The 72,089-nt window shown below is 36.7% G+C and overlaps 2 protein-coding genes across 2 annotated transcripts; both read right to left on the bottom strand.

The window, feature by feature from the left end:
* Positions 1 to 44,500: 44,500 nt before the first annotated feature.
* On the bottom strand, positions 44,501 to 48,005 carry LOC113782355. Its single transcript, XM_027328247.1, has 4 exons — positions 47,891 to 48,005; positions 46,429 to 47,744; positions 46,253 to 46,348; positions 44,501 to 44,560 (listed from the first exon to the last, which is right to left on the bottom strand). The coding sequence occupies exons 1-4, from the start codon at positions 48,003 to 48,005 to the stop codon at positions 44,501 to 44,503; spliced, it is 1,587 nt and encodes a 528-aa protein (XP_027184048.1).
* Positions 48,006 to 48,350: 345 nt separating this feature from the next.
* On the bottom strand, positions 48,351 to 49,625 carry LOC113782354 (dentin matrix acidic phosphoprotein 1-like). Its single transcript, XM_027328246.1, has 2 exons — positions 49,293 to 49,625; positions 48,351 to 49,208 (listed from the first exon to the last, which is right to left on the bottom strand). The coding sequence occupies exons 1-2, from the start codon at positions 49,623 to 49,625 to the stop codon at positions 48,351 to 48,353; spliced, it is 1,191 nt and encodes a 396-aa protein (XP_027184047.1).
* Positions 49,626 to 72,089: the final 22,464 nt, after the last annotated feature.

Below are 72,089 nucleotides of genomic sequence, written 5' to 3'. Positions count from 1 at the left end.
TTGGTCTTAAAAGTACTCTGTTCATGGTATAGCAAGCTGTGTTTATAGTTTCAACCCAAAAATACTTGGGTAAATTACATTCACTAAGCATGGTTCTAGCAGCCTTTTGAAGAGTTCTATTTTTTCTTTCAACAACCTCATTTTGTTGGAGGACTCTTGCAATAGAAAATTCATCTGTAATACCATTGTTATCACAAAATTCTGGAAAATCATAGAAACGAAATTTTAAGCCATTGTCACTTCTTATTTTGATGATTTTCAAACCAATCAGATTCTGAACTTTTGCAAATAGTGAAACAAAGTTTTTGAAAGCATCATCTTTGTGTGCAAGAAACATCATCCAAGTGTATCTAGAATAATTATCAACAACAACAAAATAAAATCTTTTACCACCTAGGCTTGTGGTTTGAGTAGGACCAAATAGATCAAGATGTAAAAGTTCTAGAGGTTTTGAAGTAGAAACATATTTCTTGGGTTTAAAAGATACTCTGACTTGTTTTTCAAATTGGCAAGCATCACAGATTCGGTTTTTTTCAAATTTGATTTTTGGAAACCCTCTAACAAGTTCCTTTTTGAAAATTTCTGTTAACAAATTCATATTGAAATGACAGAACCTTCTATGCCACAGCTAGTGGTCCTCATTTGCTGCTTTGAGACAACTAAGGCTAGAGGAATCAACTTTTTCAAGGATAACTACATAAATGTCATTTACTCTTTTTCCTTTGAAAACAGTGTTGAACTTTGAGTCAAGACATTCATGCTTTTTAAATAACATAAACAGATTTCTACCACACAATTGACTAACACTTAGCAAGTTGTAGCTCAAATTATCAACTAAAAGAACATTGTGAGTAAAGGTTTGATCATTCTTACCAACATCACCAATTCCAACAGTTTTGGCTTTGTTGTCATCTCCAAAAGTTACCTTTCCGTTTGCTTTTGGCTTGAGTTTGATGAACTGTGATGTATCACCAGTCATATGTCTTGAACATCCACTATCTATGAACCACTTTGATTCCGTAACACTGTTCAGCAGGTTCACCTACACAGAGATCCACAAGATAATATTTGGTACCCTTTATTTTTTGGGTCCTTGAGAGTTAGCATTATGTCTAACCATCCACATGCATCTCATGCCATTTCTCATATTTTTCTTAACATAACAATTGCTTTTTATGTGGCCAAATTGACAACAGAAGCTACATTCAGTTAAAGAATTATTCAAATGAACAGGTTTAATAAATCTGACTTGCCTTTTCCTATGGATAGCAAATTCATTTGTATTTTGATTCAGCCTTATCTGATGAGTACCAAAATGAGGTTTTGCGTCATTTCTTTGAAAACAGTTTTGTTTCTTATGTTGAAGCATCTGACTAAGATCGTCCATTTTTCTTTTCAAGTTACTTTGTTCATTTTTGAGCATATTACAGAAGTTTATTTTTCTATCAAGTTCAACATGCAAATCATTTTCAATCCTTTTCAGGTTCTCATTTTCATTTCTCAGACATTTGTTTTGTTGAAAAAGGCTTGCATTGTCTTGTATCAGAAAGTTAATTTTCTATTTTAGTTCCTTGTTTCTAGCATAGGATTCTTTCAAACTGTTGTGCATTTTTTCCAAAAATGAATTAACATCTTCATCAGATCCACTATCATTGTCAGTTTGAGAGTTACACATGGTTACCTCTTCATCACCAATAACTATGAAAGCCACTTGGGTAGATTCCACTTCTTCTTCAACTTCACCTTCTGAATTGCAGTCATTCCAAGTGATCTGAAAATTGTTGAACTTTGGTTTTCGTTCAACTTTGCTCTCCTTCTTTTTCTTCATTGGACACTCATTTGCATAGTATCCAGGTTGGCCGCATTCAAAGCACTTATCAATTTGCTTTTTGTTGAACTCTAGTTTCCCTTTGTTTCTTAAGTTGTTGAACTAATTTGGGAAGGAATTGCTAGGTCCACCTTTTCTGAATCTTCTCTTATTGAGTATTCTTTTGAAGCCTCGTGTGATGAGTGCAATATCACTATCATCACCTTCCATATCATCTCCATCCAGGGAGGTTGTATCATCTTCATCTTGTGAAGCCTTCAAAGTAATATTCTTTCTCACCCTTGTGTCTTCTTCTTCCTGCACCTCGGATTTGAGTTTTAACTCATAAGAAATCAATGAATTAATAAGAAATTTAATAGGTAAGGTATTTAGTTCTTTGGCTTCCTCAATGGCAGTCACTTTATTCTCCCAATCCTTCGATAAGGCATTCAGAATTTTTTTATTTTTCTCACCTAGAGAGTAATCCTTCTCAAGCACTTCTAAATCCTTAATAAGATCATTGAATCTACAGTACATCTTGTCAATATTTTCATGAGGTTCCATCTTAAAATATTCATATTTAGTGACCAGAATGGATTTCTTCTGTTATCTCACATTCTCACTTCCTTCATGAATTTCTCTAAGTTTATCCCAAATCTCTTTTGCAGATTTACAGCTCTTGACTCTAATAGACTCATTTGAATCTAAAGCACTGTATAGTACATTCATCGCCTTGGCATTTAGAGTGAGATGAGTTCTATCTTCAGCAGTCAGCTCACTTCTTGTTTTTGATCTCGGCCTATTAGTATCTTCATCAATAATAGAGGTATCATATGGACCTTCGTTGACAATAAATCACAGCTCAATATCAATAGATTGTAAGAAAATAATCATCCTCTCCTTCTAACTCACATAATTTGATCCATTGAACATTGGAGGTCTAGTGACTGATTGTCCCTCAAAGAGCATGGCATTGTTGGTTGTCATTTTTACTTCAAAACCAATTGAGCTTAATCTCTAGGAGACCAAATTCTGATACCAATTGTAAGGATCGAAGATAACCTAAGAGAGGGGTGAATTAGGTGGTTTAAAAATTAGCCAAGATGTGAGTCACTTTTTCTAGAACTTGCCCTCTTGTTTTAAAGGACCACACAATGGAGCAATTGATGAATAAGCACAAGTACTTGGGAGTAGAAGAGATAGACAATTTATATTGCAAAACAGTAAGTAAAAAAGATAGAATAGCAAACCAAGTTTCAAACTCCACTTGAGTTTGAATATCACTTTGTATAGCAAGCTTCTTCAAGTTGATCAACTTACAACCAGTCTCTTGTGTACAAAGAAAGGATCACTTCCTTCTTGCTCCAAGCTTCACTTGATCAAGCAAGGAAGTTTTACAATCTCTCGGATAACCCTCACAAAACTACACTATTGAAGAAGTTAAAACACACTTGAAAAGCTTATCGAAAATTACACAACTAAAAATACAAATCTTCTTTTGGAGTATTCTCACAGTTGAATCACTCAAGATCTGATGTAGTCTCAATGTGCAAAAGTGCTTCTGAAGTGGTTGACTTTTTCCTATTTATAAGAGAGCAAAAAGTATTCCTGTTAATGGATAGAAGACAGTTGAAGAGTCAACTAGCTGTTGGTGGTGTCGGACGTCCGATAGACTGGTTTTTCGCGTCCGATCGCAGGCAGTGAGTTCAAGAAATTTTCTTGAAATGTTTAGGACATCCGGTGCTTCAATGCTTTGCGTCCGAAGTGTCGTACCGTTTGTCGGACGTCCGGTACTTAGGTGTTGTTCGTTCGAACGAAGTCAGTGAGTTTAGAAAATCTTGACTTATTATCTTCGAACGTCCGAGAGTGAGTTCCTTATGCGTCCAAAGTTACTCGAAGGTTGTCGGACGGCCGATGCAGACTTTTTGTTTGTCCGACACATGCTTCAACATATGTTAGTCTGTTTTGCTCCAAATCTGAAAACATCTATTTAGGGAATATTAGTAACATTCATTTGTTTTGTAATCATCAAAAGATACGGACTGGGATGAACAATGTATGTGAGATAAAAACGTAACTAAAAAATGTGTAAAAGAAATATTATGAAAAACAAAAATTTTCTTCCAAAAAATTGCAATCCAAACAGGACCTTAAAATATTAGTTTGTGATTTCCTTGTCACATTATGGTTTTCTTGAAGACTCTGGTTTTTATTTCTTTTAGGATATATAGTATAATGACACTTCAACTTTTAACAATAAAAGAGTAAATCAATTAAGTCCCATAGAAACTAATGTCTTTATTATTTTTGTCATTAGCAATAAATGAATTTAGTATGCAAAGACATGTCACTAAATTAACTCCAAAGGAGAAAAAAAAAACAACTATAACTACTTTCAAACAAGAAAAGCGAGCTTTGAGTGACCATTTGCTCATTGAATTACAGCTATAAATCATGCAGTTGTACAAGAATTGTCACCAGCAAATCGATATGCTTATCTTCAATGACCTTTATTAGTCAACTATGGGACTAGTTGGAAGAGTAGCCGAAGTTCCGGATAGTAAAGTATTTTACTGATTCTTATGGCTAGGGGGACAGAATAAACAATCCTAAAGATCTCAAGTTAATTGCTCCTAGTGATTTGATGCTTAGTGATTATTAGTATATGGCGTTGATTCACATGGACAGTTGACAGGCGATCATGACTCATGACTATATCCAAATTCTGCCGTTAATGGATGGGTTATGGACTTTGGAAACTTGAAATTGAGATAAATAAACTCCAAATTCCGTGTCATCCGAATCTAGTTTCTGACTTTTTTGGATTTGGCATGGGAGTAATCATATATATCGAGTTGGCTTGCGGTTCTTTTTTCGGCTGCTGCACGCGAATCATCAAGTTGACTAATGTTAATGCATCTCTATTAACAATGTCAATGGTCAATGGACTCGGCACTTGCAAAACAAAAGTTTAAAAGGAGGGTTGCCGATAAAAGTTGGCTCAACTATAGTAAGAATAAATAATTTTCTTACAAAAGATAGTGTACTCAAATCTGTTGTTAATATAAGAATTATGTTAATGAACATTTGTAAGAATTCTTATAGGCTGAATATGAGACCCCGGTCAGTTCTTAAGTTTGATATGAGGTGATATTCATTATTTGTGCAGTAAAATTTGGGGTTTTAGGGTTAATTAGAAAACCCTGAGTTGGGGTTAGGATTGAAACCCTAGTTTTTGTATTAATCATAAGTTCGAGTGGTGGTTAAAGTTAGTTATGCTAGTGTGTATGTTTTCGTGCGGGTAAGTATAGGATTTGATCCATTTTATATTGATTAAGTAAGTTCAAAAGGTAGACAACCTCAGACTAGTAAACCCTCTAGTGTTCCAATAGATTAGAAAGCTTAAGTTGGGTTCCAATAGATTAGCAAGTTGGGTTAAAACCCTAATTTTGCTAATGTTATAAAGGTTGTTGTTTAATTGATTTTATTATGGATAAAGTATGATTAAGTATAGGTGGTTAAGATAGGAGTGTGATTGGTGAAGTGATTAAGTGTGATCAAGTGTTTTAGACTAGATTAAGTTATCATTTATGGAGTAAATTGAAAGATTTTCAATGTTTGAGGGCAAAGGAGTAAGAAAGAGAAAGTAAAGGTTGTAAGGGCTAGGAGGCAATAACCAAGCTTTTATTTGATTGGTGGAAGTGATAAATATCTTCCATAAGCTTTGACTATATTATACCATAGGATTTGTAAGATAATCATAAGGCAAAAAACAAAACAAAGCCAAAGAGAAAGAAAGAGAGAAAGAGCCGAGAGGGAGAGAAGCTAAGGGAGAGAAAAACGTTTGTTTCTTGCATCTTGTTTTCCATTAATCTTGAGTTTGGACCTTGGAGGAACAACTTGGAGCTTGGATTTTGGAAGCTCAACCTAAAAAACTTGCAACTTGAAGGTAAGTTATCTCTTTTGAAAGTTAAATTTTGGGGCTTTAATCTTGAAGCTATGGAAGTGATGCTTTTGTTGTGATTATGCATTTTTATGGGTTGTATGATGATTATGGAGTAGTTTTATGGTTTATTTTGATTGTTATATTGCTGATTTTGGTAAAGGCTAGGAGGAAAAGGTAGGGTTTCTTGATTCATGATTCATAGAGTTGGCTTGGTTGGATTTTGGCCTGTTAATGGCATCTTTGATGTCTTGATTTCATTTGTATGGTTGGTAAGTAGCAAATTCCAGATTGGTCATGAAACCCTAAGTCAAAGGAAAGTTAGTTTGGTTGGGTTAAGGCTTAAGTGATTAGAGTTTAATTGATTAGGTGGAGAAACCAGTAAAGTTAGTAGGATTAGCACCTAGATTATGGTTAGTATTGGGTAAGTCTTGGGATGATATTGGGAAAGGAATTTCGGTTTTCTTGTAGGGAAAATAGGAGGTGGTTTATGTGTGTTTATTTGGTATGAGTTTGGCTAGGAAGTTTGTACGAGAACCATAGAAACGGACCATGCGTTTGTGACGTTCGAAACCGGCAAACCTGGAAACAGGGCAGTCCACAAATCCGAACTTGGATTCTATTTTTCTTTATGCTGCGTGCTGATTCAGAAGTTTCTCAAAACATGAAAGTTGTAGATTCTTAAGTCCTTAAGGCGCCTGCAAAATTTCAGGTCAAACGGATTAGTGTACCCCGAGTTATAGCCAAAACACTCACTCCTGTTTTGAACACTGGATTGTGTTACGTTTTTGAATTTTGCTTCTGACCATGCTTTGTCCATCTTGATAACGTGCGAACTGGGTGTTGATCCCTTCATAAGAAATGTAGATCTTGGTCTTAGATTTGAAACGGTATAAAGTGCATCCAAATCTGAGTTCCGTAGCTTCAGTTATGACCAAAACAAGATCGGTTGTCAGAACTGCCTTCGGATTTGGACAGTTCTGACAGGAACTTTGAACCTCTTTTTCCCTATGCTCCATTCTGATTCAACTTTTGGTCAAAACACAAAAGTTATAGCCTTATAAATAAGATTTCTAACGCCTCTGGAATTTCTTGATTCCAATTTCTTAGTCATGAGTTATGGTCTTTCAAACAGGGCCTGTTTGGTAACCCGAAATGAAATGACTGGAACTGTTTTACACATTTTTGTCCTAGTTCCATTGAGATCTGGCTTGAGGTGCCTTTATGAAAGTTGTAGCCCTTATTCTTAGCTTTGCAACGGTACCTCATGCACTTCGATCCAATAACCATAGCCTGAAATTTGATCAAAACAGTTCTAGGTGCCAAATCTGCCGTTTCCGTTGCCGGCCATTTACGTTTTCGTTTGCCGTTTCCGCACTTGCATGTGCCAATTTTGCCGTTTTGTTTGTTTTAGGCATGTTAGTAGCCGTTTGTGATATAATGTGATGCAATCATCTATTTCAGACGGTGGTGAGCTAGGCGGAGCCGGTGGGGCCTACTACTAGCTATCTTTCGCGACGCAATTTTCGTACTTTTGCTATCTTGGTTCTTTGAGTAAGTATTCGGGCCGTTTTGTATATATGACTTGCTTATGTGTCTAAGGTGAATGAAAGGGTACCTAGGCGAGGGTGTACTTCATCGCACTCGACCTAAACCCTAATTTACATGCATATTTATACATGACATGTTTAAATGAATTATTTTGGGTTTGAACCCCTTGACCTTGTAGCTCGGGGTGACGTTTGTGAGTTGAGGTCGATCTTCCGACCTAGATGGATTATTCGAGCCAGCCGGGGCTTGGTCGAAGCCAGTCCAACCTAGTCTGAGGTCACCAAGTTTGTAGGGTCAAGTTGTGAACCATGTTTGTAGGTTCAAGTTGTGAACCAAGTTTGTGAACCGAGCTTGCGAAGCAAGTTAAATTTTGTTTCGTTCGCTCGAGCAAGTTTGTGAGGTGACTGGCCAGTGAGGGTGATAAGGTGTTAGGTGGGAGTACAAGTGGAGTTCTACGGACCTTATTTGTGGTTGACGGAGTGTCGGCAGGAGGTCACGCATGGCAAACGACTTGGCTTTGGAGCCAACCTGTATCCTTCATTTGTATTGTTACTTTTGCACTTGACTTGACATTTTGTGAAATAGTTGTTTATCTAAATGTGCAATTTACAGTTTTACCCCTGTTTACTTACTAAGCACATAGCTTATCCCGTTTCCTTTGTTTTCCTTAGCAGGGGACGACACGGGGAACTCCTTGGCACATTCACTAGTATAGTTAGGTTTGCTTGTAATAGTTGGACAATTAAGATGGTTGTTTTTGTTTTGGTGGTTTGTATAAGGACCCTCCTTAGGGTCTACTTTCTGCTGGTTGTTATCATAATGTAATATAGTGGTTTGACTAGCTGCTTTTGGGGATGTAAATAGAACTTTTTTGGAGTTGGCTATATTGTGAATAGTACGCTTTTGGTTTATCTAGTTTTTTATTGTTTTGAAATTTCGAGTCCTGGCGCGAGTTAGGCAGGCGTCCCGCCGATACCCTAGGGTTCGCCCTTGGGAGAAGCGGGGGGCGTCACACTGAACCCAAACCCCCCTCCCCCTCCCCCAAACTAAACACTGAGCCTGAATTTACCCCAACAAATTTTTTCTTTTAGTAGGAACTTTGCCCCTCGTGATGATATATTCGAACAAAACTAACCCTGCTATATTAACTTTTATGTTTTTTTATTTTGCTAATCCTTTTCGTTTTTCCCTTTTCTTTTTCCTTTGATTTTTTTTTTTACTTCTATCCATTCATTTTCTTCTTTTTATGCCCTTCTATTGTGTCAGTGCTAATTCTTTCCCTGCATTGCTATATTACTTACACTTAATCTTTTAATTTTCTTTAACCTTTTTTTGTAATTTGCTTATTTTTTAAATTCACTCTTAATAATCTTCCATAAACTCTATACTACTAGAATATTTATATATCTTACTAATAAATTTTTTTAATTTAAAAATTCAACGATTTAAGTACATATAAACTAATTAAAAGTTATACTACTATTCACATTAACAGTAACATGTTAGAGACCGCCTAAGAAAGAAAGGTTAATTTGTTAATTTGTTATTTATTACTACTGATAATTCATTAATTAATCATTCTATTTTATCGACTTACCATCAATCTATTATGCTGAGTTAAACAAAATTGAAAATATTATTGCTGTTGGATTAATGGAACAACAAAATGGCGGGCTATTTCTGGACCAAGTTTATTTTTCTGTACATGTTAATATTGTAATTGCAACAAATTAATAACTATTCTTTTTTTTCTTTTTTGCAAATCAATTAGTATTCTTAGTTCTAGTAGTCAAGGGGCCGGCAAACTATACCCTTACTTCTCTGAGACTGAAACTGGATTATGCAGCATTTATCCGCCATCTATAATACCTTTATCAAGTGTTTGGGAGAACTTAGAATATGGCTACCGGAAGTTTCAATATTCATAAAGAGGGTGTATGTTTTGAGTAATTCAAAATAGGAGAATTGAGTATTATTCGCATGGGTTTGAAAAATATGGTTCGACTAATGAGCACTCCTTAGTAAGGATAAAGTTATCATAATTAATAAATTTTAGCATTTAAAAGGTGATGTCTTTAGTTTTGGAAAACTTCTGGTAAGGAAAGAATTTTGCAAATGACAAAAAAAAACCATTTCAAATAAACCAACAAAGGTGGGGTGAAAGTTTAGTTGTTTGTGCTTCAACTACATCTCTTCTTTTTTTTTTTCCCCTTTTTTGTTTAGTTGTCATTTAAATTTTTTTTTTGCAACACAAGTTTATAACTTATAATACATTTTTGTAAAACTAAGAATAAAAGTGTGGCCAACTTGTGCTATTGTTTTTCCTTTTTCCTTTTTTTTTTGTCTAAAAGATGCATAATACAGTCGAAGTTTCAAAAGTAACTTATTAATTTTATACTTTTAATGGCCAATTTGGTTCCTAAACATTTTTTCTTATGCCCCATTTAGACACTAATTTTTATTTTTGACCAATTTTTGATACTTGAACTTATTTTGCAGTTTCAAATAAGGACTTCTATGGTGGCACAATTACCTAAAATCGATCTGACTCCTAATTAACTAACTAAACAGGGGTATTATGGGAACGTTACTCACGAGACTGTAATAAAACAAGTGAATCCTGTAATAAACCACCATATAAAGCTTTCAAGTCGTGTAAAAATCACTAGATAAAATTTTTTTGAAGTTTAATCTTGAAGTTTTTTTACACAATTTACTTAATTTATTATGACCCCCTAAGTGACATTCTCAAAATATGTTGTTCAATTGGTCAATTAAGAGCCGGATCAGTTTTAGGTGGCGGTGAAATTATGGAAGTTCTTAATTGGAACCGTAAAATAAATTCATGCAACAAATTGGCTAAGAATTAATAAAAGTTAGTGACTAAATTGGCATTAGCCAAAAGTTTTGGGGCTTTTCTAACAGCAAAGAGATAGTAAGTTCTAAACGTTTAAATCAAACCAAAACAAGACCATTATGGCTTAGAGAGAGAGAGAGAGAGAGAGAGAGAGAGATCATGAACTTAGAACTTTTTATCCCCATAAATGACAAATTGAAATGAAAAATACCATTTATTTTGAAAGAAAACATAGAATAATAAATTTATAAGACTTGTAAAAAAAGAAAATACAGAAAAATGATAAATTCAAAACCATCTACAAAAGAAGCATATCGTATATGATATTCTAATTCTCTTAATTAAAAAAATTGTATATGCTTGATTTACTAGGTTTTCTTTTTCTTTTATTTGATAAATGAATTTAACACACTTATTGTGACTTTTTACAACACTAGTCAAAACTAAATTAACGATTTTAATGTGAAAACATGTAAAAAATTAAAATGAGTTGAACTTCTAATACAAGAACAATTTCAACTAAAATGATAATTTCTTTCTTAGATTTTGCATTTGTTTTGTCTTTAATATATTTTCTCAAAGTATTGAAAAATTTTCATAGTTCTCAATTTGAGTTTTATGCATCTTGATGGCTCCATTTGTGGGTTTTCGTTAAAAGCATCACTTTTGATGCTACGATGAATTCATTATTTCAGCTGCAAAAACATTAGTGTTAGTAGAAGATTTGTGACATTTATATCTAGGAAAAAGGTTATGTATATAATTTAGCATTTGAATCCCTTAAAAATAGCTTTCCAAATTATGAAATAATTAATCCATTAATTAAGTAGGTTGTTTCTTATTTATATTAATGAATGTCCAATAAGCACCTGATATAAAACCCCTTAAATATATAACAATAAAGTCAAATGACCAAAAGACACAGTGCCCTGTCATTTGCAAATTGGGCCCTGGTGGTGGCAAGAAGTGGAACCCGTTGGTGGTGACTAATCTAAAACACTGCTAGTTTAAACCTTGCTTAAAATAAACCTTGCTTAAAAAAAAAAAAAAAAAAAAAAATAAACCTTGCTTAAAGGCACCAAAATGCAATTGTGGTTACCACAGGACCAGACCAATCTTAAGTGCAACGTGAGGGGATTGTGCATTACTTAAACCAATGTTTTTTAAACCCGGACTAGGAAATGAACAAGAAGATCTTTCGATTAGCGGTTCGACTTGTTCGACTGGATCAACCCCAATTTAAATGTTTAATCATTTTATTTTTTCTAACATTAAATAATGTGAATAGAGATAAAATATTTATTCTAATAAATAAAAAGTTAATAATTTTGGTTGAATCGTTCGACATTTACCAAGCCAATCGATTTTTGACTGGTTCAATTAAACTTTTGGGTCAATTATTAAATTGGACCAAAAATATGTTTGATTTGCAACTCGATCGGTTGAACCAACTGGTTCAATCCAATTTTCAAAACACTAGTTTAAACGAATTTATTTCATTTATATTGTTTATAATATATAAAAAATGTCAATTACTAATTTTAAAATAGTAAATTATCTTTATCATATTCTTATGTACATTTTAGTAAGAAACCTTTTTTTAAATTTTTGTAATATAAGAAAAAATTTGGTTGAATAGAAACAAATAGTGCCTTTAATATAAACTAGGGCAAATTATCTATTTGGCCCTTGAACTTTTAATGTAGGTAAAATTTAGCCCTCTAACTATTAATAGTCAATTTTTAACCCTCCAACTTGTAAAATAGGGAGCTCGTGGCCCTTTGTCTAGTTTATCCGATTTTGCAATAAAAAATACCAATCACGTGAATGGCATTATGCTTTGTAGAAGGACCTTTTTGTCCGTACAAACAAAAAGACAGCAAAAAACAAGATATACATCATCTTCCCTTTGTAGTGGCGTTGACTAGGTGGTGATGATTGGTCGGTTTGTTGCCGGAATCAGAGTTGGGTATGCTATGATGATAGCCCTTTTATATTCTGCCGAGATATCTCCAAGATCAATTCGGGGATTAATCACTTCTTTTACGGAATTGTTCATCAACTTTGGCGTTTTGTTGGAATACGTGTCCAACTATTCTTTTGCCAAGCTTGCCGCCAACTTGGGTAGAGATTCATGATTAGAGTTGGAGCAATTCCATCAGTAATGTTGTTCGTGGGGGATTGGGCATGCCGGAATCGCCATGTTGGCTGGTAATGCAAGGCAGAGTAGGAGACATTGGAAGAATTTTGGAGAAAACCTCAGAATCTTTACAAGAAGCCTAAGAGAGATTAGTGGACAATAAGGAGGCTGCTGGCATCCCCAAGGACAATGACGATGACGTGATAGAGGTTCCTAAAAGCAGAACTGATAGTAGAGGTGCATGGAAGAAAATGTTCATCCATCCCACACAGGCGATTCTGCACATTACGATTGCAGGCATCGATTTATGCTTCTTCCAGCAAGCTAGCGGCATTGACTCGGTGGTGATGTACAACCCCCTCTACAATTTGTGTGTTGAAAGTTAGGGATTTCGTTTTGATTGGGAAGATGATGTATACCTTGCTTTTTGCTGTTTTCTTGTTTGTGTATGGACAAAAAGATTCTTCTGCAAAGTGTAGTGCCATTCACATGATTGGTCTTTCTAGTTGTAAAATTAGATAAACCGGTTAAAAGGGCCACAAGTTCCCTAGTTTATAAGTTGAAGGGCTAAAAGTTGACTCTTAATAGTTGGAGGGTTAAGTTTTACATATATTAAAAGTTCAAGGGCCAAATAGATAATTTGTCCTATAAAATATGAAATTTTTAAAAAAGCAAACCTCGTATACAGGAAGGGATGCTAATATTTTATTTTGTTAAAAATGTGAAAGAAGACGGCCAAGAAGAGAATCAACACTAATGTTAAAAAAACTCTAGATCACTCTAATGAAAATGAAAATCACTCACAAAGTGACAGAGACCAAGAAATTGATGACGATCAGTTTAGCCAAGTTATTTCAAAGAAAGCCAGAAAAAGAAAGTGGTACCCAAAAAATTGCAAAAAAAATGCAAATGCACCAAGATTTCAAGTTAAAAACTCAAACACCTTTACGGTATCACAAATGTGGAGCATTTTGAGATCATTTAAAAGTTTGTAAAATTTTTATTTAGTCAAAATTAAGAGGTATACTGTCTTTATCATGTACTTATTGATAATTTTTAATAAACAGGTCGGGGTCTACGCCTATCCCTCTATCATTTTTTAGTGGTTTTTATTTAAAATAAAAAGAAGAAAGATATAAACCTAACATCCACTATAGGTGGAAAAAATTGTTTGCAAAAAGATAAAGAAAAAAAGAAGTACAACTCCCTTATATTTGAGAAACGAATATGTAGAAAACTAATGCCATCTAGCTGTACAATTGAAAGGAGTTTAGAAGGTAACTATAATGGAGAATCAAAATAATGAAAGCTAGAGAGTTGGAGCAACGCTAAACAATCTGCAGCCACATTTGCTTCTTGGAAGAGATGTGAACCCTGTTAAACTAATTATGTGCATGTGAGTATACTGTGTAGTGGAAATCTAAAAAGACTCATCTTTGATCATTGTGTCAAACACAAGTTGATTCCTTTTTGTCTCTTTGACTCTTTGTCTATTCTAAAAAAACAAAATACGTAGAAGAAGAAGTTAGAATAAGGAGCTTTTAATCTATGCCTAACCAGAGAGTATAGTCACTACAAGAACATTCCCCTATTGTGGCACACTTGTTAGGGCACTATTCAGTAAATGCCTCAAATAAACACTTATTAAGGCATTAGGTAGTTTGTGCCATATCAGCACTTTAATTAAATAAATAAAAAGACAATGTATTAGGGATAAACCTTATAAGGAAAGCTGAAGAAACAAGAATATAAAGAAAATATTTGTAAAGGCATTTTAGAGATGTGCCTCAACAACTATTAGAAGGAAAAACAATTTTTTGTGAAAAAAAGGAAAAATGCCTAAAATTGGCGCCTAAAAGAAGCGGCAAATAAAAAGGTCCCAAATCCCAAATTTTGCAAGATACTTTCATCTTTCATTTACCCTTCTCTCTTACTCACACTCTCTCACAGTCCTCTATGTGACGTCCCCACTTCTCCCAAGGGCGAATCCAAGGTTATCCGCGGGACGCCTGTCCAACTCTCGCCAGGACTCGGTACAATTTCCCTTCAAACTTAAGAATAACCGATCGATACTAAAAGTCGAAGGTATAAAGGAAAGTCAATTCCTTAATAATCGTTCAAGTCTTACATCATAAGTTACCAAAATATCTTACATTACTAAAATATACAGCTTCCAAAAGTTGTCTAAACGAATACATTCAAAATTCTAATCAAAAGGGGCCATCAAATCGACCTCTCCGCAATTCCTTCCATTTCAGCTCCTGTTAAAGATAACAAATCTAACGGGATGAGAGAATGCTCGTGAGGCCAAGAAAACATGCAACACGCGTAGTCCAAATAACAATAGCACTTACGCAAGAATGACAACTATAATATTCAGGTGATTCACAATTTATACTAAGATACCCTTGAGTACGATACAGGAGCTCTTATGAGCTAATTTCTATTTGTTTTGTCAAAGTTCAATCCAATACTTTCTTGTGATGACATTCCATCACTCGATTAGTTAATCAAGTCCGTAGAATTTCACTTTTTCAAGTATGGTTCTGAGTCGACATGATAGGTACCTCCCACCCGAATCGGTGTGGTACATGCTATCGCTCAGGGAATCGATTACACGTTTATGGTTCTGAGTCGACATGAGAGGTAGCTCTCACCCGAATCGGTGTGGTACATGCTATCGCTCAGTGGTCGATGAGACATCGCTCCAATCGACTTATACTTTATTTATAGTTTTGAGTTGACATGAGAGGTACCTCCTGTGAGAACCCCAAAAATATATATAAGCCTATGCATATTTCATTTGCATTCTTAATGCTTAAATAAATTTTAGCATTAAATCTAATTGTTTTTAAATAAGTGTGTAGAAATAAATTTTATGTGCATTATAGATTTTTAATAAACTTTATTATTATTTGATCTTAAATAAGTGTGCAAAAATAATTTATTATAGATTACAAATAATTCAATTGTGCAAAACATTAGATTACTTGAATTTTTGCCAAGCTAAATTAATAATTCTCGACGTTGAGTGTGCCATTGTTTTTATTTAATTCCTTGAGTTCAATAAGTTAATTTTAAGTATTAATAACGATAGGTGTTAAGGCGAAATTAGAATCAAGGCGAGTCGTTTTAAGTCAAAACTTTTTATAATTACCCTTAGGACGTTGAATCTCGATAATTTAATTTTTGCGAGATTAGTATACTAGTAGGCATTCGAATTACATTCGGGATAAATTTTGGATTTAGTTTAGGATTGAGGGCTTAAGTGGAAATTCGGATGAAATGTGAAAGGACCAAAATAACCCTTCTCCAATTCAAAATTCACCATGTAACCAAGAAATGATTCTTGAACAAATGTAATTCCAAACACTTCTCAATTTCTGCCGACTCAACCCCACTCTCAACATCTCAATATATACATTCCACTAACCACACCCTCCACGTTATCATTTGCAATCTACCACCACACTACAACATCACATTTCCATTTCCCTCCTGCCGTGAGCTGCGGGCGGAGTGTCCAAGAGAAAAGAGCCCAGCTCTCAACCTTTCTTTCCTTCCATCCGTGAGCTAGAAAAAAAAAAAATGGAACCTGCTGCTCTATACCCAATCCAACCGTGAGGTAGTGAAGAGGGCTGTGAGCTAAACATCCTCCATTTCAGTCGCAAGCTTGGACAAGAGAAAGGAGGAGTGGACGGACTGAAATTCTGGTCTGACCAAGAAGGAAGAGTTTTGCAGCCGCTAGTCGTGTGTTTTAGACTTCAAGCTAAGGTAATTTCTGAACTTAGATGAGATGTATATGGGATGATGAAGCTGTCTATAAGCATGCATGTGGACTGGTGAGGTTAGATGAAGAATTGTGACTTAAGAAATCTGGTTTGGAATGAATCGAAGCTGCTGAATGTGTGAGCTGGATTTTTGTAACTGTAATTAGCTAATCTGTGATAATCTGAGCTTAGAGATGTGTTTAACTAACTGAAAACAAGAAGTTTAAACCATGCATGAAGTTAATTAGCCGTATTATGCTAGAAGGGAAAAATAATACACGACTCTGCTTCATGCAAGCTCATCCGAGAGCAGTGAACAAAAATTCTGGTTTTGTGGTTGAATGTTGTTGATGACCGAACCTAATTTGAACTAGGACTGATAATTAATACATTGATTAGTCATGCATGTTGGTTTTGAGTACCTAATACAAGGTTTTAGCTGAAGAAAATCCAGATTTGCGTCTAACTTAGCTACTGGAAATTTTCTGGAATAGCCGAGAGACTTCATGTTTGTTTGCATTTGTAATTGCTGTCAAATGGAAAATTTTGTTATGAATTGCATATAGATTGTTAGCTTTAAGTATTAAGTGAAGCTTAATGGAAGAAAATCTGAGGAAAAGTTGAATTGTGGATTGAAACCGAGGGAAATTTTCTGCTGCAAAATATTTCAGCTTGGTCGAGAGAAGGAAGTGAGCATTTAATTAGTTTTGTTTTCGAATTTCAATTCAGATTTTCGTATTGGATGTTTAAGATTTGCTTGAGGCTTGCTAATCACCTTTTGCATGTTGAGCTGAGGTAAGAATTGAAGAAAACTAGGAACAAAAGCTATATAAATAAACTATCAATTGCTGGAAAATTTTATCTTAGCTGATGACAGATTTATGGGGACTTTTTGGTGGAATAATTTATTGGAATTAAGCGTTATTTGCTTTGGTATATGCTGGTATGAATGTCATACTTAAATGTATGATGGTTTGAATAAGAGTCTTATGGTTTTAAAAGAGAAAAAGGAGTTTTTCACAAGTGAAAAATGAGTTTCCAGATTTTCGTATTTCTCTGACCAGTCTCAGTAAAATGCTTATATCTTGGTGTAGGAAAATCCGATTGAGGTGCCGTCAGTGGCATTTGAAACTAGAGTCATGGGCCTTTGTTTTGTAGAAATTTCATATTTTTCCTCCATGTGTACTGCTGTCCGTGATTCCTCAAAGTAGGCTGTCCTGTTTGAATGTCCTGTTTCCTCAGGAAACTGAATTCTTGACTTGGATCGAATATTTGGCCTATTTGTGATTTGAATCTCTGAAAAGTGTCTTCTGGGATGTGATAGTATTAAAAATCTATTCTACAACAGTATAATTTTCATAATTGTTTGATTTGTGGAACATGAACTAAAGCAATTTTTGAAGGAAAATATTTTCCAGCATGACCGAACTGGTTGGGACTTTTGGTGGATTTATTTGCTGGATTTGTGCATTATTTATTTTAGCTTGGTTTGGACAGCTTATAGGCTATACGTTTGGTGTTTCTAGCAAGTAAAAGTTGGACATCTTGGATTGAAATTTACTGGAATTTTCTTGACTATCGAAACAAGAAAAGAAAATCTGAGTTCCTAAGTGTATTTGTGAGTAAGCTAACCGTGACTTTCTTCTATGCTTGAGTTAAACTTTTAGTTGACTTGTTGTAAGAAATATTTGTTTGATACCAAGAGCTAATGATTGATGAAGCCCTTGGCCATTTGAGTAGTTTTGCAAGAATTTAATTTTAATAAATTGTTCAAGTAGTTGGCTAAAATGTGCTTGGAAGTTCCCTGGTTTGCGTTTTGGATTGTCTTGATACCTTGGACTTCCTTTGTTGAATTTTATTTGGAATTGAATCTGTGGAGACCTAGGGCTAATGATTGATGAAGCCCTAATGAAATTGATGTTTGAATTGTGATTTAGCTATTTTGGCAACCAGGAATACAATGTGCAAATAATTTGAAATCGTGAAGTCCGTTTTGGTCTGTTGAATTTGAGTACTTTTAAATCAAGCTTTGTGGAATTATTTTATCTTACTATCAAGTTATAGAGATTGAGAATAGCGCGTTAATATTTAAAATTTAAATGAAAAGTGTAGAAAACTTGCCCGGCAAGGAAACATGATTCTTTTTCATTTATACTCTAGTACTTGAGCTTTTATTGAAAATTTTCTAGTACGAATACATTTTTCACCTTCTCGATTTCCGTGCCAAATTAAGTATTTTACCCTTCTTTTGAAATTGATAGTCCTTGCCACGATTTATCTCGGAAATGGGACTTTTAAATTCCTTTTGGTTTTATGCCAATGATTAAGTTAAAACTTCCTATTTCAATTTGTTTGAGCTTGAGGCTTGAGTGTGTGTATCTAAGAGGTTTTCTTTATTCGCCTTAATCGAGCATCTAGGTAATTTGTAATTGTGATTAATCTCAGGTGATTCAGAGGACACCGAGAAGCTCTTTTAATTTCCTGCTTTTGCTCTTGCTTTGCTCCGGATTACGGTGAGGGATTCCAAACTGTTTTGCACAAAATTGCTTCTCGAACTTTTATAACCACTACTTGTAAAATTGCTTATATATATTTACGTGATGTGATTTGATGAGTGCTTCTTTCATGCCTAAGTGGTCTAATACTTGATGAAACTTGTTCATTTGAATGAAAAGTACTTATTTCTAGGCGAGTGTGTACTTTATCGCACTCGACCTAACTGTAGTTGTATTGCTTAACTGTTCAATATTTCATTGTTTATATGTTATTTGCGTATGCTGTAGGCCATGTGTACTTTATCACATTGGCTGAACAAGGCCTTCTCCCCTTCGTTATCACCTATTCGAGCCAGAAGCGGACTCGGTCGGATAGGTTGATAACCCTGGGCACTGTATTATGGTATACTCGAGTATTACCATTGGAGGGATAAGGTGATGGCCAGTCAACCGAAGGAGTTACCTATGGGAGTTATAAGGACGGAAGTGGACTGAGTACTGTATCCTTTTGTGTTTGCTTTATTATTAACACTGTTATTGCTCTCCTAGTTGACATTTCTCGGGTAAGACTCCTCATGAGCATTAATCTCTGAGACGAAGCAATCCTTGTAATGTTCTTCTAGTCGGACGAGCCACTATTTGTTTGACTAAAATTCATGAAAATATATTTATGTGATCATGCATTCCAAATGTACGTTAGTGGTTTTTAAATGATTTATGAGTTGTACTCAGAATAAAGTTGCCAACAAAAGTATTACTTCTACATGTGTTTCCAAAGTAACGCTTACGCACTGGTTTATAAATACTTGATTTTCCCTTTTGAGACCTCATTGAGCTTTAGCTCACCCCCAAAAATATTTTAGTTCTATGCAGGGCTCGAGAAGGATAGTTACTCAAGCGCAAGGATTTGGAGTACCGTGGATTATCCTTTATCTGGATTGTGATTGATTTTCTTTGTGAAATGTAATGGTTGTTTTGAAAGATTTGTGAAACTTGTTGGTATGATGTACTTGTGGTTGAAGTGAATGTAAATCTCATGATATTTTGGGGATTATACTTTTGTAAGAATGATTTGAATTGCAAACATAAGGATTGTACTTAAGTTATTAGTATGACAATTTAGATGAAGTATTGGACTTGTACTTTGGTATGTTGGACTGGTGGATATATTATACTCCGTTTGAGCTTTTAAGAACCATCGATTATATTCATGCTTGAGTTTTGTAGTGAGTCCCGGCGAGAGCTGGGCAGGCGGCCGCCGAACCCTTTGGTTCGCCTTAGGGGGAAGTGGGGTCGTCACACCTCCCACCCGAATCGGTGTGGTACATGCTATCGCTCTGAGAACCAATTATAGCACTGAGACGGTATGAGAGGTACCTCCCACCCAAATTGGTGTGGTACTTGCTATCCGCTCAGAGCTCATAAGTTAAACATATTCATGTACAATTACCAATTATTGTTTATGGTTCTGAGTCGACATGAGAGGTACCTCCCACCCGAATCGGTGTGGTACATACTATCGCTCAGGTAACCGAGTATAGCACTGAGCCGGGATGAGAGGTACCTCCCACCCGAATCGGTGTGGTACATGCTTCCCCTCAGAGCTTACGAGTTAAACATGTCTATGAACAGTTACCGATCATGTGTATCCATGTAACAAGTATTGCATAATTAAAGGAAAGAGAGAACGAGGGTGTCCTCACGTATATACACATAAGTCGAGGAGGCTTACTCCACTCGACATCACAACACAAATATGGTTGGCAATAACAACACTTCACTTAATTCCTATAACAATTCATTTCACACAATTCGAATATCAATTCACATAGCACATTTTAACTGTAGCATTCCCCAAAGGTGAACGAGCGCGATAAAATACACACTCGTCTCAACAAGTTTACGTATCATGTATAACACTTGTACAATTCACATTTCAATTACATAAGTATTTAACATGCACTTGACACTCACCAAGTAAACAAGAAGAAACGACACTCGAAGTTCAAGCGTCCACCGTGGGATCCTCTTGAAGTTCCTCTTGTGTGCCTGAGCAATTAATAAGGATTCATCACTCAAAACCCCCAATTATTACAAAGATTGTACTTAATGCACAATCTAAGAAAATCCCAAAGAAAACGAATCCCAACCACTCGTAAATCGGGGTTCAAAGATGGGATTTTAAAGCACAAAAGCAATTGAGGTTTGTTGATCTTGATCCCTATCTTTTGATGTTTACAAAACAAATGGATGATACTAATATTTCTTCAAGATATACTTTCAGTTTTGAAGTTGTTTGATTCCATGAACAAGTGCAATTGAAAGGGGACTAAGTATGCTGAAGCTGTCGGACGCTCAAATAGTCAGGATCAGACGTCCGAAAGGATGAAAAACATCAAGAAGGAAACTCTGTCGGACTCTCGTAAGGAAGCATCGGACGTCCTGAAGGATCGGACGCATGCTTCGGACGCACATCAATCTCATCGGACGTCCTAAAAATTCCACGAAGATTTGATAACTCTCTGGACGACGTTCGGACACAGAAGCTCGGACGATAAAATACCATCGGACGTCCGAACGACAACTTGGCTGATTTTCGGACGATGGGATCGGACGGTGTTTAATCTGTCGGACGTCCGACGTCCCCAACGGCTAGTTAACTATTCAGCTACTTTCTATCCGTTGGATGCTTTAATGAGGCACTTTCTTGGTCCTATATAAATAGTGGTTGGTCAGATACTTCAGATAACTTTTGCACACTTTGTTTACGAGATCTCAAGAGATATTTTAGCTAGAAAATAGTCTCCAAAGCTAGATTTGTTCTCCAAGTGGTGTGAATTTCTTGTGAGCATTTCTCTTGTGTTTGAAAGTTTCATTAGTGTAGCTTTGTTGAGGGTTATCTGAGTGATTGTAAAACTTCTTAGCTTGACTAAGTGAGGCTTAGGGCAAGGAGGAAGTGCTCCCTCCATTGTACATCTAGTTGATCATCTTTCATCAAAGAGAAGTTGCTCAACCTAGTGATTGGTCTTCAAGTTTGAGGAAAGCTTGGTAGACAATCGGTTTGATATTCTATCTTATTGTTTTTTGTTTAATAAAATTCTCATTGCTTATCTATACTTGTTTTTCGAATCAATATTGCTCTCTTCTTCTAATCTACTTGATTGATCATTACTAGAAAAGAAGGTAAATTTTTATTAAGCAAAAAATTGCATAAATTTGATTAAGATTTTAATCAACCTAATTCACCCCCCCTCTTAGGTTGTCTTTGGGCCTTACAATTGGCATCAGAGCTTGGTCTCCTAGAGATTAAGCTTAACCGCTTAGAGTAAAGATCATGGCAACCATAAATGTTTCTTTTTTAGAAGGGCAATCTATTGATAGACCACCTATGTTTAATGGTTCTCATTTTAGCATGTGAAAACAAAGAATGATGATTTTCTTACAATCCGTTTATATTGAATTATGGTATGTGGTAGAAGATGGTCCTTATGAAGTTAGAATAGTTGACTCTACCACTAATTTGAGTAGATTAAAGACTAGACAAGAATTGAATGAAAAAGACAAGAGATACCTTTCTTTGAATGCCAAGGCCATGTATATATTGTACAATGCATTAGATGTAAATGAATCTAGTAGGATTAAAGGTTGTAAATCAGCTAAAGATATTTGGGATAAATTGTGTGAATTTCATGAAGGTAACCAAGATATTAAAGAACAAAAGAAATCTTTGCTTGTTTCTCAATATGAATTTTTCAAAATGCATCCTCTTGAAAATGTTGATAAGATGTGTACTAGATTTTGTGACATTATTCAAGATCTTAAATTGCTTGGAAAAGAATATTCTTTGGGTGAGAAAAATAGAAAGATTTTGAATGCCTTGCCAAAAGAATGGGAAAACAAAATAAATGCTATAGAAGAGGCAAAGGATTTAAATTCTATGTCCATTGAATCTCTTGTGAATTCCCTAATCTCTTATGAATTAAAGCTGAAATTCAAAGTGCAAGAGGAAGAAAATGCAAGAATGTATAAGAGTGGTATAGCTTTTAAAGCATCTCAAGTGGGGGATAACCCATCCTTCATGGGTAATGAAAACATGGAAGTGGACAATGATATAACTCCTCACATCAAATGTTTCAAGAAGATCTTCAACAAGAGAAGTTCAAGAGCAGATTGCAAAATTACATGGGATGAATGCAATTCAAAAAGAGAAAAAGAAGAGTTGGCCCAAATGGCACTAATGGCCATTGGAGATGATGAGGTAACATCTTATAACTCTCAAGTTGAAAGTGATGAAGAAACTGATGATGATATTGAATCTTTCATTATAAAATTACATGATAGTTTGAAACAGTCCTATGCTAGAAACAAGGGGTTAAAACAGAAAATTGGTTTTTTGCTTCGAGATAATGCAAATCTTTTTCAACAAAATAAAAAGTTGAAAGCTGAAAATGATTACTTCAAAAAGAGTGAGACTGCTTTACATTTTGAACTTGATAGAAAAACAAAACTTTGTGATTTGTTCAAAAAGGAACAAGGTGATTTGAAAAGAAGAATGGATGGTCTAAATGAGTTGCTTAAACACAAGAAACAAGTCTGTTTTCAAAAGAATAGGTTGAATTCTAATTTCAACGAATTTGCTATCCATAGGAGAAGACAAGTAAGATTTATTAAACCTGTTCATGTAGATAACTCTTTGGTTATGTGTAATTTTTGTTGTCAAAAAGGTCACATGAAAAGTGATTGTTATGTGAGAAAGAATATGAGAAGAGGCATGAAATGCATGTGGATAGTTAGACATGATGCTAACTTTAACAAATAGGAGATTTTGTTAATCATTGCAGTGATTCTTGTTCACAATATTTTTTTTTGATATTTCCGATACTTTGATCTGTATTTTCGCTGATATTTTTGAATACTACTGAATTTGTATGGCGTCAAAAAGGGAGAGAAAAGAACTATTCTGATCTAACGATGATTTGCTTATCTCTCTGTGATATGTTGGTATGTTGGTATTGCTGAATTCTGGTATCATTTCTCTGTTTTGTTTTGAATATTGGATTCTCTGTTATTATTGTTGGATTATGGTTGTTGGGTATTACTCTCATCTTATGATGACAAAAAGGGGGAGAAATGGATGCTATGTGTTAGGGGGAGTTATTCTGAAATTATAAGTTTGGTTGCAATGAGTGAGGGGGAGTCTATGCTCATATGCTCAATTTTTTCCTTCCTTCCATCCATTGTTTTGTCATCATCAAAAAGGGGGAGAATGTTGATCTTGATCCCTATCTTTTGATGTTTACAAAACAAATGGATGATACTAATATTTCTTCAAGATATACTTTCAGTTTTGAAGTTGTTTGATTCCATGAACAAGTGCAATTGAAAGGGGACTAAGTATGCTGAAGCTGTCGGACGCTCAAATAGTCAGGATCGGACGTCCGAAAGGATGAAGAACATCAAGAAGGAAACTCTGTCGGACTCTCGTAAGGAAGCATCGGACGTCCTGAAGGATCGGACGCATGCTTCGGACGCACATCAATCTCATCGGACGTCCTAAAAATTCCACGAAGATTTGATAACTCTCTGGACGACGTTCGGACGATAAAATACCATCGGACGTCCGAACGACAACTTGGCTGATTTTCGGACGATGGGATCAGACGGTGTTTAATCTGTCGGACGTCCGACGTCCCCAACGGCTAGTTGACTATTCAGCTACTTTCTATCCGTTGGATGCTTTAATGAGGCACTTTCTTGGTCCTATATAAATAGTGGTTGGTCAGATACTTCAGATAACTTTTGCACACTTTGTTTACGAGATCTCAAGAGATATTTTAGCTAGAAAATAGTCTCCAAAGCTAGATTTGTTCTCCAAGTGGTGTGAATTTCTTGTGAGCATTTCTCTTGTGGTTGAAAGTTTCATTAGTGTAGCTTTGTTGAGGGTTATCTGAGTGATTGTAAAACTTCTTAGCTTGACTAAGTGAGGCTTAGGGCAAGGAGGAAGTGCTCCCTCCATTGTACATCTAGTTGATCATCTTTCATCAAAGAGAAGTTGCTCAACCTAGTGATTGGTCTTCAAGTTTGAGGAAAGCTTGGTAGACAATCGGTTTGATATTCTATCTTATTCTTTTTTGTTTAATAAAATTCTCATTGCTTATCTATACTTGTTTTTCGAATCAATATTGCTCTCTTCTTCTAATCTACTTAATTGATCATTACTAGAAAAGAAGGTAAATTTTTATTAAGCAAAAAATTGCATAAATTTGATTAAGATTTTAATCAACCTAATTCACCCCCCCTCTTAGGTTGTCTTTGGGCCTTACAAGGTTTCATCTTGGAAATCAAGTTTAATACGTTCAAGTAACATCAAAGGAATAAGGAGAATTCAAAAATCTCTATTTCCTTAAGATTCGAAAATTTCAGTTTTGGTATGAGATCTTTGAAAAACCGTATCTCATTCTTTACAAGTCCAAAATTGGAAAACTTGGTACCGTTGGAAACCTCTTCCAAAGCACTAAAAGTTCCTAGAATACACTTTTCTAAGATTCCAAATGGAAAACATTCAAAAATGAGTTCAAAGTCGCTATTTTGGTTCATAAGGCAGATTTAAGTTGGTTTTTGGCCAACTTTGAAAATTCGGCAAATTTCACTTGATTGGAACTAGCCTTTGAAATTTGTAACTCTAGTAGTGTTGTAATCCAAGTTTACAACAAAATAAGCAGAATGAGAAATGGAGTTTTGAGTACCAAGATATGGTAGTTCAAAGTTACCCAAATTTCCTTGTTAAACAAGGGTTTTCCAAAATCAAGTCTTGAACTTTGAAAATTTATTTGAGCCATGAAACGGTCTCGGAATAACACCAAAATTAGCAGTATAATACCACCATATAAGGGTTGTCCCTCTACCAAATTTCATGGAAAAATACCTTCGGGAAGGTAGTCAACCAAACATCCAAAGTTTCGAAAAATTCTAAGGCAGAACTGCCTTGAGCTTTTTGTTTTCCATTCCAAACATTTGACCAGGGAAAATCCTTCAAACATGGTTCATTTGTGTAGGAAAAGCCTAAGGAACATTCATGGTACATTTGGTAAGTGTTTTAACTCCAAGAAATTCAATTGGCAAGTCCACACCAAGTCTAGCATCAATTTTGCCCAAAATTTAGGGTTTTCAAGAACAGGGCAGGTTTCGTATTTTGATCACAAATCACTCAATTCAACTCGGAATTAAGCATGGTTGGTGGTATTAGAAAACACATTCATAAAACTATAATTTCACAGAAGAAATTGTTTTGAAATTCAGTATACAACTAGCTCAAATTCGAGCCTTAAGTTGTAGCTTCTGAACTTCGTTCCAGGAAAACAGAGAAACAGGACAGACATCTTTAAACGGTTGGTACGGAATACTCAGGTGAAATTAGGGTTTGTATTTTATACCGTTGGAAAGCTAGGAATGTCTACTTTCAAATGCCACTTACGGCACTTGATTTTGACGCCGGAGTACAAAGATATGGACGAAACAAGAAGGCAGTCTGAGCATTACGGGAAACATTTTCCAGGTTTACTAGCTTTGTAAGATTAATCCATTTGACCAACCAAACCTCAATATTTTTTGGTGAAACTTTATACACCATCAATACAACATATAAAAATCATATACAAGCCATCAAACCCTCAAAATTTCGCAAAAAAAGGCACGGTCAAAACATGGGCAGAATTGGAAATTTTTCAGCCATGCATTCCTTGAGGTTTATACTTGCTATGCACCATTAATCTACCAATTTGAACACTAAACTAACATTAAATCCATCATCAATCATTACATCAGCCATCAATCCAAGAGTGGGAGTTCATAGAGCCCACCTTCAAAATTTTCCAACAATAACAAGCCACCCACATGAATAACTAAGCTCATAAGTGTAAATTAACTTCCATAGGTTAAGAATTTCAAGGTTGATCATTGATTACCTTAGTTGATGACTTAGGCAGAAATTTTCGGTCCTTCTTAGCCAAGAAAACCATGAAAAGCAGCCCCTTTTTTGTAGCTTAAGATGATCTCCAAGTTATTTTGTGTGTGTGGTAGAAATTTGAGGTGGTTTAGTGCAAATTTGAGTGAAATGAGATGAAGAAATGGGTCTTCTTCTTCCTTGTGTTGTTCGGCCAGCTTGAGGAAAAGAAAGAGTGTTATGGCTGATGAGGAAACTTCCGTGAGAAGCTTAGTAATTGTAGGCTCCAATTGTACAAAGTCAACTCTCCAATAGTGCGCGTACGCGCGCGTTTCGTGCTCGTTTCCTCTCGGGTTTATTTCACTTGTGCACTAAACCTCTAATGCACTTATATTCATATAAATATTATTCATTCTTAATTGTCCCAAAATAATGGTCTAAAGTTCCTCAATTAATCGCGCGCGTGAAAATGTGTATTTCCAATTTTGGCGCGATAGAGTGAAACCTTCGAGAAATTCTTATAACGATCGTACCACTAACTATCACTTGAGTACTTAAACCTAAAATTACCTATTTTAGGACCATTGCACATGTCTCCAATTTTCCGAACTTATTGTACTCCCAATTGGCTAAAATTTTCAAACATGTTTTCACTATTTTTATTAATCGAGCTTCCAAAATTTAATTTTTGAAACGAGTCACTTTAAAACTATAATGAAGTCATAATTCCATGTATTTAAGTCTAATAAGGTTAGAATATATTATTCGGGGCAAATATCCAAATAAATAATTAAATGAGCCAAAAATAGGGGTTTAAAAATCGGAAAATTTGCGGGTCCTCACACTCTACCTCCAAATTTTAAACCCTCGGTCGACTTTCTAATCCCTCCTAGCTCTCATTCTCCCTATCTCTTCCTTAGAATTTTCCCAAAAATCATGGTCGACTCTCACTAGCTCTTATCCTCTCAATATCTTTTCTTTTGATTTCTCAAATTCATGTTGATTGTGGTGAATCTTGGCTCAATCCCATGAAGTTGCTCCTGATTCTCTTAATTGCATGTTGTGTTGATTATAGGATTGTTGGACTACCATCACTCACTTTTTCGTGCTTGAAATTAGAGGTATGTTTATATACTTTTTAATTGTTATTAATTAAAGACATGTGTTTATATACCATCACTCACTTTTTTATTCATTTTAATCACTAATCTCTATGTGACTAAAATACTTTATGCATCAAATAATTGAGATGCAAGGAAAAAAACGTTATAAAAGAAATTCTATGAAATTCAAATGTAGTCAACCATACTAATGTTGACACCACATAATCATAATATGAGATAAATAAACATAAGCATAGTGCACCAATATACTACATAATACCAAATAATAACAGGAACTTAAAGGCAAAATTGATATTGATATCAATCCACAACCAATGTAAAATCATGCGTTTAGATATTTATCTCATAATAAGGAAGTAGAGATTCAATAAGCATGCAGATCCATTTATATAAAGTCAACTAATCATCTTGCACATAGTAGTATAATACTAATCTTTTTGATTGATGAATGACTTTAGTGGATTATAAATTTCTTAAATGTACGATTGTTTGATTATTGCAACATATCAGAATCTTGAGATTGTGCCACAAATCGAATTGGCATAAGCACTAATGCAGTATATCAATGCAATCAAAACATAACTTGGCATGCAAAATGAATCAAGTAGTATATATGATATAGATGTTCAGCCAACTTAAATATAAGAAGGTAAGATTCAAATGAATTATATACTTGATGGCTGACTAACAACTCTTTATGTATTTCTCGGATTGTTTATATTATATCGATAATAATAATCAGTACATATAATGCTTATAACTACAAATATGTAAGTCTAAGAAACATTCAAATTACTTACAAACATGCCTGATTATTGGAGAAAATCTGGATGAATTGCATAGCCAAATGAGATATCATATGAATGATACATATACATGGGATTAGTCATTAATTCTCAATTATCAAAAAATGAGACCATAGATCCCATAGCAAATTAGATTCGATTTGTTTAAATTTGATACGAATCTTTGAAACTTTTATTAGATTTCCAATAAGCCATGAAGTTATAAGTTGAACAACATGACTGGAGGTTGACTCTGATACCACATGTTAAACTAATTATGTACATGTGAATGTATTATGCAGTGGAAATTTAAATAGACTTACCTCTAACCATTGTTGTCAAGCACAAGTTGATCCCTCATTGTCTCTTTGACTCCTTGTCTATTCTAATATTACAAAATATGTTAAAGAAGAAATTAGAGTATGAAGCTTCAAACCTATGCCTAATCAGAGAATGTAGTGTTTATCAAAAACCACAGGCTATTTATAGGTTAGACTAGGGATCCTTAATGTCAAATACCAAAATTTCTAGGGTTTTCTTCCATCAAGGAAATATTACCATAAATCATAATTGAGAATAATATTCTGACTGATTGATTGATTTGATTGATTAACTGATTGAATAAGATATCAATTAGCAGAAGATATCAATCAAACATTATCAAAGAGGATATACTAATTATGTTTAGAAGAAGTAGGACAGAGCACTCATTCCCATCTCTCTCTAAATGAGTGCTCTTCTCATCGGGGTGGGAGGCAAATCGGGTTTCAAAAAATTTCAAATTCCAACTTCAAAATTTCAAAAGCAAACCTGATTCTCAACGAAACTCCAATTTCCAGACATTTACTTGCGAGTCTGCTAGTATGCTAAGTACACTAAATTCCAGTTTTGACAGCCTTTATTACAAATCAATTATTAAATGTGCGATTAGAAAGCAGGTTCTCAGTGCGGAGGCAGGAATAGATTGGAGACATGAAGCCGTCCTTCCGACAGAATATGCATTAAAGCTCTTTTACACTTTATTTTCCTTTATTTATTGCATAGCACTTACTGAAAAAACTATTATTTGCCTTGTCTGTCTTGTTTGCAGGTTGTATTAAGAATCTCTTTCATCTTTGGAAGTAGTGTGGGGGACAACTAGAATATTCACAAAATGGCTGAAGATATAATAGCTGCATTCCAGAGGTTTGATTTATCTGAAGTTGAAAAGGAAGGGTTAGATCTGAGCTCATAGATATAGTAAAAGGTATAGATGAGTGTAGATTAAGTTTATTAGGCAAGAACGTGGGAAAGAAGGCAGCAAACTTTACGGGTGTCAAAAATTTCACTTCACATGTATGGGAATATCCAAGGAATCTGAGGGTTACCGAGTTAAAGGCCAATTTGTTCTAGTTCCACTTTGAGAAAGACCCGGACAAAGAAAAGGCATTAAGTGGGGGGTCGTGGATTCTGGACTACCAGATCTTAGTTTTGAGACAATGGGAAGCAGAGATAGAAAAGAAACCCAAGGCTTTTAACATGGTGTATTTGTGGATTCAAGTATGGAACATGCCAATTCACTAGTTATGCAAAGCAGTGGGTTTTAAGTTGGGGAAAGTGTTCAACTCGGTAAAGGAAGTACTCATTCCATCTAGAGGAGGTAAGGAGGGTAGACATATGAAGATTTTAGTAGAAGTTGATTTGTCAAAGCCTTTGACCAGAGGTACAATAGTAAAATTGAATGGGACATAGTACTAGGTAGAATTTAAGTATAAAAAATGCCTAGATTTTTGTTATAGGTGTGGAAGAATTGGCCATAGTGATAAGTCATGCAAGTTCGAAATAGCTGGTGAGGGAAAGCAAAGAGAAGACCAATTTGGACAGTGTTTGAAAGCTGGGAATATAATGGCATAGCCATTGAGAAACAAGAGTAACCCCCAGCAGAATAATCAAGGACAGGAACTGGTACTGACCTCAAAGAATGGGGAAGGAAACAAGAATCCTGGTGAAGCAAACAGAAAAAAGGAGAAGAAAGTGAAAAAGGCAAGCATAATATGCCAAAGTGGCCCTGGAATTGACAAGGAAAGATACCAGGAGGCTAAAGACGCATAAGGAAGTAAACCAAAGAAGCGAGATGAAAAGGTGATCTAGCTGATGAAAGTGGAAGGATACATAGCTGTAATCCCCGAGGGGGATGGAAAGCTTAGGAAATCAGATGGTTTTGGAAAAAGTTCAGAGGATATGCAGGTTCTAGATGAAGAAACTAGTACAGGTAAGAATTCACTGGGGAAAAGTGAGGATATGCACTCACAGCAAACACAGGAAGATCCTAACACTAGGGGAAACAATCAGAGGGAAAGGATAGAGGAAAACAAGGAAAACATGCAGAATCTAGGAAAGAGCAAAGGGACAAGGAGAGGCACACGGATTAGGCAGTTGCTTAACAAAATGAGGCAGCCTTTAACAGATATTAACACATGAATGCTCAACATTGGCAACATGGTAAGAGGAAGGCAAATATGGAAGAAATGGAGGTAGAGATGGCTGATGCAGAAGCTGAAGTGCAAAGAAGCAAGATACTGAAAACTTCTAACATACAACACTATCATCAGGGGAAACTGGAGGCTAATCCCCAAATGCCTCCATAGTCAAAATGAGAGCTGTGGTGTGGAACTGTCAAGGTGCAGAAGTCTCCTTGGTAGTTCCCCAATTAAAGGAGGTAATCAACCTCCACTATACTGATTTAATTTTCTTTTGTGAGACAAAAAACCAAAAAAAAAAATTCATGGAAGTTGTTAAGAGAAGAATAAAATATGATCATTGTTATGTAGTGAACTCCTTAGGTAAATCAGGTGGTCTTATCGTGTTTTGGAACAAGGAAGTGTAGGTGATAAGTGTGATTGACGCTAGCTTTTACATTGAAATGAAAATGGATGACAAGGAAAATCAATGCATCTGTTGCGTTATAGGGGTGTATGCTAGTGTGGATGATAAAGAAAGGAAAGAACAGTGGACCAAAAGGCTAAAGAAAAATAAGGCCAAAGGTCGATCATTGCAGGAGATTTGAATGACATCGAATCCAATAAGAAAAAATGGGGAGGGAGAGATAGACCAGAGATAGTTTCAAGGATTTTAGGAATTTTATCAGAGAAAATGACTTGGTGGATTTAGGATATGACGGAATGCCTTGGACATGGAACAACCTATGGGAAGGAACAGGTGAAGTGAAACAAAGGCTAGATAGGATTCTAGGTAGCATTGAATGGACTCAACAGTTCCCGAATGCTTAGTGTTTGCATATCCACAAAGAAGCTTCAGATCATTGTTTATTGATGCTGAACATAGACTTAAGAAACAGGAGGACTAGGAGAAGATTCTGTTTTGATTAAAGATGGGCACAAAAAGAAGAAGCAACAGAAGTCATTGGAAGAATGTGTGACACCCCCACTTCTCCCTAAGGCGAACCAAAGGGTATCCGCGGAACGCCTGCCCAACTCTCGCCAGAACTCAAGACAATTCCCGTTCGAGCTTAATACAATACTAGCCATCACGACAAGGTAAAGTAAGAAAGAGAAATCGCTTCCATAAATAACATTCAAACTTACACCACGAGTTCCACAATACATCAAGTTTCCAAAATATACAACTGCCAAAAGTCTAGTCGATTACATTCGAAACCCTAATACCAAAAGTAGACCCCCAAGGATTTCTTTGAGTTTCACTCCGAGTCCATTCCTGTTAAGGAAAACAAATCTACAGGGTGAGCAATTGCTCGTGAGGCTAAGAAAACACACATGCAAGCACGTTGTTCAAGTAACAATCCCAATTGACAAGTAAAGCAACAATATTCACGTAAATAACAATTTGAGCTAGAAAAGTAAACAGAAACAATTCAAGGATATAGGAGCTCTCAGGAGCCATTTTCCACTTGCACGATCAAGAACCTCCACGAATTGACACTCCGTCAATCGGGTAGGCTATAGTCCGTAGAACTTCACTTATCATGTCCCCGTTCACCGTCACATACCCCTGTACCGGGTCCGCCTTTCATTTGTTTGAGGTGATACTGCTCGAGTATGTCAAGCAAGACCTCTCAATAGGTCAAGCTTATATTTTCTCATGGTTCACCAAGGAGCCCGACCAAGCCCATGCCGGCTCGAGTCCAAGGTTGGCCAGTGAAATTGGGCGTCCCCAACTTAATATTTATGAGTCGAGGAGATTTAGTCCAACGACGTATGCAGCCATAGCATACCAATTCATTCATTCAATCATTCCATACTATTCAATCCTTCATTACAATTCAATCATTCATTTCATTCAATTCATTCAATACATTTCTTCCATTCATTCCATTTCAATCAATTCAATCATGATTCATTCATTTCAAATGAGAACGAGTGCAGTAAAGTACACACTCGACTCCATTTTCAAAATTTCCAATCATTAATGACAGTTAAGCGTGTATCAAGTTCGCATACACTTGACACTCACCAAATAATTCGAGAAGTAAAGCACACTTGAGGGTTCAGGCATCCACCGTGTGACGCCCCGAAAAAAAAATGAGTTTGAGAACCCGGAAATTTTCTAATTTTCTAGGGTTTTATTTATTTAATGGCTTGTTTTCTGCGTTTTCTTTCGTAGGGAAATTTTTTAGATATTTTTAAGAGCAGATATAGTTTTTGGATGATTTTTCTAGTATCAAATAGGTTTTGAGAAATTAAGAGTGTATTCCGGATGTGGGACCCACTAGGGCGAAAAGTTCGGAAAAATTCGGCCAATAAGGTTAAGTTCCGGATACTGAGTGAAATTTATCGGGTGTTAAGAGATAAGTGGAGGATGAGATGTGATTGATGTGAGAGGAAACAAAAGGATAGAAATGCATTTAATGAAGTGACACGTGTCACTTTGTGAGTGGTTGAAGCCTAAGACAACTATTCACCCTTTTTGACTTTTTGCCATTGAGTTAAATATCTCACAAAAATCACTAAAATTCACTCTTTTCTTCTCCTCCATGGCTGGTTCTCTCTTGAGCAAAGAAGAAAGAAACTCTTCAACATTTTAGCTTCCATTTAGCTCAATCTTCCAAAAACAATCACATAAACTAGTTTCTACTCCATAAAATCCTTCCATTAGGTGCTAGTAAGTTGTTTGGTGAAGTTTTTAAGGAAGCTAAGGTGTTCTACAACTCCTTCTCTCTTGTTTACTAGGTAAGTGGTGATTAAACTTCCTCCTACACCTAATGATGCTTAATTTGTGCCTAGTGGTGGCTAAAGTGCTGAAATTTGTGGTTTATTTCTTGGTTTGAGATGAATTGGTGAAGTTTTTATTTTATTGAGGAATTTTCTGGTTTAATTGTGATCATGATGTTATGGTTATCTATGATGGTTGGAATTGATGGCTAATGACTATAGTAGGTGTACATGATTGGTAATTGCAACCAATTTTGGGTTTGGAAGGAATTTGAGAAAGTTAGGGTTTCATAACCCCCTTTCTGTCCGGTTTTGTATCATATGGTTAGAGGCCGAATTGGCCTTGGCTCAAAACATGAAAGTTGTAGGTATTGATGTTTTAAGGGTGCCTGTAAAATTTCAGGTCAATTGGAGTAGTGTAGAATGAGATAAGTCTAAATTACTATTGCTGTTCTGGGTTCATCAGGATGTTAGAACTGTGTCTGAAATCGGCTGTTTTGACTGGAATTTTTTTGGATTTTGGTGTTGAGGTCTTCTGATGAAATGTATCTTGATGTCCTAGCTACCATATTCCTTTGGAATTTCTGCATTTGGACCTGTTTAGACTGAGTTGTACTGATTACAGCATAGTGTAATTTGTAAACCTGCAATTACGGTTCTGGTTTGTTATTTGGCATATTTGACTTAGTTGTGCTGGGATTTGGACTGAGTGACCTTCTACATTGTTGTAGCCCTGTCTCTTAGCTTCGAAACGGTGGGTCTTGCATTTTCATCCGACCATCGTAGTGCTTTTGGCACCATTACCGCAAAATGACGTCCAAAACTATTTTTCTGGTTTTGAGCTTAACTTTCATTTCCGGACTTTTCCCTAGCTTGACTTGTACTAGTACTACTTGGAGCTTGCTGAATGACTATTAGATGAACTTGTTGTTGTGTGTGTACCTTTGGGACTGGCTGAGGAAATAATGAAGCCTTGATGGCTGGAAAAGTAAAGAAATTTAGGGGAAGTGTTGTCCGAACTTTGAAGGGATTTGTTTGCATTGAGTTGGTGATCTAATACTCGGATTTGAGCAAGGCAATGATATATGATGGATGGTTTCTAAGCCATGGAGGTGAGTGACCCTAAACTATTTCCAAAGTACTTGTGAAATGTTTCTTACATTATTTACTTTTGAACTGTTTCCAAAGCTACTTTTGAACTGTTTTCTTACATATCATGCGTGCTTATATGAAAGTGTTCCTTGTTTGATATATTTCCTTGACTTCATGACTTGTATTATTGATTGATAACGTGTTACGTGCTTTGAATGATTTTCAAAACGAGCTTTCTAGGCGAGTGTGTATTTTATCGCACTCGACCTAAATCAATGTGAAATTTTCATGATAAATGATTAAATGCTACTTGCGCATGAATGTAAGCCTTTTGGGCTGAACTGGCCATTGCCCCTTGTTACCGGTCGTCTCGAGCCAGAAACGGACTCGGTCGGGCGATTAGGGACCTGGGTGAACGTTTGGTATACTCAAGTATTACCTTTGTAGGTTGGTGGAGGTTGGTGGAAAATGATGCAATTTCAAATGAAAAAAAAAGGAAATGACAGGAGAACGAACGTATCTTTTCATGAATGTTACTATCGCTTTCCATTGTACATGTTTCTTGAATTATTGATACTCCATATTTAATGTTTTGTAAATGGTGTAATTGTTTCTGGACTTATCATTTGAGTTATGACATCATTGAAAAGAAATATTGTTAAACCGATTTGATTACTGATTTTCTGGTTACTCGCTGAGCTTCTAGCTCACCCCAAAAATATTTTATTCCCCTCCACAGGGCTCAAAGCGAAGGAAGGCTTGTAGTACTTGTGCGCGTGATTGGATGGCCTTTATGTTGTACAGTTTGGATTTGGAATCATTTTATGTATAGTTAGGAATTGTTTCCGCTTCGCTTTTGACATGTAATTATTGGAGAATGTGATGTAATATTTGAGATTTATCTTGTAATCTGTTTGAGGAATGTAGTGAACGACTGAGTCCTGGCGAGAGCTGGGCAGGCGACCCGCCGATCCCTCTGGTTCGCCTTAGGGGGAGGTGGGGCTGTTACACACCGTGGGATCCTCTTGAAGGTCCTCTTGAGTGCCTGAGCAATTAATAATAACTATTACACACTACCGCTTAAAACTCCTAATTATCGGAGAAGATTGTACTAGTGTACAATCTAAGAAGATATCACGAAAAATGAGGCTTAATTACTCGTAAATCGACTCAAAAGTGGGTTTAAATATACAAGGAAAAATCTGATTTTCATCTTGAAATCGAGTGTAAAATGGTTAAGTAATCTCGAAGGAAAATAGAGAGTGCAAAGGACTCTATTTCCTTTAAATTCGGAAATTTCAGATTTGACAAGAAATTTTTGAAAAATCGTATCTCACTCTCTGTAGGTCCAAAATTGAAAAACTTGGTACTGTTGGAAACTAATTCCAAAGTAATAAAAGTTCCTAGAAGACACTTTTCCACGATTCAAAATGGATGATATTCAAAATCCGGCTCAAAGTTGCTGTTTTGGAATACCAAGACAGTTTCGAGGTTGGTTTTTGGCAAACTTTGGAAATTCAGAAAAATTCACAGAATGTGAACTAGCCTCTGAAATTTGGAACTCAATTAGAGTTACAATCAAAGTTTAAAACACAATAAACGGAACAATAATCGGAGTTTTGAGCGCCAAGATATAGAAGCTCGAAGTTGCTGAAAATTTTCACTGAACAAAGATTTTCCAGATTTGAAACTTGAACTTTGGGACTTTAGTTGGGCATCGAAATGGACTTGGAATGGCACCAAATTTGGTAGTATTACCCTACCATATAAGGGCTATTCTTCTGTCAAATTTCATATAAAATTCGTACGGGAAGTCAGTTAACAAAGCCACTAAAGTTCCAAGAATTTCCAAGGCAAATCTGCCTTGTACTTCCGTTTTCCCTTTTCTAACTTTTGGGTCAATGAAATCATCTCAAATATGGTTCATTTATGAAGACAAGGTCTAAGAAACATCCAAGATACTTTTGGTAGGTGGTCACCACCAAGAATTTCTAAATAACAAGTCCCAATTCAAATTAAGGCATTCAACTAGCCAAAAAGAGGGTTTCCCATCACTGAGACAATTTCGCAATTCGGCCATAACTCTCCAATTCAACTTGGAATTGAGCGTGGTTGGTGGCATTGAAAACATTCTGTCCATAACTAGCTCATATTCGAGCATCAAGTTGCAGCTCATAACAGATTTTTCAACACAGTCGAGAAACAGGGCAGGTGACTTTGAAAGGCTGGTATGGTTCACTCAAGTGGAATCAGGGGATTCATTTTATACCGTGAAAAACTGGAAGTGTCTATTTTCTAATGCCACAAACGGTACTCAATTTCGATGTCGGAGCAAAGAGTTATGGTCAATTCAAAATCGCTGCCAGAACAACTCTGGACACGTTTTCCAGTTGTAAAGAAATTTCGAAATTTCAACTTTTGGCCAACCAAATCAAGTGATTTTTGGTGGAAACTTTCCACACAACCTATACAACATATCTTCATCAAAATCAAGTCAATTAGATGACAAAAATTTGCACCAACAGGTGCGGCAAAGCAGGGGCAGAACCGGCACTTTTCTTCCTTTTGTTTCCTTTGAGTTTTCTTTCCACTTTTCAACTTATAATCACTAGTTTAACCACTAATTCAACATAAACAATACCCAATATCATCACATCAGTTCATCAAGTCCATTGTGGGATTTCATAGAGCCCACTCACAAGATCTACAACAATCCAAGACTACCCACATGAAGCTACAAGCTTCTAAGTGCAATATAACTTACAAAAACTAAGATTCAAAGGTTTGATCGTCATTACCTCCTAGATGTTGCTAGAGCAGAAATTTTTGGTCCTTTGAAACTCAAGAAAACCATGAGGTTGAAGCTCCTTTCCTAACTTAAGTTGATCTCCAAGTTATTTGCAAGGTGTAGTGTGAATTTAAGGTGATGTGGTGCAAGAAAGTGAGGTGAAATGAAGAAAATTTTTGGTCTTCTTCTCCAAGGTGATGCACGGCTGTTTGAGTGAGAAAGAGAGAGAGTTGTTGGAGCTGCAAAAGCTTCTTGAGGAAGCTTAAGAATGTGTGGCCAACAATGCTCCAAAAGTCAACTAGGAATAGTGCACGTAAGCGCGCGTTTCGTGCTTGATTCCTCTCAAGTTTGTTTCACTTATGCACTAAACCTCTAATGCACTTCCATTGATACTATTATTATTCACTCTTAATAGTCTAAAAATAAAGGTCTAAAGTCCCTCGAATAATCGCACGCGCGAAACGCGTACTTCCGATTTGTGCGCGATAGAGCGAAATTTCTAAGGAATTTTTGTAACGATAGTATTACTAACTAATACTTGAGTATTTAAACATAAAAATACCTATTTTAAGACTAATGTATGAGTTTTCAATCTCCAAACTCACTGTACCTTCAAATCGATTATTGTCTCCAAACGCGTGTCCACTATTCTCACTAGACGAGCTTCCAAAAATTAAATTTTGTAACAAGTCATTTTAAAAATATATGCAAGCCATAGTTCTATGTAATTGGGTCTAAAAAGGTTGGAATATAATATTCGGAGCAAACGGGCAATTAAATATTTAAATAAGCTAGTAATAGGAATTTAAAATAAGTAAATTTGCGAGTCCTCATACGAGTCTAGTATTAATTTCTCAAGTCTCCAATTTGTCGTGCGGTACGATTTTCGAGAAATTATCGACGTACGCGTAATAAAAACTTTATTTAATTTAATCACATCTAATCTCTCAATTAACTCTTCTTAGTCCCCTATTGATCATCCTTAATTCTCCAAAATCATTGTACTCTGTGACGGCCCCACCTCCCCCTAAGGCGAACCAGAGGGTTCGGCGGGTCGCCTGCCCGGCTCTCGCCGGGACTCAGTCGTTCACTAAAGTCCTCAAACGAATTACAAGAATAAACCTCAAATATACATCACATGGTCCACAAATATACATCCAAGTCTCCAATAATTACATGTCACAATTGCAGCAGAAACAATTCCCAACTATACATAAAATGATTCCAAATCCAAACTGTACAACATAAAGGCCATCCAATCACGCGCACAAGTACTACAAGCCTTCCTTCGCTTTGAGCCCTGTGGAGGGGAATAAAATATTTTTGGGGTGAGCTAGAAGCTCAGCGAGTAACCAGAAAATCAGTAATCAAATCGGTTTAACAATATTTCTTTTCAATGATGTCATAAATCAAATGATAAGTCCAGAAACAATTACAACATTTACAAAACATTAAATATGGAGTATCAATAATTCAAGAAACATATACAATGGAAAGCGATAGTAACATTCATGAAAAGATACGTTCGTTCTCCTGTCATTTCCTTTTTTTTTTCATTTGAAATTGCATCATTTTCCACCAACCTCCACCAACCTACAAAGGTAATACTCGAGTATACCAAACGTTCACCCAGGTCCCTAATCGCCCGACCGAGTCCGTTTCTGGCTCGAGACGACCGGTAACAAGGGGCAATGGCCAGTTCAGCCCAAAAGGCTTACATTCATGCGCAAGTAGCATTTAATCATTTATCATGAAAATTTCACATTGATTTAGGTCGAGTGTGATAAAATACACACTCGCCTAGAAAGCTCGTTTTGGAAATCATTCAAAGCACGTAACACGTTATCAATCACTAATACAAGTCATGAAGTCAAGGAAATATATCAAACAAGGAACACTTTCATATAAGCACGCATGATATGCAAGAAAACAGTTCAAAAGTAGCTTTGGAAACAGTTCAAAAGTAAATAATGTAAGAAACATTTCACAAGTACTTTGGAAATAGTTTAGGGTCACTCACCTCCACGGCTCCGAAACTATCCATCATATTGCATTGCCTTGCTCAAACCCAAGTCTTAGATCACAAACTCAATGCAATCAAGTCCTTTCAAAGTTCGGACAGCACTTCCCCTGAATTTGCTTACTTTTCCAGCCGTCATGGCTTCATTATTTTTCTCATTCCAACCCAAAGGTACACACACAACAACAAGTTCATCCAATAGCCATTCAGCAAACTCCAAGTAGTACAAAGACAAGTCAAGCTAGGGAAAAGTCCGGAAATGAAAGTTAAGCTCAAAACCAGAAAAACAGTTTTGACGTCATTTTGCGGTAATGGTACCAAAAGCACTACGATGGTCGGATGAAGGTGCAAGACCCACCGTTTCGAAGCTAAGAACCATGGCTACAACAATGTAGAAGGTTACTCAGTTCAAATCCCAGCACAACTAAGTCAAATATGCCAAATAACAAACCAGAACCGTAATTGCAGGTTTACAAATTACACTATGCTGTAATCAGTACAACTTAGTCTAAACAGGTCCAAATGCAGAAATTCCAAAGGAATATGGTAGCTAGGACATCAAGCTACATTTCATCAGAAGACCTCAACACCCAAATCCAAAAAAATTCCAGTCAAAACAACCCATTTCAGACACAGTTCTAACATCCTGATGAACCCAGAACAGCAATAGTAATTTCGGTTTATCTCATTCTATACTACTCCAATTGACCTGAAATTTTACAGGCACCCTTAAAACATCAATACCTACAACTTTACTGTTTTGAGACAAGGCCAATTCGGCCTCTATCTATGACCTAAAAATTCGGACAGAATGTTCATCACAAAACCCTCACTTTTCAATTTTTGGTCCAAAACAGAAATTGGTTGCAATTAATCACTTTTTCCACCTCATAGAGTCCTTAAACATCATTTCCAATCATCATACATAACCACACAACCATGTTCATATTAAAACAGAAAAATCCCCAAAAATTATAAAAGTTCATCAATTCAACCACAACTCAAAATATAATCCATCAAACCATCTCTTTAGCCATCACAAGTCACTAATTCACCATTATTGGAAACAAACAATGAATCTTTACACACCATACCTTGATACCTCACAAAAGATAGTAGCTTAGTGGTTCTTTCTCCAAAATAACTCCACCAAGACCTTGGAATATTCTTAGTAACCAACTTTTATGGAGTGATTTGCAATTCCATCGGTTAAAACTCAAGATTGAAGTAAGAAATTGGAGTGAAAGATGAAGGTTTTTCTCTCTCTCTTGCTCTCCAAGTTTCAGCCATGAGAAGGAAGAAATGGCTTGATTTTTGGTCAAATTTTGGTTTTAGTAAAGTTAAGGTAAGATGGTCAAAAGTCCAAGACTTAATCTTATGGTGACACTTGTCACCTTTTGGTTCAAAACTTATCTTTTTGTCTCTCCAATACAAATATCTTAACACCTTGTAAAATAATATCACTAAATACAAAATTCCAAGAAGTTGTCAAAAATATATTGCGTTTACCGCACTTGGGGGTCCCACGTTCAAAATACGCTCTTAATTTCTCAAAAAACTAACCGATACTAGAAAAATCATTTTAAAACTATTTTTGCTCATAAACTTTATTTGGGGAATTTTCTAATAAAGAAACTGTAGAAAATGCGGGCGATTAAATTAAATAAACCCTAGAAACTTAGAAAATTTTCGGGTTCTCACACTCATACTTTTCGGGGCGTCACATACTCTCAGATCGACTATCATCTCGAAGGTTTGTATTTGTTATTCCTTAATAAACGAGCCTTCGAAAAATTTAAATTTGTTAGCGAGATGTTTTAAAAGTATAAATAAGACATGGTTCCATAAAAATGAATTTAAGAGGGTTGAAATAAATTGTTCGAAGAAAACAGGTGAATAAACATTTAGATAAGCCAGTAATATGAGATAAAATGAGAAAATTTTCGGGTCCTCACAGAATGTGGTCAGAACACTAGCAAGGATAAAAAGTGTATAAGGTCACCAGAAAAATAAGGGTATGCAGAATGGCTTTACTGGGGTGGAATAGGAAAAAGAAAAACAAGTCGAGCCACAGAATAAGACTTTTGAAGCACCAACTTGCAAATGCAAAAAATATTGGTAAGGCTGAAACTAAAGGGATAACTGCACAACTCAAATAACAATTGAGCAAGGCCTACAAAGATGAGGAATAGTACCAATGCCAAAAAGCAAGGATAAAGTGGTTAAAGGAAGGTGATAGAAACACACCTTTTTTTCATGCTTCAGTGGGGGCAAGAAGGAGAAGAAATAGAATCGCAAACATACAGAAGCAAGATGAAAGCTAGTGCACCTATGAGTGGGAAATGACTGAGGAAATCTACAGCTTTTTCAAGGCCATCTTCACCTCATCTCAGCCTGACAATTTTGATGAGATTCTCAGAGATGTCCCTGCAAAATTTCTAGGCATATGAATGAGAACATAATAAAACCTGTGGAGGAAATGGAAATTAAATCTGCGGTTTTTCAATGCATCCAAATAAGGCACCAGGCCTTGATGGTATTCTCCCATTTTCTTTCAAAAATACTGGCATATCATCATGTTGGATGTTGTAAATGCTATAAATAGCTTTTTTCATAGTGGCACATGCTAAAAGCTATTAATCAAACCTTAGTCACAATCATTCCAAAAGTTACTGCACCTATTAATCTGTCTCAATACAGACCTATTAGCTTGTGCAATATTTTGGCCAAGATCATTTCTAAAATCTTAGCTAATAGGCTAAAAAAGGTTCTTCCCTTCTGCGTTAATAACTCCCAGTCTGCTTTTGTTCCTAGTAGACAAATTTTGGATAATGTGATGTTAGCACATGAGCTGATGCAGTTTCTTAAAAACAAGAGGAAGGGAAAGGATGGCTTCATGACTATCAAGCTTGACATGTCTAAAGCATCTGATAAGGTAGAATGGAGATTTTTGGGTAGAATGATGTTCAAAATGGGCTTCTGCCCTCTCTGGATCAAATGGATTATGAACTGCATTTCTTCTGTGACTTATTCTTTTAACTTTAATGGTGAAAGGGTAGGGTATATTCAACCAAGTAGGGGGATCAGACAGGGCGATCCACTATCTCCCTACCTATTTTTGATTTATGTTGGAGGTTTATCTAGTATGCTAACTTTCGCAGGAGAAATTAAGTCCATTACAGGAGTTAAAGTGGGTAGGAACTATCCAGAAATGTCTCAATTTTTGCAGATGATGCTCTATTATGCTGCAAAGCCACAATGCAGGAAGTACAGGTGGTGAAACACATCTTGGAGCAATACGCAAAGGGATCAGACTAGATGGTGAATTTTAATAAATCTGCTATGCTTTTCAGCAGAAATACAAACCTGGATTCTAGAAACAAGATTTGTGAACTGCTAGGAATTATGAAAGAGGCAAGCAGTGGAAAGCATCTAGGACCTCCTATGGTCTTTGGCAAGTCAAAAAATCAGGTTTTTGGATCTCTAAAGAGCAGTGTCGCTTCCAAACTCTAAGGGTGGAAAGGAAAATTATTAAATTAGGCAAGCAAGAAGGTGCTACTGAAAGCAGTGGTGATGGCATTACCAAATTATACAATGTCATGCTTTAGGTTGCCAAAAGGAATATGCAGGGACATATGTAAGAAGATAGCCAACTTCTGGTGGAGAGAAGATGACCAAAAAAAGAAAATGCATTGGATAAAATGGAGCAAAGCTACTGAGGTTAAAGGAAGAGGAGGACTAGGATTCAGGGATGTAGAACACTTCAACACAGCCCTTCTAGCAGAACAACTATGGAGGATCCTGCTAAAACCAATTTACTGGTAAGCAAAGTCTTGAGGGCAAAATACATGAAAACTGATCTTGCTTTCAACAGGGTTGCTCAGTTGGAAGCATGAGAGCATCATCATCCTTTTTTGGGAAGAGTTTACTCAATGCAAGACACGTGGTCATGAAGGGGATGTGGAAGAGGGTAGATGATGGGAAATTAGTAAAAATCTGGGAAAACAGCTGGGTTCCTAAAACAAAAGAAGGAAAATTAGGACCAGATAGGAGCCAGCACATAGATATACATTAGGTGAGTCAACTGATGAAGAAAGGAAAATAGAATAAAGAGCTGATTGGAAAATGCTTTAGCAGGCAGATGGCTGAAAATATTCTAAGTATCCCTATTAGCCACTATCAAAGAAAGGACAGATTGTTCTAAAAATTCTCCAAAACTGGAGAGTATATAGTAAAATCTAGCTATGTAGTGGCAAAGGATATGGCGACAAGCAAGAATTCAAAGGAACAAGATGAGCCTCAAACTAGCTACCAAGAGAGGAAGGAAAGTGTGTGGAAATAACTATGGGGGATCTAGAATAAAACATAAACTGAAGCACTTTATGTGGAAGTGCCTGCAAAATTGTCTACCTGTGAATGAAGTGCTCAATAGGAGAATTGGGAAAGAAGAGAAATGCTGCTATAGATGTGGGGAAGGAATAGAAACCTTGGAACACATGTTTTTTGAGTGTAAATATGCAAAGAGAACCTGGAAGCTAGCTATAGTAAACTAGGAAGGCCTCAAGGATCTCTAGTCGAACTTCTGGAGATGGTGGGTGGGATTATTACAGGCAAAGAAAAGAACTAATGGCCAAGACCACATTGATCTGACAATTAACATCCTCTGGCAGTTGAGGAAAGATAGGAATAGGGTGATGCATGGACATGCAACAAGGGAGGAACTAAACTGTGTACAGAAAGCTCACAAGGAATGGCTGGAATTCAGGAAAGCTGAGGAAGTAAATGATAGAAAATGCATTGTAGAAGCAACTCAACTTCATCAAAATAGGAAATGATTTCCCCCTAAACAAGGGACAATTAAAATTAATACTGATGCTGCAATAGCCTTGCAAATGAACAAAACAGGAAGAGGAATAATAGCAAGATATTTCAAAGGGAATTTGATGAAGGCTTCGGCAGTGCAGGAGCAAAAACAGGGTGAGCCCCTCACAGAAGAAGCTCTGGCAATCAGGGAAGCATTACTGATGGGACAGGAAGCTGGATGGAGCACAACTGAAGTATAATATAATGGCAAAGGACTGATACAAAAAATTATAGCAGGAAACAGCAAAGACAGCATTGTTGAAATGATACTGGAAGACATACTGCAGATGAGAGAGCTATTGGAATAATGCAATTTCTCTTTTGTTCATAGATCAGGAAATGAATTTTGTCATAGGCTAGCTAAATTTTCATGTAAGCTAGTTAATGATATAATATGGGACATTAGCTTCCCAAATGTGGATCAAAGATCTTGCACAAAAAGACTATAGGACAGTTGTGGCGACCCCACTTCCCCCTAAGGCGAACCAGAGGGTTGGCGGGTCGTCTGCCCAGCTCTCGCCAGGACTCAAGCAAGCAATCTAACCTAAAACCTTTTCAATAATAACCTAAACTATTACAATAACGAATCTTCCAAAATAAACCAATTGCTAACACAACATTAACTTCAGAGATAACAGCATCTGAAGATAGCCAAATATCAGAATTAGGGTTTACACTTTTCCAGCTTCAAGTGGCAACCCCAAAACAAGACTATATCGTTTAATTCAAATACATTACAAACCGTAAAATGAAGTAATAAAGTTCAAATACTTAGTTTGCATGACGTACTAAGTAATACACCCGGCTCTCACTAGGTAATGTACTAAGTAAACTTAGTACTAAGTTTGCATACGTCTCTTTTGTCACTGGTCGTTATATGTATGAGATGAATTTTGAGCAAAAATTGTAATGTTTGGACGTGTAATAGAATCTAGAGTTGGGACAAATTGTAGTGCAAAAACCACATCCTGGTTTCAATCTAGAGTTGATTTTCATGTTTCAATTATAAATGAGCGAATGAAGCTGCTTTTGTTCAAGACATTGAAAAAACCTGCTTCTAGTGTAGGACATTGAAAAAACCTACTTCTAGTGTAGGACATTGAAAAAAGACCCTGAGATACCCATTTAAATGCAATGAAGTTGTTAGATTAAGTCATCAGATGCAAAGATATAACCAGCAATATTGATCTCCATAAACACTTGTCAGATTTAGTCATCTTCAGCAAAGATATGGCCAGTAATATTGTCATCCATAGTACCACAACCAGACATGATAAATCAACAAAGACGTGGCTAGTAATATTGTCATCCATAAACACAAAAACGCAACATATTACCACAACCATACCACAATGGTATCCTATCATAACATGGTCAAAAGGTTCACCAGTATAGCAATACAGTCACAAATGCAACAGTCAACCAAAATATAGCCAATTTATCTGAGTACAATAACACAATGGCATCAATCAACCAAATGATAGCCACAGTCAACCAAAACATAGCCAAAAAATCTGAGTACAATATCCACGAGAGTATCAGTCAACCAAAAAACAGCCAAAAATAACTGAGTACAATGAAAAATATCCCAGCATCCATCCATACCATAATGGCATCAGTACATTCAACCAATAAAATCGACATATTCTACTTGGCATAACCAGTACATTTAATCAACAAAATCGAGAAAACAACAGTTCATTTTCTTGGTCTCTTGGAGCCACAATGTCGCAGCCTTGACATCCTTGAAGTTGCAGCTGGTTGCTTTCTCTTTGAGGATTTGCTTTGTTGGCTTTCTTGGTTGGTACCACTTATAGGCTGATTTGGCTCCTATATGTAAGTCCTCATGGTTAGTATGTATGTAAGTATATTCCAACATCCAAAAACAGATAATTACTTTCTAGTACCTGTGAAAGTGTAGTAGCAGTAGTACTTGAGACGCTAGCCTGAGTTGCAGAAGCTACGGATGTTGCATTTGAAACTGTTGGACCAACTTTAGGTGTCTACAGTTACATTACTTTGTATAAGTAGCAACAAAACACACTAAACCATATTGACAGTAGAATGTAAAATGTTACATTACTTTATAAAGTTTAGACTGAGGGTCGATCGCTGATTTGCAAGTTCGTATGTTATGTCCAGATTTCAAACACCTCCGACAGTAAACTGCAAGACCTTTCCTATTTGCTTTCTGCTGATTTGTAGGCTCTTCTGGACCCTTCTTCCTCTGCTTTTTTGGCCTACCAGGCTGTTTTTTCACCAATGGTGGGTTCATATATTGCATTTTGCTATCTACCCAGAACTGCCTCGAAGGAACAAGACCAATTGTGAAGTTGTAGGCCCGTAAATATGCTTCCCTATGGTAACAAGCATCAACATAGTCCTCAAATTTCAACTTTCTGCTCTGAATGCAGGCAACCGCATGCACGCAAGGAATGCCACTAAGCTGAAAATGACCACAGGTACAAGTTTTCAACTCCAAATTGACAACATTTGTCCTTCCATAGCCATCAACTTCCAAATTCCCATTTCCTCCATAAACCGCAACACAATTTCTTACCTTTATCTTAAGCTTCTCTAACTTCTTAGAAATGTTTGGACATAAAGTGCCACCATGTTTCACCATGCCCTCTCGTTTGGTTACCAATCTTTGCATTAATCTCCTCTGAATCCACTCCAGCATTGTTATTATTGGCTCCCCTCTAGCTTTTAGAATGTAATTATTCCATGACTCACTTATGTTGTTAACGCAAGTGTCACTCCTACAAGCTGTACTAAAATGAGCTCTGGACCATAATTTTGGAGGCAACCGTTTGAACCATCCCACAGCTGTTAGCTTGTCATCTTCTTGTGGGTCAGCCCTTTCAAGATTTGAAAGGGTAGTTTCATGCTCCGGCATGCTTGTTGCTGCAGCAACTTCCCAAAACATATCTCTAAGGTCTTGATTCTTGAATCTTTGTTTGAAGTTCTCGAACATATGTTTCAAACAGAATCTGTGCTCTGATTCAGGAAACAATTCTTCAATTGCATGGACAAGACCTTTTTGCCTATCCGAAATGAAAGTGTAAGCCATTCCTTTGTTTCCTCTTCCAATTTGGCTGATTAATTTCCGCAAAAACCAACTCCAACTGTCGTAATTCTCAACCTCAACAACAGCCAAGGAAATAGGGAACATATTTTCATTGGCATCCCTACCCAAGGCTGTAAGCAGCTGACTTCCAAAGGGACTCTTGAGGAAGCAGCCATCTAGTCCTATGATAGGTCTACATCCTTTTAAGAAACCATTTTTCAAAGCACCTAAACCATAATATATCCTCTGAAATGTAGCCCTTTCCTCAACATTTCGCCTATCAATTTGCAATGAAATATGACTATCAGGATTGGAATTTTTAACAGTAGCTACATAATCCCAAAGTCTGTGGTATTGCTCTATGTCATTGCCCCTAAGTGCCTCTAATGCTTTTTGTTTTGTTCTGGCAGCTTTTTTTTACTAATGTCTAGTATAAACAATCTTCTTGTCTTATTCACTATGCCAGGAATATTACACCCAGGATCATCCCTCACTTTGGCTTGAAATTTATTACTCAGATATGTTGAAGTGGCATGTCGATTGCTGTAATCCCTGCCACAATGGTGCTCTCCCTTAAGAGTCTTGATCATAAATGTCTTTGTTTTCTAGATTCTGCTTGCATGAATCCTCCAACTGCACCTCTTTGTACATTTAGCTGTGATTCGAGAGCCCTCATTTCTGATGTACTTGTGCTCATATCCTTCCCTAATTTCCCATTCCACTAAAGCCTATCTAAACTTATGGAAGCTTGTAAATTTATGGCCAACCTTTAGTTCAAAGTGCTCTTTTCTAAACTCTTCATCCGCATTGAAGTAACTGTAGACAGGAATGCTTTCATCATCAGATCCTATTCCTCTGTCAAACAGGTTTTCCTACTCATTGGCATGACATCTATCATCCCTCCCTGATGTTGGCTGACTTCTTGAATTTTCATGTTATTTTTTGGATTGGGTTTGCTGTTGATGTTGTCCCAAATCAGCTTCTAGTGTATGTTTTGGTTGCTGATTTTCTTGTTGCTGTTGATGTTCATCTAAATCAGCTCCTGGGTTATCTTTTGGTTGCTGATTTTCATGTTGTTTTTGTTGATGTTCATCTAAATCAGCTTGTTTTGATGCTTTTGCTTGCTGATTTTCTTGTTGCTGCACATAACCAATACCAACCGAATTTGCAGATCCAATATTTATCGATGCCTGTGTTGATCCTTGACCGTGTAAACTTGCAAATATATCATCATCTTCAGGCAGTTCTACTGCTTCTCTTATCCAATTAGGAAAATATGAATAATCTGGTATGACTTCATCTTCTTCTTCGCCTTCATGAACTGTTTTTTCTCCCCTACAATCAGTCTGCTCTGATGTTGGATCTCTCTCTGCCTGTGTTGTTGGTTCTCCCCTACAGTCAGTCTGCTCTGATGTTGGATCTCTCTCTGCCTGTGTTGTTTCTTGTGCTGACTTCCTTGTAGGAGACTGTCGAAACTCTGAGGATGTATCACCTTCTTCTTTGTCTTTAAATAACTGCTTGACTGATTTCCTTGCACTTAACTTTACTCTTTGCGACTTGACTTTTTTATCATTTGTTGCCTTCTTTCTCTTGGATTTGTTACCAGAATCATGTATCTTCTCTCTATGTGGTCCCATAATAGCTGGATTTGACTCCATTTGTGATGACTCTTCTTCACAGATGTCCTTTGCTCTACAGTTAATGTCTGGAATGTCATTATTGTCCTCACTCCCAATTACTAAAAGGTCGATGTCATCCTTGCCTTTAACAGTTGAGGACGAACTAATCTCAGCCTGCCAGCCATCATGCTATGGAAGTGCAAGTAAGCCATCACCAGTCACTCTCTTGTATAGTAATTTTCCTTCCGAGGACACAACTTCAATGGGATCAGGCCCCCTCTCAGCATATATGTGCATTTCTGAAAGCCCCTCATAACATGTTGTCAATAATTCGATGTCCACATCATCCTTGATGCTAACCACACCAACATCAAGGTCATGAAAGGGAATAGAGTACCAGAAATTCATATTTGTAACGCCGTGCTCAATCGTTTGGTACATTTTTTGAAACTCAAATACAGATAATTCATCAGGGTCCCATCCACAAAATACCCTCACGTGTTCGCCAGTGTATCTAATTCTCGGTTTCCATTTGAAATATCCACCATAATGCATGTGTATGTCTATGGTCTGCCACGGATTATCTCCCATTCTTATGCACCTAGCCCAAAGTAACCGAGATTATTTTACTAATTCCATTTTCAGATGTATCAAAAAACAGAGATTCATTTACTCATTTGTTTTTCAGCTGTATCAAAAAGGACATGCAATATTTCATACACTCAGTTTCAAAAAAATAAAGAATCAATATCAACACACTTATCTAGAAGGATAAAAAATATAATCAAGACCAGTATGGACCACGGTAATCGAGATTACTGCAAAAAGACCCATACTTTTTGCAGTACATTGCAATTTTTTAAAAAATTTTCCCCAAAGATTGTTAGAAAAGCTTCTGACTAGGCCAAACCTTGACATTTTGCGTATTGATATAAAAAAGCAAAAATTTTCCCACAAACATTGTCGGAAGATTGTCGGAAAAGCTTCTGACCAAGCCGAAACTGACATTTTGCAATATTTACCAAATTTTCAAAAAAACTTCCCACAAACATTGTTGGAGAAACTTCTGACTAAGCCAAAACTGACAATGGTGGTTCCTTTACCAAGTTTCAAAATATCTCCAACAATTTACTACCAAAACACCTGCCATCAGACAAATCAACTCGTCTAACACTTAAGGTTCAGATATGTATTTTACCTGGTTCAGATATGCTCAATGCGTTGCGACTCTCGACCGGTCTGCACAGAAACGCCGACCGATGTTCTTGGCTGTAGGTTTACCGATCTGCAGCACATAAAGACCTTCTTCTTGGCTATAGGTTTAGGGTTTCTCTCTCAAAACATGAATTGTAGCTCAAGCCGAACCGATCTTCACGATAAATCACACCGCTCAGCAATACAATCACCTTCTTCTTCGTTATAGGTTTGGGTTTCTCTCTCATTTTCAGAAGTCCATTCCAGATTGACTCATTGCATCTATAACTTTTCACATATTATATATGAGGGTATTTTTGGTATTTCATATTATTATCGGCTTTCCAGCAGGTTAGCAGGTAAAATCCAAAGAAGTCCAAAGCACAGGGGGGTTAAGTGGGTGTTTCTAAACAATGAGGAGGTTTCGTGTCAATTTCCTTAACCACAGGAGGGTTTTATGTATTTTACCCTATATACTAGTTCATGCTTACTTTCTCCAGCCTCCAATCCTATAAGGAAAACAAAACTAAAAGAATGAGTTAAAAGCCCAGTGAGGTTCCCAAACAAGCAATCAGGTAGAAAAAACCATGGAAGTATTGCATTTAACAGTTTGCACACTTTGCACAGTAATAACAGTCGTTCAAGAAATAAACATTCAATCATTGGAAGGATATGTGCTCAATTGGAGCCATTCATTCAGTCAGTCATTCAATTTCCGACCATTTCTCCCTTATACCTCCAAATTTTGAAAACACATTTGCAAATAAAAACTCCTTCAGTGATCATTTCATTCAGTCAGTCATTTCATTCATTGCATTTCATTCACTGGCCAGTTCTCCACCAAACTTCGTGGTAATACTCGAGTATACCAAAACACTGTCCTAGGGTCACCAGCCGCCCAACCGAGTCCGTTTCTGGCTCGAGTTGACTGGCAACGAAGGGCAAGGACCCAGTTCAGCCAAAGGCTTACATTCATGCACAAGTAACATTCAATCATTTAATCATTGAAAATTTCACATTCACTTAGATCGAGTGCTATAAAGTACACGCTCGCCTATTGAAAATCCATTCAACAATCATTTAAAAGCGTTTAACATTCAAGCAAACAATCACAACAATTCACATAGCCACTGGAAGCACAACATGCATGGAACACTCACCACTTGACCTCACCAATTGGTCACCCTAGTTCTTCCTGTAGAACATTCTCAAGTCCTGTGATCATGTAATCTGTCAAGTGTCTAGTAACTTAAAGCCAAGATAATGAGAAAATATGAGATTTGATGCTTCACTTAGCAACCACAGAAACTGCAGGTTTAACCCTAATATTAGAAGACTAAAAGGGTCACGATTTCTTATTTAAATCAAGTTTAAATCAAGTGAAATATTTCATGCATGCTAAGGTTAACATATCACCAAGTATTTCAAATCAAAATACGCAAGATTTAACCAAAGAAAGTTAGGTTTAAAACCCAGAAAAGTTTCCTAAAGTTTTTCAAGTCCCACTCAATCCATTTGGTAAAATTTCCAGCTTTGGTGACATTCTTTGAAAAAGTATAACTTGAGTTCCGTAAGTTGAAAAATCACAAAACTTACACCATTAGAAATAGACTCGAAGCACTAACAGGATTTAGAAGACATCTTCATGAAATTCGGCTCATAGATTAGTCAAATTTTCAGTTCAAACTCACTACTGTCTCATGTGCAAGAACAGAACAGTCATGGTTTTTAAGAAACTTTGCAAATTTGCTGGTATTTATAGGAGTTGAATCAAACCTTAAATTTTATACCTTTAAAATCCCTATGATTCTAGTTTCAAATGCAACAAATGGAACTCAATTCTGATTTTTCTATACGAAGTTATAGCCAACTTCCCAAAGCTGCACAGGCTCCCTGCGAAAATTTCCAGCAATCTATTAGTTTGAAAAACTAGGTTTTTCCCCTCTTAAACCTCTTTGTTTTGGCTCAAAATCAACATACATATAAAGAAAAAGGTTTTAACAAATGTATTGAACAAGAATATATTAAAATCACCACAAAATTTCTGAAAAGAAAGCTAAAATTCCTTCTCTCCCTCTCGGCCAGCAATAACAGAAATTTTCCAGCAAAATCTCAAAAAAAATTCCAACTTTCTTACTTAATTCCATGGCAAATGCACTATATCTTATAACTAACATGTCATGAGGCTTATGACTTATTTTCTTGGCAAGAAAATCCATCACAACTTCAAAGAAAAAGCTCTAAACTAAGTTGTTCACTACATGCCTTAAAGTGGGAAATTTAACTACCAACTTGAAAATTAAAGGAAACCCTCCGTAAACTCCTTCCTTTAAACTCTAATTGCACCATATATAAACTATAAGAAACAAAAGATAGGTTTTCTAGCAAGTTTACCTCTTTTTCTCCCCACAAAAAAAATGGTGAGTAACCAAGAAATGATCACAAGTTTCTCCCTCCAAGAACTTCCCTCCATACTTGATTCAAAGATTTGTGGAGTGCAAGATGTTTTCCTCTCTTTTTTTTCTTCCTCACTAAGTTGGACAAGAAACTTATGACTAGAAGTTGTGTTTTACTCACTTTTTTCTCTCTAATTTTCATCCAAGAGGAAACCCAAAGAAGCAAGAGGAAGATTCTAGTGAAATAACACTTGGTTGGTTTGGAAAAGTTTGATCTTGGTCAAGACCTTGTATGGATGTTTGACAAATGGCAAAGTCACAAATATTTCCACCAAAATATCTTTCTTTTCCTCAAATATCTCCTAATACTCTTTTTTTTTTTTTACAAAAACACCTTTGCACAAAACTCCCTCATTTCCTCACAATTTATACTGCGCACCCCACTAGTTGGTCACACTACCTTAATGTACAACGGAACTTAACATGCATTAAAATATAAAAGGGGAATGATATAAATCTTGAGTCAACCAATAAAATTACTATCAAATTAAGGCTAGCAAATGAGCAAGTAAAGTAAAATTAAAAGGAAATATAAATTAATTTTTTCAAAAATAGGAGAAAATTTAAAAATAATTTTCGGGTCCTCACACTCTCTCCCCCTTAACAAAACTTCGTTTTCGAAATTTTTACCTCCCATCGCCTCAGATAACTCTGGAGCCTGTTGTTTGTCTATGGCATATGCCCATGCTAGCACTCTTGGTCTGTTCCCTATTTCATTAGCTTGTTTAGGGGTAGTTTTATTCCCTTGTTGCTGTTTCTTCGAGCAGTTGCTAATTTGATGGTCGGTAGTCCCACAAACCAAGCACTTTCGCCCATTCCTCCAACAATCATCCTCAGTGTGATTTGTCTTTCCACAGTATCCATAAGCCAAGCGAGGAGCCACTTTTTGGCCTTCTCGAGGAATTTCTTCTTGTTGCTTTTTTCCCACTTGACTTCCTCTTGTCGAACCTTCTTCTAGTGTTCCTAGTGTCTATGGTGGGTAAGGTAAATGGTTCGCTCTTTTTACTTTGGAAGGCGTTGCATTTTCTCTAGATTCCTCATGTATACCACTAGGTACACTCCTCTTACGTGTGTGGAAAGTTTTTACTTGCGCCTTTGCATTCTTAATCCTTTGAGCTTTCTCAAGAGCTTCCGTAAAAGTATTAACTTGAACCGCCGCTAAAGCTTCTTGGATCTACAGATTCAATCCTTGTATAAACCGTCTCACTCTCCTCCACTCCGTAACAACCAATTCAGGAGCAAATTTAGACAGTTTAGTGAATTGTGTTTCATACTCGGCCACACTTAGGGTTCCCTGATGTAACCTAATAAAATAGTCCTCTTGGACCAAAGGCGGAAGGTATTTCTCATTAAATTTCCTTATAAAATTTACCCAAATCCATGCAGTTTGTTCTCCCTCCCATTTTACCCTAATAACATTCCACCATACTCGGGCCGATCCTTCAAATTGAAATACAGCAAAGTTCACCTGTCTTTTCTCCGTGTAGTTCAAAGTTACAAAGATATTAATTATCGCTTCCAATCAGTGCTCAACTGTCTTCGGATCAGGCCCTCCAAGGAAGTTCGGTGGAGAAAACTTTCGAAAACACTCTAGGACCATATCCTCTCCTATTCAAGGCTCCTAGGTTGATTTATTGGAGCTTGGCCTTGTGATTTTACCAATCGTTCTAAGATATTGGTCATTTGTTGTATCGCCGTCGCTACTTGGTCCCCTACTTTGACCCTCGGTCCACGATTTTGCTCGGCTACCATTTCTCTTTCATTCCGTGGTTCTTGCGATTGCCTAGCCCCATGGCCACGACTAACCCTACGTCCACGACTACGTCTTCCCTCCATACCCTTCTCTCTCTTTTTTGTTTTTTGTCAAAATTGGCTATATAGTACATAAACAAAATAAATCGGCTAAAGCGGCAAGATAAAGACATTTTCAAATCACAAAGTCAAAGATAAGGAATCATGCTTAATATAGTTATAGCACACCAAGTTCATACATCAAGTCACAAAGATATTGTACATATCAAGCGGATCAAAACCAAATGCAAAAGACAAAAGCAAGTACCATACATATTAGCATTGACATGTCACGGGCAAAATACATTCAGTGGCAATACAATGACAAAACAAGGAAAGAAACGACTTGTCGTTCTCAAAATTCTAATCTATGCTCGTAAAAACTCAAGTCTGCAATCTCCAATTTACTCATGGTCATTGTCAAAGCCATACCCAAAAGATACTACGGCTACTTACCCCCATAGTGTTCTTTCCATTCTCAATCAGAGCAGTCATCTTATGTGTGACAGCCCCACCTCCCCCTAAGGCGAACCAAAGGGTTCGGCGGGCCGCCTGCTCGGCTCTCGCCGGGACTCAGTCGTTCACGACGGTCCTCAATTAAATTACAATATAAATCTCAAATTTACATCAAATTCTCCAAGAATTACATATCACAAACGCAGGAAACTAATTCCCAAGTATGGAACGTACACGTACATCCATTCAAGTCCAAACATTCATACAAACCCAACTATTACACAAGAGAAATCTAAAACTCAAACTATACAGGAGATAATCCATCCAGCCACATGAATAAGTACTACAAGCACTTCCTTCGCCTCGAGCCCTGTGAAGGGGAATAAAATAGTTTTGGGATGAGCTAGAAGCTCAGCGAGTAACCAGTAAAATCAGTAATCAAATATAATTCACAATAATGCATTTCGATGATGTCATGATTCCGAGATCAAATGTACGTATTTTTGCTCTGGTGAGCCAGTGAAATCATTGCACTTAAACATCCAACGCTCAAATAGATCCTTTAACGTTGAACAGTGAGAGGGAGCTCCTTTTTGAGCTCCAGATGCACATAAACAAGTGGTGGAGACGTTGGTATTTAGCACAAGACTCCCCAAGAATTCATTGAAGCCAAAACATGTCATGAACTCACATGCAAGCATGCATGATATGCAATTGAATAAATAATGCAAGAAACAGTTCATAAGTTGCTTTGGAAATAGCTTGGTCACTCACCTCCACGGCTTAGGAACCATCCATCATATATCATTGCCTTGCCCAAATCCAAGCCCTTCAACTCAAACTCAAAGCAATCAAATGCTTTCAAAGATCGGACAACATATCCCCTTAATTTCCTTACTTTTCCATCCTACAAGCAACACCATTTCATCTCAAATCAACCACATACACATCATAGACTATCAAATACACCTTTCGGCACAATATCCATAACTGAAGCTACACTTATCGGATTGAAACGAATCGTATGGCGTTTCGAAGCCAAGACATAACCCTACATTTCTTATGAAGACCTCCAAAGCTAAATCATGCATTTTAATGGTCGAAAATGGAAAACTCCACGAAAACAGAAATCTGGCGCGGAACAGGGTTCATGGACAGTCAAGGGTATTTCGGTCATTTCACATGATACAGTACTCGGATCGAGCTGAAATTTTGTAGGCAGCTATTTAACACCATTTTCTACAACTTTCATGTTTTAATCTATGCCTGATTCGGCCTCTAACATATTCAAATAAAACCGGACCGAACAGGGCAGATTCAAAACCCTAACCTGGAATTTCCGCCTAAAACCGAAATTTTCCGCAAACAATCGTAACTAACATATACAAGCTTCCTTTTACACCATTACCAGCCATCATACCATGATTAAACCATGATCATCATATAAAATCAGAAAAATCTCCAATAAAATCAGAAATTGAGCTAACTTCACTTAAATCCGTAAATTCTTCCATAAAATCACACCTTTAACCAACACAAACCATTAATTTGACATTAGCAAGACCAAAGAAGGAATCCATTAGCTACTCACCTTGGAACCTCAAGAAAAGAGCCAACTAAGCACCTTTGTTTCTCAAACCACTTCACCAACTACCTCAAGACCACTTAGCAAAGGGATTTTATGGAGTGATTTGAAGTTTTATCGGTTTGATTTGTGAGATCCAAGCAAGAAATTGAAGAAACAAGTTGAGAAGTTAAGAGCGTATACCGGACGCGGAACCCGCTAGTGCGGAAAGTTCGGAAAAATTCGGCCAATTAGGTTGAGTTTGGGATATTGGGATTAATTTACTAGGCGCTAAGAGATAATTAGAGGTTGTTATATGGATGAAAGTGAAGAGACAAAAGGATAACCATGTATTAATTATAGTGACAAGTGTCACTTGGAGAATTGTTCTTACTTTTGACCACTATTCATTGTGACGGCCCCACCTCCCCCTAGGGCATACCCCAGGGTTCGGCGGGTCGCCTGCCCAGCTCTCGCCGGGACTCAGTCGTTCACTACAGTCCTCAATTAAAATCGGAATAAATCACAAGAATAAATAGGGCAGCGATCCAAACTTAAAGCGGAACTTATATACATTGCCATCCCAAAAGGGAGTATAAAGATCGAATATACAAAGGTTCTCAATCCTTCATACGTCCAGCCCGTGCCAAGCACTAGGGCGAGAACCATTACAAAAAAAAAACAAAAGAACTAGACTAGGCTAGTCTATGCTCTCATCCTGCTCGCCGTCCCCTGTTAAGGAAAACAAAACTAAAGGGGTGAGCTAAAAGCTCAGTGAGGTTCCGAACACATAGTCAGATAGTCAATTCAATACGTTAAACATGGAGTATCAATAATTCAAGAAATTTTTACAATGGAAAGCGATAGTAACACATTCATTAAAAGGATACGGGCTCACATGGAGCTATTTGTTCGTTCGTTCGTTCCCCTGACATTTCCCCTTATTCCTCCAATTATTTGAAAATTTTCTTTTTGAGAAGTAAAACCCTCGTGCCTTCGTTCGTTCATTCAACCCCATCCGGACGTTGGTCGGACTCCACCCATCCGGACGTGGCCGGACTACAGGGTGATACTCGAGTATACCAAATTCACCCAGGGTCACCATATCGCCCGACCGAATCCGCTTCTGGCTCGAGTCGATCGGTAACGAAGGGCAGGGCCCAATTCAGCCAAAAGGCTTACATCATGCGCAACTAATGTTTCAATCGTTAAATCATTGAAAATTTCACATTTCATTTAGGTCGAGCGCGATAAAGTACACGCTCGCCTAGAAAATTCGTTTTGGAAATCATTGAAAACACTTAACACATCATCAAACAACAACAACAAGTCATGAAGTCATGGAGAATATAACAAACAAGAAACACTCACCTATGTACGCAAAACAACGGGTAAAATATCCTTCCGGATATTATCCTCAGTCACCGAGAAAACCTAAATTAAACGAGAAAGAATATTACAGATCATCTAGCACAACAATTAGGTGCAATCAAAGAAACTCGACAATTATTGAGTAGAACGTACAAAAAGACTTTAAAGTGAAACGAGGACATTTGGACCCGTGGACAAAAATAACTAGGGTTTCATAGACCAAACGTAAGTATACCAGTTCAAATAGAAACTTAGTCCTCGAGCGAAAATTTGGGCAGCATGCCCTTTGTATTTTCCTATTTTCCAGCCATTTATGGCTTCATCCTTTTACTCAATCAAACCCAAGGTTATCCATAACACAATTTCATTTCAATAGCCATTCCATAGGCTCAAAACAATACAAGAACAAAAATTAAGCTAATATCGAGTGCGGAAATGAAGTTTACAAAAGACAGTTTTGACGGGTTCTTGCGGAATGGGCACATCCGAGGCTACGCTTATCGGATTGAGGTGAAACTTATACCCTTTCGAAGCTAAGACACAGGGCTCCAATGTTCGTGAAGATCACTTAGTCCAATTTCCAGTGTAACCTAATCAAATTCCCAATTCACATAACCTAATTCCAACTAATCGGCTATTTAACCGTACTGCATTCAAATGGCCATATCTCAGTCTACCAAGGTCCGTTTAAGGTGTTCTTGGTGGCGTTGAAAAGCTAAAACAGAGTACTAAAACTTTCATGTTTTGGAAAATGGCTAAATTCGTACGGATTATGGTGAATAAACACAGCCAAAAAGACTGAACTGTCTACGCGGAACACTGGAATACAACCTAGGGCAGTGAGGGTATTTTGGTCTTTTCACAGGCTACGTTGCTCCGATTGAGCTGAAATTTTGTAGGAAACTATAAAATACCATTCTATACAACTTTATGTTTTGTGCCAAGCCTAATTCGGCCTCTAACCACACGAACTGGAACCGGACAGAACAGGGTGAAATTTTTCCAGAAATCTGGAATTTTTTATTCCAATGATAACTTTCTTCATTTCTTGCTTCACTTGCTACCAAAACCCCCTATACAATCTTGGATACAACATATATTAATCATACATCAAGTTTGGCAGCAATTCATCAAACCCTAATTCATGTATCCACAAGGAAAAACAACACCCAAGACATGATAACAACCATTATTCACCACAAATTTGAGATGCTAAGCTAATTTGAACAAGATTAAGAGTAAGAAATGGGGAAATCATCATCCTTACCTTGCTTAGTGTCTACCAAGAGCAACTCTTGCTTTCCCCTTCAAAATTTCACCAACACCTCACTAGATAAACACTCAAGGATGACTTTAATCGGTTTAGTTTTCTTTCTTCCTCACTTGGTGACTAGATTTCAAGAAGAAATGGTGAACTCTCTCTTGGGGTTTTTCTCTCTCTCTCTCTCAGCCAAGACCAGAAAAAATGAAGAAGAAGATGGCTGAAATGAAGGATAAAAAGGCAAGAAAAAAAAATTAATCAAGGAGCCATGAGGTGGTGACACTTGGCACCACCAAAGCCATGCAAATTTTTCTCTCTCTCCCTTGCATTTTTGGCCACAAATTTCGGTCAAAGGCAGCTGGAAATGAGGGGATATTTTGCTCAAATATCAATGAGCTCATGTGGTAAGAAAGTGGTGGTCCAGTGGTGCGTTCAATCAGTAGTGCGCGGTACACGTCGGTTCGCACCGTTTTTCCTTAAATCACACGTACTAGGGTTTTTTTCTTCCCAATCGTTAACTTTTTATCATTGCTCCTAATCACATATTATTTCTCACCTAAAAGTCACTCTTAATCACCAAATTTGATCCTTGCTCCGTACCGAAAAATCATCCTTCGAAAAATCGCGAAAACCCTAACTTGCTCCAACTGAAAACGAAAAGTGAAACCCTACTTTCTAGGTTCATTTACGCTTATTGGGGAATGATTGGGTAGTAGGGCTATAATAAATGAATAATTTCTAAATAAAAAGGCATTTTTGAGAAAAATATAAGAAATTTGCGAGTCCTCACATTCATTACTTTACCAAATAAATCAAAAATTGACTCAAAAATCACTGAAAATTTCCAAGCTTTGGCCGACTCTCTCTCTCAAGAAAAGAAGGGAAGAAAACTCTCAATCTTTTGTTTCTAATCTTGCCTAAATCTTGTGTTTCAATCGATTAAACTTGAAAGTTCTCCATAAAAATCCTTCTCTTAGTAGTTGTGTGGTGATTAGTGAAGTGGGTTGGAAGATTAAGGTGCCAAGTTGCTCTTTTCCTTTGCTTACTAAGGTGAGTAGTGAAGGAACCCCTCTCCTCTATCTAATGATGTCTAATTAATGATTTGTGGTAGCCTACGAGGTGATTATGTGGATTATATCATGATTTTGGTTGACTTTGGTGAAGTTTTATAATTATTCATGATTTTTCTGTTTTAATATGATTCATCTGTTGTGGCCATGGATGATGATTGGAAATGATCTGGAATGAAACCTTAGTGTGTCAATTGTAGTTATTTGCGGAAAATTTCCGCATTGAACGGAAATTTCGGAAGTTAGGGTTTCGATTACCCCCTTTCTGCCTGGTACTTTTCATCATAGTTAGAGGCCGAATTAGCCTTGGGTTAAAACATGAAAGTTATAGGGAATGATATTTTAGATATGCCTAAAAACTTTCAGACCAATTGGAGTAGCGTAGCTTGTGAAAAGACTGAAATACCCCTGCTGCCCTGTTTCTACCCGAACTTGATAATTGCTTCTGTAATTGGTTAATTTGGTTGGGAATACTTCTCATTTGGTTATTGATACCTTATTAATAAATGTAGCCTGGTGTCTTAGCTTTCGGATGGCTTTGGAATCACTTGATTTGGACTTAGGTAGCCTGAATTAAGGTTCGGTAACCAGAATGCGGTTTGTTAACCTGTTTTTGCGGTTCTGGTTTAGTATATTGAATTTTTGACCTAGTTGCACTAGAAACGGGACTGAGTGGCCTTCTTCAACATTGTAACCCTACCTCTTAGCTTCAAAACGGTATGTATTGCACCTCCATCCGATAATCGTAGTGCCAATGGTACCAAAACCGTAAAATGATGTCAAAAACTATTTTTATGGTTTAGAGCTTAATTCCATTTCCGGATTTCCCTGGTTTACTCTAGTGCTTATACATTTTTATGGAGCCCTATTTTGATAGTATGTGGAATTGGTTTATGACTTGTAATCGAGTCTTATTGTGCTTATTTGAATATTTTAGGGCGTGACGGTGAGTAAAGACGCTCTTTGGGCGGAAGTTTACGAAATTCCACTTGCTTGCTTGGTGAGTGTACTACTCACTTGTTTGTTTACAATGTGGCTTTATTATATTGAACTTGATGCCTTGAAGGCTTATTTGCACTGTTGAAACTGATTAAAGTGAGGGTGTACTTGATCGCCCTCACCCCTTTTGTATACGACTGTCTACTGTTTCACTGTGGTACTTGAAATGTACATGGAAAACTGGATTTGGTGTCGTTTGGACGAGGATCCAACGGCTTTTACTGTTACTACGGAGCTCAACCCCATTGGTAGTCGATTGAATCGAGCCAGCGAGGGCTTGGTCGTGAAAGTTGACAAGCCATGGGGACTGTTATATGGAATCTTGTAGTAGTGAGACTCTTGATTCCGGTATACTCTAGTATTACCAAATTTCTACTGTTTGGAGTTCGGGCCCGGTAGGGGTATGTTGGGTGGAAGGAATGGAAGTAAAGTGGAGCCTACGGTTGGTTACTCTTAAACATTGACGGAGGGTCAATGAGGTCCGATCAAGAATGCAAGCGAGGAAGGGGCTCTTGAGAGCCGCCCGTATCCTTTTATTAACTCTATTGATGCGTGCTATTGGCTTACTTTTGATGAATTGGAATGAAAAGCTTTATGCTTATATGAACTTTGCTGCTTGAATGGTAGTATCTCACTGGGCGTAAGCTCACCCTATTCCTTTTGTTCTCCTTACAGGAATTTGAATACTTTTGGAAAGGCTATGAATGTTGGTTGCCGAGTTGAGCTTATGTGAATGTAATTTGAATAGCTCCTTTTGGGCAAAGCCCTAAATGTATTTTGATCCAATTATCTCCCTTTTGTTTTGTAAATTTACAAACGTATGTGTACAACACTGTTTTAACCCCGTTTATGTGTCCTATTTAGTTTGGGAATGTTTTTCCGAGTTATAAGACATGGCCCCACTATTCACCGACGGTTTAGTTTGCGTTTGGCTATTTTGCGATTTCGGCTTGTGTGAGCGCATATTATTTTCCCGAAACGTCTTCGATCGTGTTTGCCTGCACCGTTAGTCCTGGCGAGAGTTGGGTAGGCAGTCCGCTAACCTCTTTGGTTCGCCTTAGGGGAAAGTGGGGCTGTCACAGGTGGTATCAGAGTAAATATCAGAGTAAATTACAATATAAATCTCAAATTTACATCAAATTCTCCAAGAATTACATATCACAAATGCAGGAAACTAATTCCCAAGCGTGGAACGTACACGTACATCCATTCAAGTCCAAACATTCATACAAACCCAACTATTACACAAGAGAAATCTAAAACTCAAACTATACAGGAGATAATCCATCCAGCCACATGAATAAGTACTACAAGCACTTCCTTCGCCTCGAGCCCTGTGGAGGGGAATAAAATAGTTTTGGGATGAGCTAGAAGCTCAACGAGTAACCAGTAAAATCAGTAATCAAATATATTTCACAATAATGCATTTCGATGATGTCATGATTCCGAGATCAAATGTACGTATTTTTGCTCTGGTGAGCCAGTGAAATCAATGCACTTAAACATCCAACGCTCAAATAGATCCTTTAACGTTGAACAGTGAGAGGGAGCTCCTTTTTGAGCTCCAGATGCACATAAACAAGTGGTGGAGACGTTGGTGTTTAGCACAAGACTCCCCAAGAACTCATTGAAGCCAAAACATGTCATGAACTCACATGCAAGCATGCATGATATGCAATTGAATAAATAATGCAAGAAACAGTTCATAAGTTGCTTTGGAAATAGTTTGGGGTTACTCACCTCCACGGCTTAGGAACAATCCATCATATATCATTGCCTTGCCCAAATCCAAGCCCTTCAACTCAAACTCAAAGCAATCAAATACTTTCAAAGATCGGACAGCATATCCCCTTAATTTCCTTACTTTTCTATCCTACAAGCAACACCATTTCATCTCAAATCAACCACATACACATCATAGACTATCAAATACACCTTTCGGCACAATATCCATAACTAAAGCTACACTTATCGGATTGAAACGAATCTTATGGAATTTCAAAGCCAAGACATAAACCTACATTTCTTATGAAGACCTCCAAAGCTAAATCATGCATTTTCATGTTCAAAAACGGAAAACTCCACGAAAACAGAAATCTGGCGCGGAACAGGGTTCATGGACAGTCAAGGGTATTTCGGTTATTTCACATGATACAGTGCTCGGATCGAGCTGAAATTTTGTAGGCAGCTATTTAACACCATTTTCTACAACTTTCATGTTTTAATCTATGCCTGATTCGGCCTCTAACATGCTCAAATAAAACCGGACAGAACAGGGCAGATTCAAAACCCTAACCTGGAATTTCCGCATAAAATCGAAATTTTCCGCAAACAATCGTAACTAACATATACAAGCTTCCTTTTACACCATTACCAGCCATCATACCATGATTAAACCATGATCATCATATAAAGTCAGAAAAATCTCCAATAAAATCAGAAATTGAGCTAACTTCACTTAAATCCATAAATTCTTCCATAAAATCACATCTTTAACCAACACAAACCATTAATTTGACATTAGCAAGACCAAAGAAGGAATCCATTAGCTACTCACCTGGGAACCTCAAGAAAAGAGCCAACTAAGCACCTTTGTTTCTCAAATCACTTCACCAACTACCTCAAGACCACTTAGCAAAGGGATTTTATGGAGTGATTTGAAGTTTTATCGGTTTGATTTGCGAGTTCCAAGCAAGAAATTGAAGAAACAAGTTGAGAGCTTTCTTTTCTTTTCATGTAGAGAGAGAGTCGGCCAAGAGGAGCTAAAATGAAGAGATATTTGGATCAAAATTAGCTTTAAGAAGGTATAAATATCTTGGTCAAAAGTCCAAGGGTGAATTGGATGGTGACACTTGTCACATTTTGATTTAAAACTTAATTTTTTGTCTCTCTAATACTAATCTCTTAGCATCTAGTAAAATAATATCAATATCACTTAATACAAAACTCCAACAAGTTGTCAAAAATATATTGCATTTACCGCACTAGCGGGTCCCACGTCCAAAATACTCTTCAAAATTAACGTGGACTAACTTGTATCAAGAAAATGATTTGTAAACTATATTCCTTTATAAAAATGTATAGAAATTTAATATCTTGAAGAAAGGTACAAAATTATAGACAAGGAAACAAAATAATGTCTAGAAAATATATAAAAATTTTCGGGTTCTCACACTCATTCTTTCGGGGCGTCACATTATGTTCGCCAAAAGAATATATACAAGATTAGAATCCAAACCCTTTTTTCCAAAACTTCCATACCTAATCCAAAACTCTCAATCTGGGCAAGAGAATCAAAGCCAAATCCCTACTTTTACATCGAGGGGTAGGTATCAAGGAAGCATAGGCAAGGGTAGTCAATCAAGAACCAAATTAAAAGGAGATTGGCCTGCAGTGCTAGCTTCTCCAACATGCATAACAATCTAAACACCAGCCATAGAAACCCTAACCAAACATTTACTGGATTAGTCCATTATAACACTCGTCGATCCATTCTCCTCAATCAATTCAATTCCTAGGTCACATATTAAAATCTTCCATACGTTAACCTTTTTCATTCACATCTACCTCAAAGGCAATCGTGATGTCGACTCTTATCAAAATGCCCTCAACTCTTGAGTACTCGGGTATAAGAATTCGAAATAAGATAATTTACAATTCGAGCCGGTCGGTCCCAAGAGTAAATCACCTATATTAGAGATTCCTACCTGATGTACATATCTATCTTCTCCAAGTATCCTGACAAAGGTTTTATGCCTATAACATTCATGATTTACAGCGTATGCTCGCGAAGAGTACTTAATCCTTTACTGATTCATATAACAGGGACCATAACACCACTTGGCCCAAGCTCACCTTGCACAGAGACCACACAAAGCGGCTCAGATACCACCTATGACAATCCCACCTCCCCTTAGGGCGAACCCAAGGGTTTGGTGGACTGCCTGCTCGGCTCTCGCCAGGATTCACTCACTAACATTCTTGAAATAGTCTTTCATGCCTCTAGATAAACATAGAAGTTCCATTCATACAAGAATTCCAACTTAATTTACAATCCAAAAGTGTAACATAGGGGTACATTGCCAAAGATCCCAAATACATTTCATCTATAAAAGCACAAGTACATAAATATTATATCTACTAGTTCATGCTTACTTTTTCCAGCCTCCACTCCTGTAAGAAAAATAAAACTAAAAGAATGAGCTAAAAGTTCAGTGAGGTTCCCAAACAAGCAATCAGGTAGAAGAAACCATGGAAGTATTGCATTTAACAGTTTGCACACTTTACACAGTAATAAATAGTCGTTCAAGAAATAAACATTCAATCATTGGAAGGATACGTGCTCACTTGGAGCCATTCATTCAGTCAGTCATTCAATCTCCGACCATTTCTCCCTTATACCTCCAAATTTTGAAAACACATTTGCAAATAAAAACTCCTTCAATGATCATTTCATTCATTGCATTTCATTCACTGTCCAGTTCTCCACCAAATTTCGTGGTAATACTCGAGTATACCAAAACACTGTCCCAGGGTCACTAGCCGCCGATCGAGTCAACTTTTGGCTCGAGTCGACTCGCAACGATGTGAGGACCTGAAAATTTTCTTATTTTTATCTTATTTTACTGGATTATTTAAATATTTATTCACCCATTTTCTCCGAATAATTTATTTCAACCATTTTAAGTCTATTTACATGGAACAATGCCTTGCTTATATTTTTTTAAAAAATGTTCCGTTAGCAAATTTAATTTTTCTGAGGCTCGTTTAGTAAGAAATAATGAATACATGTTTTTCGGGACAATATTCGATCCAAGAGTGCAATAATCTTGGAGAATTAAAATGATCAATAATAGACTAAGAAAAGTTATTTGAGAGATTAGAGGTGAGTGAGTTCGAATTTTCGCCTTATCGCACGCGAATTGGAGGTTCGCTTATTTCGCGTTGAATCGACTAAGTGGATAGACTAAGAAAAGTTATTTAAGGGATTAGAGGTGAGTGAGTTCAAATTTCTGCCTTATCGCGCGCGAATCAGAGATTTGTGTATTTTGCATTGAATCGACTAAGTGGAGATTTGAGAAACTTATACTAGTCTACTAAAAGTGAATAATTATGGTGTTAAAGGAATTACATTTGAGAATTAGTGCGCAAGTAAAACAAACCCGAGAGAAATCGAATAAGAAACGCGCGGGCAAGAGCACTATTCTCAGTTGACTTTTGTTAGAATTTTGGCCACAAAACCCTCAAGCTTCCAAAGGAAGCTTCACAACACACCAACCTCTCTTTTCTCTCTCTTAGTGCCGGCCAAACCAGCCAAGGAAGAAGAAGAGAAAGCTCTTCATCATTCTTGCTCCATTCTTGCACAATTTCACTTCAAAATCTTCACTCAACTTCCATATCACTTAGAGATTAGCTTAAGCTTGGTGGAAGACTTCATATTAGTGGTTTTCTTGGAGCTTTTGTGATAAAAAATTTCTGGTTCTTCAAGGGTTCAAGAGGTATACACCTCAACTCATCCAATCTTTCATTTCTTGGCTTTAAAGAGTTTCATTCTTGGCTTTGAAGCTTGTAGCTTCCTTGTTGTTGTTGTTATTTGGATTGGATTGGTTGAAGTGGGCTCTATGAACTCCCACCTTGGTTATATAAGGACTGCCATGATGTTAAAATGTGTGGTAGTGTGGTTGTGATGAGTGTTAAGGTTAGAAATTGAAGGAAAAATTGAAGGAGAGTGGTGCAAGTGGGATGGCCGAATCTGTCCTGTTTTGCCGTGCCTATATTTCAAAATTTTGATGCTCCAATGACTGTGAAACTTATGTATATATGTGATATATTGTGTGCAGAAAGTTTCTACCAAAAATCATTGGAATTGGTTGAGCAAAAATTGAATTTTCGAAACTTGAAGAAATCTGGAAAATGTGTCCAGGCAGTCCGAATAGTGTCTCTTTAATCGAACATATCTCTTTGTACAAAAGTCAAAATCGAGTGCCGTTTACGGCATTTGAAACTAGACATTTGTAGCTTTTCAACGGTATAAAATTCACTTTCTAGTTCGAAATGAGTGAGCCTAGTGATTCGGCAAAGTTGCTGTCCTGTTCTGATGGTCCATCCGAGAGAAAGGTAGAAGCTTCATTTTGTGGCTCTATTTTCTATCACTTATGAATTGATTTTGAAAATGATTTGTTCTGATGAAATGTATCCTTTTGATTCTAGTTTCCAACACCAACAACCATTCTCAATTTCAAGTTGTATTGAGTGAAATATGGTTCAGTTTCCAAACTGCGGCAAAGCTGGAAAACCCTTCCTTTTGCTGGCCGACTGGTTTAGTTGTTTGTGAAATGTTTTATTTTGAAATTTTGATGTCAACCAACTATCAATTGCTTATGAAATGTTTCTTGGACCTTGGTTTCATAAATGAACCAAAATTGGAGTTGATTTCATTGGGCAAAATGTTTGAAAAAGGAAAAGAAAGCAAAAAGACAGAGTTGTTTTGGGAAATTTCTTGAAATTTGGTAGTTTTGTTAACTACCTTCCTGTACAATTTTTTGTGTGAAAATTGATAGAGGAGTAGTCTTCATATGGAAGTTGAATTGTACAAAATTTGGTGTTGTTCTAAGACCATTTCGATGCTCAAATGTTGTGCCAAAGTTAGTCTTTCAAATTTGAAAAATTTACAGAACAGCCTACAATTTTAGCCAACTTTGAGCCACTATATCTTGACGCTCAGAACTCTGAATCTAATTCCGTTTGTTTACAACTCTTATTGTGTTATGAATTTCAAAGGCTAGTTCACTTTCTGTGAATTTTTCGAATTTCCAAAGATTGCCAAAAAAACATGACCAAAAACTGCCTTGCTTGTTCAAATCAGCCACTTTGAGTTGAAAATTGAATGTCTTCCGTTTAGAGTCTGGAAAAGTGTCTTCTAGAAACTTTTAGTACTTTGGATCTAGTTTCCACTTGGAAGTTTTCCAATTTTGGACCTATTGAGTACAAGTTCTGATTTTTCTAAATTTGACGTGCAAAACTGAAATTTTTCCGACTTGATAGGAAATGAGTTTTTGGAAACTTTTCCCTAATCTTTGATATTGATTGATTGTTTTAAACTCTATTTCATGAAGGAAATCAGTTTCTCTTGTGTTATTAAATCCTCACTTTTGAACCTCAATTTTTGAGTGATTAAAGTTCTCTTTTGAGGTATTGACTAGCCTAAATAAGTGTACTTGCTTTCTTGGTTAATACGTGATTGTGAGTGAAAGTACTTGCTATATTGTTTAGGCGCTCAAGGAGATCTTCATGAGAATCTCAAAGCGTATGCCTAGAGACTGAAATGAGTTTTTGGAAACTTTTCCCTAATCTTTGATATTGATTGATTGTTTTAAACTCTATTTCATGAAGGAAATCAGTTTCTCTTGTGTTATTAAATCCTCACTTTTGAACCTCAATTTTTGAGTGATTAAAGTTCTCTTTTGAGGTATTGACTAGTCTAAATAAGTGTACTTGCTTTCTTGGTTAATACGTGATTGTGAGTGAAAGTACTTGCTATATTGTTTAGGCGCTCAAGGAGATCTTCATGAGAATCTCAAAGCGTATGCCTAGAGACTGAATTGCTCGCTCATTCACTTTTGTTTTGACTTGGTGAGTGTCAAGTGTATGATTTGTTACCTAATACTTGAAATGCATCTAGTTGAATACGTGAATGTAACTTGTCGAGACAAGTGTGTACTTTATCGCACTCGCTCTCTTTACTTGATGTGTGAGTTGATTTACTCGACTCGTTACTCGTTTTACTCGACTCGCTACTTGACTTGTTCATACTTGAAAAAAATACTTGTACTCGTTGTTGTGTTGTCGAGCGGAGTGAACCTCCTCAACTTATATTCGTACTCGGGGGACGCCCAAGCTCATAGACTAACTTTGCGAATCGAGCCAGCATGAGCTTGGTTGAGGAGCTTAGTAAACCATGAGCAAACACGAAGCTTGATCTATTGGAGAGATCTTGCTTGGCATACTCGCGTAGTATTGCCATGATATACTCGAGTAATATCAAACCCTTGACGAGCGGGCCCGGTAAGGGGGTGTAAAGGTGACGGGATTCGAAAAAAGTAGTGTATCTACGGATTTGATACTTATGTGGTTGACGGAGTGTCAACATGGAATTTGATCAAGACATTGACTCGACTACGTGAAATTTAGCTCCTGAGAGCTACAGTATCCTTGAATTGTTTCTGCTTACTTTTCCTATGTGAAATGTTAATTACTTGAATTTTAAGTTTCACTTACTGTATAATTGTTGTGGTTACTTAGACTACGTGCGTGCATGTGTGTTTCTTGACCTCACGAGCATTCGCTCACCCCGTTAGATTTGTTTTCCTCACAAGAGCTTGAAATGGAAAGAATTTTGAAGAAGCCGGCTTGATTACTTTTGATTAGTATTTTGGGTTGTATTTGATTAGCCGACTTCTAGTGATTATACTTTTGGGTAAAGTGATGTACTTTTGAGAACTTGTGTTGTAAGATTGAATATTAATTTAAGGAAACGACTTTCTTTATATTTTTGACTTTTAGTATCGATAGTTACCCTTAAGTTTGAATCGAATTTGTATCGAGCCCTGATTAGAGCTGGGCAGGCGCCCCGACGATACCCTTTGGTTCGCCTTAGGGAGAAGTGGGGGCATCACAAACGAAGGGCAAGGGCCCATTTTAGCCAAAGGCTTACATTCATGCACAAGTAACATTTAATCATTTAATCATTGAAAATTTCACATTCACTTAGGTCGAGTGCGATAAAGTACACACTCGCCTATTGAAAATCCATTCAACAATCATTTTAAAGCGTTTAACATTCAAGAAAACATTCACAACAATTCACATAGCCATTGGAAGCACAACATGCATGGAACATTCACCACTTGACCTCACCAATTGGTCACCCTAGTTCTTCCTGTAGAACATTCTCAAGTCTTGTGATCATGTAATCCGTCAAGTGTCTAGTAACTTAAAGCCAAGATAATGAGAAAATATGAGATTTGATGCTTCACTTAGCAACCACAGAAACTACAGGTTTAACCCTAATATTAGAAGACTAAAAGGGCCATGATTTCTTATTTAAATCAAGTTTAAATCAAGTGAAATATTTCATGCATGCTAAGGTTAACATATCACCAAGTATTTCAAATCAAAATATGCAAGATTTAACCAAAGAAAGTTAGGTTTAAAACTCAGAAAAGTTTTATAAATTTTTCCAAGTCCCACTCAATCCATTTGATAAAATTTTCAGCTTTGGTAACATTCTTTGAAAAAGTATAACTTGAGTTCCGTAGGTCAAAAAATCACAAAACTTACACCATTAGAAAATAGACTCGAAGAAGCACTAACAGCCTTTAGAAGACATCTTCATGAAATTCAGCTCATAGGTTAGTCAAATTTTCAGTTCAAACTCACTGCTATCTCATTTGCAAAAACAGAACAGTCATGATTTTTAAGAAACTTTGCAAATATGCTGGTATTTATAGGAGTTGAACCAAACCCTAAATTTTATATCGTTGAAAACCCTTTGAGTCTAGTTTCAAACACAACAAACGGAACTCAATTCTAACTTTCCTATACGAAGTTATAGCCAACTTCCCAAAGCTGCACAGGGCTCCCTGCGAAAATTTCTAGCAATCTATTAGTTTGAAAAACTAGGTTTTTCCCCTCTTAAACCTCTTTGTTTTGGTTCAAAATCAACATACATATGAAGAAAAAGGTTTTAACAAATGCATTGAACAAGAATATATCAAAATCACCACAAAATTTCTGAAAAGAAAGGTAAAATTCCTTCTCTCCCTCTCGGCCTGCCATAACAGAAATTTTCCAGCAAAATCTCCATAAAAATTTCCAACTTTCTTACTTAATTCCATGGAAAATGCACTATATCTTATGACTAACATGTCATGATGCTTATGACATATTTTCTTGGCAAAAAAACCCATCACAACTTCAAAGAAAAAGCTCTAAACTAAGTTGTTCAATGCATGCCTTAAAGCTGGAAATTTAACTACCAACTTGAAAATTAAAGGAAACCTTCCATAAACTCCTTCCTTTAAAATCTAATTGCACCATATATGAAATATAAGAAACAAAAGATAGGTTTTCTAGCAAGTTTACCTGTTTTTCTCCCCACAAAAAATAATGGTGAGTAACCAAGAAATGATCACAAGTTTCTCCCTCCAAGAACTTCCCTCCAAACTTCATTCAAAGATTTGTGGAGTGCAAGATGTTTTCCTCTCTGTTTTTTTTCTTCCTCACTAAGTTGGACAAGAAACTTAAGACTAGAAGTTGTGTTTTACTCACTCTTTTCTCTCTAATTTTCGTCCAAGAGGAAACCCAAAGAAGCAAGAGGAAGATTCTAGTGAAATAACACTTGGTTGGTTTGGAAAAGTTTGATCTTGGTCAATACCTTGTATGGATGTTTGACAAATGGCAAAGTCACAAGTATTTCCACCAAAATATCTTTCTTTTCCTCAAATATCTCCTAATACTCTTTTTTTTTTTTTTACAAAAACCCCTTTGCACAAAACTCCTTCATTTCCTCACAATTTATACTGCACACCCCACTAGTTGGTCACACTACCTTAATGTACTACGAAACTTAACATGCACTAAAATATAAAAGGGGAATAATATAAATCTTGACTCAACCAACAAAATTACTATCAAATTAAGGCTAGCAAATGAGCAAGTAAAGTAAAATTAAAAAGAAATATAAATTAAAATTTTCAAAAAAGAAGAAAATTTAAAAATAATTTTCGGGTCCTCACATAGTCCATTTATTGAAACCACTAGAATGGGCAGTCAAAGGGACCTTGGGAGTACTATTTGACCAACATTGCACTTTACTTACATTGGTAGGACTGT

The sequence above is a fragment of the Coffea eugenioides genome, chromosome 9, assembly GCF_003713205.1.
Source record: "Coffea eugenioides isolate CCC68of chromosome 9, Ceug_1.0, whole genome shotgun sequence".
Classification (NCBI taxonomy): Eukaryota; Viridiplantae; Streptophyta; class Magnoliopsida; order Gentianales; family Rubiaceae; genus Coffea; species Coffea eugenioides.
This window is presented reverse-complemented; position numbering and strand designations above follow the sequence as displayed.

What these genes read in the sequence shown, in the direction of transcription:
- LOC113782355 (XM_027328247.1), bottom strand. Translation starts at nt 48,005, where the DNA reads ATGATCAAGACTCTTAAGGGAGAGCACCATTGTGGCAGGGATTACAGC. An exon ending in CTCAGTCTAAACTTTATAAA is followed by an intron (nt 46,349 to 46,428) that starts GTAATGTAACAT and finishes ATGTAACTGTAG; the next exon opens with ACACCTAAAGTTGGTCCAAC. An exon ending in CTGCTACTACACTTTCACAG is followed by an intron (nt 44,561 to 46,252) that starts GTACTAGAAAGT and finishes TTTTTGTATCAG; the next exon opens with TCCTTTGCCATTATATTATA.
- LOC113782354 (XM_027328246.1), bottom strand. Translation starts at nt 49,625, where the DNA reads ATGGGAGATAATCCGTGGCAGACCATAGACATACACATGCATTATGGT. An exon ending in GGGGGCCTGATCCCATTGAA is followed by an intron (nt 49,209 to 49,292) that starts GTTGTGTCCTCG and finishes GATGGCTGGCAG; the next exon opens with GCTGAGATTAGTTCGTCCTC.